The sequence below is a fragment of the Pyxicephalus adspersus genome, chromosome 5 (assembly GCF_032062135.1).
Source record: "Pyxicephalus adspersus chromosome 5, UCB_Pads_2.0, whole genome shotgun sequence".
NCBI lineage: Eukaryota > Metazoa > Chordata > Amphibia > Anura > Pyxicephalidae > Pyxicephalus > Pyxicephalus adspersus.
The window spans coordinates 22380775-22452863 of record NC_092862.1 but is presented as its reverse complement, the minus strand read 5'-3'; positions in this window follow the sequence as shown (position 1 = coordinate 22452863).

Sequence of the window (72089 nt, the reverse complement as noted above, 5' to 3'; positions counted from 1 at the left end):
CAGGGGCTTACTATAGGTAAAGAGTGCAATGTTAGATTGGAGGGACAGCATCACTCACGTCTATAGACCAGCGGGCTCTCTGCCTATATGTGGCCCCGCATTGGACTGTTTTATAGATGCAAATAATGCCGGGAATTTTATTAGCGCCAGAATTTCAATGTAGAGGGAGTTTCAGTGGCGGGCCACTCATAAAATTTAGCTTCGCATTGGCCGTGTCTGGCATTTCCAGCACTCCCCCTCAGCTGTACTTTTCCTTGCTACCCCAAGGCATGGATTTGAATGGTTTGATTTTCATAAAAGAATATTGTTTTTATTATTGTTAGCCTGTACAAAAAGGTTACCATTGAAATTTAACTCAGAAGGCTACAAATAGAGAAAGAGGCGTAAGCTTTATATATGCCTCTTTCTCTATTATTAGCTTGTTCCAGATTGAATGTGAAGCAAAACCTCCATATGTTTCCATATGAAAAGGGTTTATATCTGAGAAGGAAAAATGTCCTCAATTATTTTAATAAATTTCAAGGTTGGCCCACGACTTGGTCTAAGATTTTAATTTTGCCCCAATGTGTATTTGAGTTTGACACCCCTGATCTATTGCATTTCCAGGGCAGGAATTGAAGTGAGATGGCCCTGTGACATAATTTGCAAACCAAGTAATAGTGATTTTAGGCTTTTACAATTCTATCCAAAGCTTAAAACAAGTTCTTCCTATCTATATAATTTTATTCTGCTTTCAGTTGCTGCATATTTGTTCCTAGGTCAGATACCATTTCCCAGGACATATTTTCCCTAAAAAACTTACAATAAGTGAAGATTTTTTAGGAAAGCATGACATTACAGGTATTTTTACACCGCTGATTTCTTATGCAATTTTCCATGGGATAATATTACCACTTACCACTTGTCTGCCTTTTTTACTTTGTTGCTCTGCACGAAGCATATCTTCCATACAGAAGATTATAATATTCTATAGTAGTGCCCTCTAGTGGTAGGTTAAGAGTTGCTCCCTTTGCAATATCTAGTAATAGTTGCATTTATTCTTATTATTATTCATATGATTAATAATGATAATAATAATAATAAACAGGATTTATATAGTGCCAACATATTACACAGTGCTGTATAATAAATAAGGGTTGCAAATGACAGATAGATACAGACCGTGACACAGGAGGATGAGAGGACCATGCCCTGAAGAGCTTACAATCTAGGAGGTAGGGTAAATAACACACAATAGTAGGGGAGATGATGTAGAAGATGTTTCACAGTGTTCCAAGCTCCTCTCTCGGTTCACTTTACAATTTATACTAAACTACGATAAACTTCAATTAAAGTTCACAAAAGTCATGTATCCTACATCCAAATGCTAATATTGACATCACCTTCTGAAAATGGTCGTAACCAATGCAATATTCCAACTTTACTTTCTTGATTTGTCTACTCTGACTTTCTATATTGTAGCTTGTTCTAGGTCAATGAAAAAAAATAATCAGAGACAAACTAGAGTTATTATAAAGTGGCCTGCAATGACAACCTCCCTTGTGCATGCTGTATTTTGCAGCATTGCTTACTACAACAAACACCATGCAAATAATTCAGTCCTGTAAATTAATAGGATCAAGTAAGGGTGTCCCATTATCTATAAGTGCACTAAAGTAAATTTTTCATTTATTGCTGTATTTAATTGGATTGATTGCATTATATGAGAAGAAATAGAATGTTATTTGTATTACATTCTAATGAATTCTAATGCATCATTAGACACATGGGGATTCCTTTGTAATTCCCACCTAAATTTCAGATTCAAATTGGAACATTTACACACAGCTCATTATTTCAAAACTCAATAGGCACCCCACTATAAGCAAAAAAGGAGCTTTCTTTAGTATCTAAGACAACAGTAATTTGGGGAGCTCTTATCCTCAAGCTGGAGCTAAAGTCCAGTACACAATATCTGTCTATGATCCCATACTGGATTGATGTATAATAACTTAACAGGTACTCTTGAACTTTTCCTTCTTACAAAGTTGTGCTAAATGCCGCCCACCAATTATAACAATTTTGTTAAGTACTTGACTGTACCAAAAGGAGCTTCACATCATCAGTCTACCCATAAAAATCTATTGAGATGATAATGTTTGAAGAGTTGTTTGCAAATGTTAGCATCGGGCACTTGTTAAAGATATAACAAGCGAGTCCTTGTCTGAGCTACAGAAAATGTGTGGGAAGGAAGATTCAATTCAGGCTGGCAATGAGACACCGGTTAACGCTTTTCAGACATTTTCCTCTTTGTTCTGTTCTGCTACAATTCATGATTTAATTTTCCCTAAATAATTTCTCTTTCCCAAATGATAAGTAGATTTCCTTTATCTTTGAATGGAATCAAGGAAAAAGATAGCATAGAAGTTCATGTTTTTCAGGGTATAATACCAACAATAATTTGCTTTGCAGTCATATAACACTGTGATCATAGCTCTCTACTGTCTTTATTTTTAGATTCTAATTACTCTGGTATTCTACACCCAACATCTGCCCCTCCTGGGGTAAGAGAAATACAACTTACAATACAAAACAAAAATAAATTAAACTGTAGAAAGAAAAAAAAAATAAAGGCATACAATCTCTCTAGATCAGCTGTGGTTAACATTCTTAACATAGAGTCCTCAAGTCCAGTCCCTGAGGTCTCCTAAAGGTCAAACAAAAAATGGAAGAATGTGATGCTATAGAATACTGTTGGGGACTGCAGACCTACTACATGGGATGGTCAGAGACTAAAGTCATTGTACAGAAGGTCAGAGTCTGTGAAGATTATACTTGAGCTGGCCTAAAACTACAGACATTAAACAGGAGATAGTCAATGACTGCAAAAAATTCTACATCAGATGGTGAGGGATTGCAGACATTGTACAGGAGATTGTCAGAGACTGCAGACATATTACAGAAAATATCATAGACTGTAGACACGTTCCATGAGACTGCTAATGATATTATAGCCACTTCACAAAATAATTTTTAAAAATCTGTGGCCCCATCGGAATGTTTGTGCAACATTTGGTATTTCCTACGGCAGTGGTCGCCAACCTTTTGAACCTCATGGACCACTAAATTTACGGACTCCTGGCCACGCATGCACAGGGAGCCGTGTCTCACTCAAAGGGGAGGAAAAATTCCCCCCAGAGTAACGTCATGATGCCAGAACCCGCCCACAGGTCTAAGCCTGCGATGGGAGAGTGGGCAGGTTGTGTCCAAAGGGACAACCCGTCCACTGCCCCGAGCCTGCGATCCATACAGGGAACATGGTCCGCGGCTCTGGCTGGTGCGCCCGCCCCAGCCGGTTCCTTTTACCGCTGGGGGGCGCACTGACCAGAGTGGCGGACCACTAAAATTGTCTCGAGTACCACCAGTGGTCCGTGGACTACTGGTTGGTGACCGCTGTCTTAAAGCAAGATCCATTCTAAAAAACGTTCATAGCCTACTGGCTCGGCTATTTGCAGCAGTCTACTTCTTGCTGATCCCCTACAGAAACATGACTGTATTTCTTTTTTTTAATGATGAGTCTAATTCATTCTTCTGCTTTATAATAATAATTTTCACCATATTTATACCAATATGTACAATATTTAATGTTTCCAGTTTTTTTATCTTGCCAACCCTGGAAATTTTATCCATTGGTTTAGTCTAATCCCATTTCACTCTTTGCCATTTAATTCTCAGTACAGTAAAATTTTAAATTTAAATATCTTATGGGAGAGTGAACAACAACAGAATCAGTTTTAAAATTGTTTTAAAATTGTAATGCTCCAGCTACAAACCTTTTAACACTTTGGATCTAAATTAAATTATTTTTTCCATTTAGAGAGTTCTTATGATTCTGAAGTCATGCTCTCTCTGCTAGTACTGGTCTTATAGAAAATATCATTAACCAATCATTTTGCTTCCAGAGCATGTGTTCAACCAGCCAATCCCAGAGGCCACATGAGGTATGTTTATAACAAATCTGCCTGTTTTGGTTGTCACAGGACCTAACACAGAGAGAGTTCGCTGTAAAAAGTTTTAATATTAAAACTTTAACAAGACACCGGAATGTCACACTTACCTCTTCCTCACTAAAGCGCAGGCATCCTTCTCCTGCGCATGCTTGCAGTTTTGAAGCTGGGCGTGTCTCTGTTTCCAAGCTTTATAAATTCCGTCCAATCCTCTGGCCAATGAAAAGCCTCTTGATCAGCCCTGGCTATTTAGCTGGCTCACAGACTGCACTTTGTGTTCGTGCAACAAGTCTTCACTAGTAGCTTGAGCTCTAGTAGCTTAGTTCTGTGATCTAGTTCCTGTTCACCTGTTGCCTAATCCAGTGTTTCCTGTGTCCAGCTCCTGCGTCTACTCCTTGTTGTCCAATCTGTTGGTTCCCAGCCAACTTCCCTGTGCTGTTCCTGTCTCTTGTGCCTCCTGTTGCTTCCAGTGTCTCCTGTGTTCCCCGTGCCCGCAGTGGCCTTTGTGTCACTGCAGTCTGTCTCCTGGATCCCTGGCAATTGACCCCTGATGTGTGACCTGACCTCTCTTGCTTGCTGCCTGCCTTGACCCCAGCTTCCCTTGACTATCCTTCTGCATTGTGATTTGGTACCGCGCTTTGCCCACCTTGGTGTGCCCAAGGATCACAACCTTGCAGTAATATTGATATTGTTTCTGTGTTGGGTTATTGAAAAGATAGATCCTTGTGACGGTCAGTTGTGTTGCCGTGCTCATGTGTATACAAGGGCAAAATTGTTAGTACCAGGGAACATTTCTACATATTTTTGGGATTGTCCTAAAATTAAGTCTTTCTCTACCCAAATTTACCAGCTTAACCAGATACTCACTGATTCCTCTCCCCTTTGCACTGTTTTTTTTCTGCATCTCTTGGACATCTCTACCCATTTCTAATCACAGTATCCCAGTACCTTGGCGACAGGTAAGGACTTGTCCTGTGTGCCAGTAGTTTCCGAAAATGAATTAATGTTAATGGAAGACCTCACTGTGTCTTTTCGAGGCACTAAGGATACTTTTGGTCCCCTCGGAAATATCTGGATGCTCTTTCTGTGGATGATCTGCCTGTAGTTAAAGACTTATTGGCACACTTTCTTGCAGCTTTTTCTCAAGACCTACATGTTTCATATGGACGTATGGCACTTTCCCTAATTTATTTAAAAATGTAAACTTGTTTACCTGTGTTCTCAACTAAATGGGCATATTTTTCTCATATTTTGTTACTATGTCATAGATAATAATTTCTTAGGCTTTGGGCTTTGTTTGCTACTGATATTCTTACTTGTTACCCAAGAATGTGATATGACTGCACTGTATTCCGTATATTGTTTTTACTATAAAATATTTTAAACAGAGAGAGCAGAGCAACATGATGAGGAATGAGCTCATCAGTTTGCTGCTTCTCTCTGTCTTGTTACGGGTTGGGAAGAGTGATATAAGACCAATAAGTGATACTTCATTGAAGCAGACAAAATCAGGTGCTTTGTGGTAGGTAGTATACAACTGAGAAATTGGAGCACAGAGATACAAATCCTTTGGAAGTTATAACAGCTCAAGTATTTGGATGATAGTTAATTATGATGAGGTTACATGTTTATATGCATATAGCTTTAGATTGATTGGTATGAACTTTTGCACAATTATGGCTAAATTAAATATGGATTACTCACAAGGTGTTAAAGGAGTTTTGGATATAATTTGGCACACACTTGTTTTTTATTTACATGTACGGAATTGGTTTCAATTATTTATTTAATTAGTATTAAATTAGAATGGCTGGGTTAATTATTCTCACTATTATGAGGTGTTAAAAAGTTTTTTGACAGGATTGGGCCAACACTTGTGGGGTAAGTTTTTTTATGACAAATAGCTTTATTTATTATTTTTTTAATCATTATAAATTCATTAAACTTCTATAAGGATTGTTTTATGGATATTGTTTATATTATATATAATAATTTATATTTATATATATTTAAATTATATTATTTGATAGGTGTTAAAAAAATATTAATGTGATGGGTAATAATAATATATTTATGTTTATATAATGATATATATGTTTATATATTATTATATTTATATTTAAATAATTATATTTATTTTTTAATTATGTTGTAACACTTGGCACTTTTGGAACACAAGTACACTTATAACATTGGTTTTTATTATATTAGGTTGATATATTCAAATGAAGACTAAAGACTGTTGACCATTTATTCAATCTATTGGACAAACTTTTTGATTACCATTTAATTCATTATAGCATTTGCCTGTGCTGTTGGCTCACCTGGGAGTCTACCTTCATTTCCCTGTTCTTATACCAGCTCCAAGTATTCATGAGGAGGCCGTTTAAATAAGATATAACGTATATTTGTAACATTTAAGTATGAATATTGATTTGATATGTCAATGTAGTAAATGATAATGGTGGATAATTATGCACAACTTTTGTATTTACATTTTAGAGCTCAATCAATTTCCTGAGGAAGCAGCTTTTGTATGTGAAACGCGTGTTTGTGAGGAAGAATTAAAGTTTGTGAGATTTGTATTAGATAATTTAGGAGCTTTTGAATAGATGATTTGTATTTTTAGTATCATAATAAATTATATGTTTTAAATACATTTTTGATGATTTTAGCTGCCTTAAAAACCCCCATTGTATGCTGTATGGTTTGTAGCTCCAGTATATGTATTTCACCTACATATTTAGATGTTTGCTTTCAAATATTCTTTTAAACAGCTTGGAAATCAGTAGCTCATAAGTACCCCATAATAGCCCACTTGTTCATTTTGTTTGCACATACCCTTAATGGTGCACAATGTTCTCCAAATATTCCCTTATGTTTTAAGAAAATAAAACTGATCTGTTTAAATGTTTGCACTAAAATGTTTGAGCTAAAACTGTAATGTACAAATTAAATTTAGTTTGACAAGTTGTTTTCCCCTCAACCTGTCATAACCACCTGGGGTAATTGTACCCATAGCTAAGGAATACTGATCTAAATGTATGATGAAAGGAAACATATGGTAGGAAAAAAAGAAAAGCACAACCACATCATATCTCCTATGACCACATCTGACCTCAATTGGAAAAGTAACCACATCGGACCCCACCCAAAATATGACCACATCTGACCGACTGAAAGCCATTGAAAAAAACAATGAGACATGTAACTGCTGAGGATGACACGTTAAACATTGTCTTCAAACCTTCAGTTGTGGCTGTCTGGAAGTCATCAAACCGGCAAATTTGGTGAACGGAAAACTTCTCTAGCTCAAGGACAAGAATCTGCTTGTGTCTGAATCCTTTCCAGCCAGTGACAAATTAATAATTCAATGGAAAAGGTTTGTTCACTGTAGGGAAGCTGATGTAAGTATTTGGGCTGGAAACTGGTTAACATTACATTCTGTTTCTACGTTCATAAAAAGAGATCAGCTTTATCTGTATAATCCTATTATTGTGTTTTAAGGCCAAATTCATATCTCCTTATTTTGGTTAAGTTTTTTTTGCCTGATGTGTTTTCCATTAAAATAAATGAAAATCATCAAAACGCATGTCAGTGTATTTTGTTTTACAGTGTTTCAATGTATTTTACACTAACCTTCAACGCGCGTCATAATACACATCAAAATGATACTAAAGGTAAATAAATGGTATATTTCATCTATTTAGGCAACGCAGTTGGCTCAGTGGATAGCACAATTGATTGTGCAGCACTAGGTCATATCTGCAAGGAGCTTGTATGTACCGGTACTCCGGTTTCCACATCCAAAAACATTCAGTTAGGTTAATTGGCTTCCCTAAAAATTGGCCTTAGACTGTAATAATGACATGACTATGGTGGGGGCATTAGATTGTGAGCCCCTCGGATTGACAGTTAACGATAAAGCTCTGTAAAGCCCAGCGTAATATGTTGGCATCATATAAATACAAGATAAAATATGGGATTTTTTAAGGCATCTATTAAAGTCATCCATTAAGTTTTTGAATTAAAGCTTTGTAACTTTTTTTACATAAAATAATAGACACAACAGTGTGTTCAACACATTGGACCTGATTTATTAAAGCTCTCCAAGGCTGGAGAGTATACATTTACATTTCATCAGTAAACCTGGGGGATCCAGCAAACCTGGAATGGATTTCTTAAAAGTCATTTGCTATTTGTGAAAATATTTTCAATCTTGGACCAGATCCATTCCAGGTTTTTTGGATCACTATTAGGCTCAATCATACAATAGTTATCTCCAGTCACACCAAGATCGATTTGCATACAGGATACATCCATGATACATGATGGGTAAATCAGCTGAGCTTAGTTTTATTTTTATACTATTGAAATTACATCTTGGATAATATTTATTGGTGGCCAGGCAAAAATATTTAGACACCACTGCATTTCTCTGGTTTGACAGATCATAGCTCATAGCTCACTACCTTACATGAGGACATAGCACCATAAACTGGTGGCCAACAATAATGCACAAAGGATTATCTAAAAGCAAGCTACCTATCATAACGTATTCAAAAGTACAAAGTGGTTTAACCTCCAAAAAGTGACAAACAGACTGAGCCCCAATTGATTTTAATGTTTTCCCCTTTTAAATACAGGTAGTCCCCAGTGTACATACAAGCTATGGACTGTAGGTTTGTTCTTAAGTTGAATTTGGATGTAAGTTGGAACAGGTACATTATTTTAATAAACAGAATTGGGACAGATGTTTGTCTCAACATAATATTAGCCAGCGTGGTGTCAGTTCCTGTATAAAAAAAAAAAAACAACTTTATGGAGCCTAGACATTTATTAACTTCTGGAGCAAGCTGTGCTTTGATGTGCAAAAAGAAACAACTGCAGAGTTTGTCTCGGTCATTAAAGAGTTACAAAAAGTTGAAGAAGAGCCCAGTCCTTAAGATCACCCACAACCTCAGCTGTGTTTAGAAAAAAGATTTCCTCTGCAAGTCATGCAAACTGCTCCTTCCCCCTCATCAAGCCTCCGTCCTGCAAACGAGCATGCAGGGAAGCTCCATTCGTATCTAGAAGTTGTCCGTATGTCGGATGTCCTTAACCCAGGAACCACCTGTATATATTTAAAATAACACAATGAATGTATTTATACACATGTATTAATTTACATAATTTTATTGTCATTTCTATTGACTACTGTTTTGAATGTTATCAGAGAGGGTTAAATATGTTGCTTAAGTTTTCTTTGCTAAACTTACAGGGTAAATATTCAGGCCTCTCTTTAAAAATAAATATTTCTATTACACCTGTTATATGTCAATAATTGCAGTTATTTATTTAACACAGGCCTATGGCCTAGATAGCAGCTTTCTGTATTTATTTATATTAAATTGCACAATAATGTCAGTCTAGTATTGGGAATATTTTAGTAATAGTGGCAAAGACATTGTTCCAAGGGTTAGCAAAGGGCAGGTTCTTGGCAGACTGAAGAGTAAAGTGGGATGCTGATTTGGCTCTTCTGTAGATCATGGTGGTTTGGATTGTCTTGGTGGGTTTGGGTCTTTCATGATCGTTTCTGGTGACAGATAAACGAACAAGCGCTGTACACATAGCTCTGTTGCACGGAATGGGGATGATGAGCTGGGGTTTTCTCCATAGAAAAGGACAGTGGACAATTCTGATTGGTCATTCATCAATTCACTAGAACATATTGATAAGTAATGTTGGGAGACCGCTGTAGACTTTCGCTTGAATTGTGCACAAACATTTGTTTGGGGCTAGAATCAAACAAGCTAAACAGATTTCAAATCCTTGGGCACGTAAAACATGTCCTTCAACTATCAACTGTCTTTGCTGGGAGTTTAGCTTCGAGCAGATCTTTTTCCTGCACAGACATATACTTATATTTCAGTTCCTAAAATGAAGACCAGTAGATCTCCCTATGGAAGCACATCTGTGTAATGTTACAATTACTCAGAATTAAACACGGTATACATTTCACAGTGTGCGCCAGACTCTGCTGGTAATTACGGTAATCTATGGAATTACATTCTTTACAACATTCTTCTATTTCACAAGCATTGTCATCTTAAATCAGTGATCACCTTGATTTTAGAGTGCTTGTCAGTGCAGTAAGTGTGCTTGTCACTGTTAATAATCCTTCACGGTCTTGGTGCCAACATCGCTCGTAGAACAAACCCGCGCAGCAGTATGTTTGTGTAGATAGTTGTAGTTTGGTCATGTGCCCTAATTAAAAGATAATAAAACAAGTACGCTATTTTTGTTGCTTGATGTACTGAAGGAAAACATGGCTATCTCACTGCCTAGAAATGACTGCGTTTCAGTCCAAACTTGGAACAGCAGAGGCATAACCAAGCAATGTTTACAGTAATTGGAAGAACGCAAAGCAGAACACGATACTCCTGGCTAGGCTATTGCATGCTAGGTAAAATTAAAGGTGGCATTGATATTGTCTTCATTTAAAGCTACAGAGATTGGGTTACGCATGGAGAAATTGTGCAAACCACCAATATGGTTATAAGGGGTGCAAAGGTAGCAATGGCTTCTGGGCCCTTGGAGGGGCAGCTGTGATCCCGCTACAAAATATAATGACATTATTGTCAAGTGTATATTAGTTGAAACAGACTTTCTCACTGTTTGTTATTTGGTATGAATCATTTTTTGCCCTATATAATATAAGAGAACAGCAAGTCTGGTGATCTTCTCTACTGCAGTTAAGCAATATAACTAGATCACTTTTCTGCCCCCAGATTGTAATTAAACAGTGAAGAAGCAGGAAAAGACCAAAGAGGTTATCATTTCACTCTTTTCTATTGTTGGAATTTTTCTTTACAGCATCATATGTATCAGGTCAACGTACTGACCTTGACATGTGCACTTTCTTCTCCCAGTCTGAAGAAGAGAGCGTCTGATAAGGGAACTACAAGAGGCTAAAATCAAGTGCAATTTGTCCTTTACACTAATTTTTATATATTATTTTATATATTATATAATATATTATTATATATTAGTTATCACAGCAATAGGATGGGAAAAATCATCCGATAGGAGCACTTTTATATATATATATATATATATATATATATATATATATATATACCAATATAATATATACAAAATTATGATTGACTTTTTTAGCTGCCTGGAGTTCATCAGTTAACCAGACATAAAAATGAAGATTGAATCTGAAAGTAGGTTACTTTTTTGCATGTAAGTTTCCTAAAAGTATGAAATCTAAGTATTTTTTTAACTTGAACATTCTAAACATTCTAAGGCAGAAGCATTTCTTTTGCATATGCCCACAATTTTTTTATGATTTCCATTATACCATGGAAGCTCTAATAACTACTATTGAAATCCAATGGCCTTTTAAATCTTTGAAATCCAATAAGAGTCCTGGGCCGGACAGGTTTACTGCTTCCTATTATCAAAAGCTTATGGGAACTTTAATTCCTCATCTAATACAATTTTTATTGCTCTCTTAGTGGATGATAATTTAGTTTCCGACACTCTAACGGCTGTTATCTGTATGATACCCAAACCTCAAGCCAACCATTTGTCCTGGTCCAGTTAACAAGCTATAGATGTTTGGCTTTTAAATAATTTTTTTTATATAATGTACGGGATAAAGTATAACCATTCCGCAACAGGCAGAACAAATAGGCTTAATGTCAAACCGGCATGCAGGTGACAATATCGAGTGGCTGTTACATCCTATTAATTCCTTGTCCAGAAAGCAACCAATCTTTTCTTTTTCACTTGACATCTATAAAGTGTTTGATTCCTGTCTTGCCCCTATCCTATGCTATCACCAGACAAATGGGGTCTTGGCCCTCATTTTTGAGAATAGGTGGTGGCATTTTATTACTGCCCCAGAGATTTTGTTCAATACCGCAGCATTTGTTCTCTATTTTTTAGCATCAAAATACATACCGGGTAGGGCTGCCTGCTTTCTCCTCTGCTGTTCTTTTTAGAAATTACATTCTAGTCCTTCTTCTTAAGACTAATCCAACATAGAAGGCTAAGAGTTCTTTGCTACGAGCATAAGCTTCGTCTATATACTGATGATGTGATTCTAACACTTTCAAATCCCCAAACATCCAGTTTTTTACAGCTACCCTAATAATTTACTATACTACACCAGGTCAACTATTTTAATTCATAAGCCTTTAATATTTCAGAAGCCCTAATCAATAATTTGATTGACACTTCACAATTTTATTTGGGAGAGCACATGTGTCTCTCTTACCTAAGTATACTGTGTATAGCACTGTTCCCTACTATACTCTTTCCCTATTATATCATTTAATTGGCCAATCATTCTTAAAAAAAGTATCAGATTTCATGGGTAAGTTGTAAAGGCACCCTAAAAATGACATTTCTATAATTTTATACCCATACAAGGTATACTCATCCAATACATCTCTCCCTCTTTACTACTCATCTCAATGTAACTTTCTGATATTTTTTGGCACACCTTGAAATCAAAGATTTCATGAAATAATATTTTTCAACCAAAAAGGTTAAAGCTTACCTAAATTTCACTTTACATAAAAGGGTAGAGAACCCTTTTATGTATGGTAAACATTTTGTGCAACACCCTTTCTTTTTTTAAAAAAGGGTACAGCACCGCCCCCTAATTCTCGATCGCCTAGGCGGTTGAGAATGAATGGGAGCGCAAAGCCTCCCGGGATACTTACGTCACGCATCCCGCGAGGCTCTTAGGCGCTCCTTCTGCGCATGCCCAAGCATCCCTGGCGTGCCCAGAAGGAGCCTTTTTTGTGCAAAGAGAAAATTTGCTGATCTCTCGCGCCTGGGTTGGGTGACGTAGGATGAAGAACAGGAAGAAGAAGAGAAGATGGCGGCGCCCAGAGCGGTGGCTCCGGTACGGATGCTGGGATGACGCAGGGCCTGATGCAGGACACCCCCAAAGGGGTCAGCCTGCCCTGCAGGATTGAAGGTAAGTAGATTTTTTTTTTGTCAGTTTTGATTTTAGTTCCTCTTTAAGTGTGAGGGCTTAGCGTTCATTTTAAGGGTTAGGTTAGATGTTAACATTAGGCGGTAAGAGTATTAGGGGTAATTTTCCAATCCAATTTTCATATGCCAGTCTGTCAATATACTGGCTAAGAGTTTTAGGATTGGACCCCTACACTGCCCCCCCCCCCAGTAAGTATTTGATCTTGTACTTAAATGCCCTTCAAGGATGAAATATTCCTCCTATTATAGTGAAGGGTTAGGACAAGCAGTAGATCCATTTGCCAAACCTCTTTCTACTGTGTTGACAAGTTTTTCTTTATAACCTTCACTGCCTGAAAAAACTTTTTTGTACAAAATTTTTGCCATTTCTGGCAGTAAAGTTACATTGTCCCTAGCAGTTGTGCATGTACCGTGCAGTGTAGGGCTAAAAGAAAAGGCCACTATAAGTCAGTCTAATAAGTTTTTTTGCACGTCTCTTTTGTCAATTGATACTACCTCCTGGTGACTTTTGTTTTCTGAGTATAGGTACACTTTTAATAATCTCTTACTACATATATACAACTATTGGACCACAGAACAGTTGCTGAGGAGTGCCTACAATATAGCCTAAATATAAGCAATTGTCTCTGCAATATATCTCTGGATGGTCCCTACAATTCAGCAAATCTTTACTTTTGGGGTTCAGGTTTTTTATTTTTTTGTTTACTTTAGCAGACTTATATGTACATTCAGCATCTACCTTAGCATTAATGGTCATCTGCAAACTGGAAAAATCTTAGCACAATGCCTCCCACAAATTTAAGGAATGGAAGGGTCTCTAAGTGCTTTATGTAACGTCATCGTCATTACACATCGGTTTACATTGAAAACTGGGGGTATTTTTTCCAGTACTGTTAGTGTATGGTACATTCCTTTCATGTTTATAGCTACAAGTTGTAAAATGAGCAGACTGTTTATCGTTTGCGCTCTTGGCTTGCGATCAGATTTGTATTGCAGTAAACACAGGTCAAAAGATCAAACAAACAATTTAGCATCAGATTTGAAACTCGGTACACAAGACAGAAGAAATTTAATCAAAAGCCCATCAGCTACTCATAATGAAAATCTAAACCAGGATGAAATTAGAGGAAGTCAAAATGCAAAGCTGATCTAATTTAACGTTTGAGCATAACAATGCCAATCCAATAAAGAACAGATTTTTATATATTTTCTACTGCATTAAATCTGATTTATCTCTGAGTAAACAAACAATGAACTCTCCTACTGACTCCGTTTACACAAAACAAATCGGAGAGAAAACAGCACACAGTTTTGTGAGATTTCGGAAGAGCTCGTTGTTCTGAGAATAAATTAGAAAGATATCAAAATGTGTTATACTGAATGAAGAACTGAATGTGATATTTCCCTGAGATTGAGGTGCAAATACTGCAACCATCTGAAGGAAGAATGAAAATGCCTCCTAGCCAACACTTGCACAATTACTAAAAAAATATTCTTCAATTTTAGGAATCTGATGGGCATTTTTATAATGCTGTATTTATAAGTAAGATCAGGCTTTCAAAAATGGAGAATAGAAAAAATATCATAGCTTCCATTCTATTCATTGAAGTAACTAATCTCCACTTTCTAAAGTGTTTGAAAAATAAAACACCACTGATCACTACTGTTCTAACTGTTTAGCATTTTCAAAGTGGTGAATATTATCTAGCGATTTATAAAGTGCCAAATGGGATAATGGACACAATATTTTTATTTATTAATATGGAGAATGAGACATGTAAATGTAAAAGTGGAAATAAATAGAAAAAGTGGGGATCAGGCTGAAAAGGTTTTTGAACTTTTATAAATAGGATGAACTGAAAGACAGTGTTATAAATTATTATTATTATTATTATTATTATTAATAATCAGGATTTATATAGCGCCAACATATTACGCAGCGCTGTACATTAAATAGGGATAACGCCATATTTCTATAGATAGATAGATCAAAAAAAGATGAAAGAGAAACGGAAAGAATGGTAAAACCTATGCCTGGCTACACTCTAATTACCACACTTCCCATACAAGTGCCTCCCCCCTTCCCACTAGAGATCCATCTGTGTGTATGTTATGGTTTTCTTTGGTATACTTGTTTAAATATACACTTACCACTATCTGATGCCTTGGCACATATTACTGGGTCCTCTTTTTTTTTGGGATCCTCTCCAGTGATGGGAAGTCCTAAAATATGTAAAACATGGCAAGAATATAAATAAGTCAATACACACAAAATAAATGCAATTAGAAATGTCCCATTTAAGTGCAGGCCTGTGATACCCTGCTTTCACAGTAATGCTCTCACTCTCCAGGGTTGGGCACCGTTTAACCTGGAGGGACTTCTTTAAGTAGAAATGAACTACTGACCTAAGAATAATTTGTACAAAAGGTCTTCTTCTTTACTATATAAACTGCTTTTGGCACTGGGGTTTTGGAAACTTCCATTAAACAAAACTAGTCATGTGAGGAATATGTATGCTGTCATTACTTTCCTCATTTCGAATTGCTAATAGTTTTTTATTTAACAATGCTTAAGTAGTTTAGTAGTTATTTTTGGTCAATGTACTAGAAAAGAACAAGTTCTGACTGTCTACCTACTTCCTGCATTCTTGCTCCTGATCAGAAAATCAAAAAGCATTAGAGTCAAAAGTTTTTATATTGTAACTGATAATAGTGAGCAGTGACAGCAGCCTATGTATTCACTCACTCAAGTTTCCTTTTTTCTAAATAGAATTAGCTTTTATTGGTGTGCTTTGCAAAGTGACCACTAGAGGGAGAGACATTTTTACAAAGAATCATTATTAGATGATTACACTGCTGAATTATTCTTGTTATTCTTGAAGCACCTAAAAAAATTAGGTTCTCATTTGAAAAATCTAAAGCTGTCCATAGTAAATGTATTATTTTTATTTTATAATATATATATATATATAATTAAATGTATATATTTACAATAAACTTTATTAAATAACATTTTTAAATTTATATATTAGAAGAGTGAAACTTTCACTGGTAAATCAAGGGATAAGGTAGATCTCCTTCTATGTTTTCTGTAAACATTCTGTAAACATAGTAAACAACTATTTAACCCATGTGTAGGCCCCCCTACAATGAAAGTTTTGTTCAGATTAGAAAATGCTTCTGGTTTTCCTATTAAGTGGTGTATTTTGTAATTTCATTGCAGTTTATTATGATGTATTTACAGTTTTAACTGACTATTCTATATTGTTTTGAGGTTTGTTTTGGGTTGCTATGTGAATGTCTCTCCTATGGGAAAACATTTATAGCTTCTTACTGGTGATAACTTCCTATACCACCCTAAAGTCTGGTGGTCTCATGCTACAACCCCTCTTTTATACACCAATGGAAATTTCCTAGCTTTGAGTTTCCCCGGAGTCGCAGATTCCTAAAAGCCATCTTTTTTTTTTACATATGTCAGTTTGTTTATGCATTTTCTTGCATGGATATTTATGCTTATTTAGTTTTCTCTGTACTAATTGCTGTTATTATTGTGTTTGGATTGCATATTCGAGAGGGCGAGGAACTGCAGTTTCTTTGCTTTGCCAGGTGAAATGTTCAGATGTTCTTTTTTTTTATGTTTATTTCATTATAGCCCTGGCACTGGAGACATAACAGCAGGGGCAAAGGCATCAGGCTGCCCAACCTTCCACAATGCAGAAGTAAGAGCAAGCAGTATATGTAGGTGTATGTATTTGCAATTTTATTACAGCTGTATTTAGCTTGGTGACCATAGACACTTTTTTGAGTTATGAGAGCTGTGTTATTTTCTTCAGATCTTCTTTAAACCCTTAGCTAAGTGTAATATGTAATATAAGATTATAGCAAATATACCTCATGTATATTATATACTGATGCACGGCTATCTTTCATTCCATTTTAGTCTTAGTAAATGTTCTGAGTGCTGTACACCAATATGAGTTAGAAATAGGGGCATTCTGTTACTTCCCAAAGCTCCACGCCTTGCTGATGCTTACAATAACTTCACCACGCATCTTTTCCTTTTCTTTCAGCACCACAATGACTCTCTTACCAGCTGTGGTATAGTAGTATAGTGGTGGTATAGTAATGGGCACATCATTTGCACCAATTATTGCTTATACATATCCAAGCTGCTTGGTATGATAGCATAGTTTTCTACTGAGACCTGTATATATACTGAATTTAATTGTAAGTTTATTACATCAATTATAAAATAATACTCTTGTATGGGGCTGATAACATTTTATTAACTTGATATTCCTAATAATAATAAGGCTGACATTTTTCAAGATGCAATCAATATCTCCTTTTGAAAAATGTTATTCATGGCAAGACCCATATTGCAATAAATCACAAACGCCTGTGCTGCAACAGTCTATTAAACATGCTTCTGTATATAAATAGAACAGTATATAAAAATAATCTCGGTTTATACTCAGGTAATACTTTTCCCTGATAATTACTGGGGTTTGACAGGTCAGAGCTGTCATTGACAAATCTAGTTATTAAAGAGTTTGTTGCACATCTTACATGAGGGCACAGTGCCCACTACTAGTAGCCAAAATAAAAGCACTAAAGATCATTTAAAGCGTACCTAAACTCAGAATTTTAAGTGCAAAACCCATTTTTTAAAAAAAAGAAGGGTGCAGCATTGCCTAGGCGATGCAAATTGCAAGTTTTTTTCCCAATCTACGTCACCTGATCTTGCGCCTGCGTCGGGTGACACAGGAAGAAGAACCGGGAAGAAGAGGAGAAGATGGCGGCACTTGGACACTGATGGAAGAAACCTCCTGACGGATTGACTGCTCTGCAGGATTGAAAGTAAGTGGGATTTTGCTGTTTTGGGTAGTTTTGGGTTTACTTCCTCCTTAAGAGCAAGTGACCTATCATAACCAACTCAAAAGTACCAAATACTTCAACCTGTATAAAGAAAAAAAGATACAAAAACTGAGCACATTTGATTTTTATTATTATTTTATTAATAATTTAATATTATTGATTATTATTTTAAATGCTAGCAGTGAAGCCCACATTTTCCACCTAGAAGGTTCCAGTATCCTCAAGTTACAATAATTACCTTGTTTTGTATTCATTATGGCTTATATTTGAGTAAAAAAATGGATACGTCTTAAAATCAGGATTTCCTTTTTCACAGTATAAGGTAAAAGATATTTAAAAATGATTTTGCAGATGAAAGTAATAAGTTAAACAAAAGATGAAGGAAAAGAGGCTATCCAACACACATGCTGATTGGAGGATGTACAAGTTTTCAAAATATGGAAAAGTTATTACATTAAAAATGTGTTTAGGATTCCACAACCTCAAAACTTTTGCATTTTATTCTTGGGTACTTTTGACTTTTTTCAAGAGCTTCGACCCAATATAGATCTCATCATTTCACACAAAAACAGACTAATACAATGGAAACAAGAACTGATGACCTAATTGTGCACAGGGAAGCTATGGATATGACGGTGTTGGGTTCAATGCCCAGATAAACTGTCCGGTTGATAAATTACTTTGCACCAAACTACAGTTGTTTACGACTCATTCAATGGTTACAGTTTTTAAATTAATTTAACAAAAAAAAATTGCTTCCATAGAGATTGAACTGCAAGCACAGTGCTTTTGCATTCTTACTAGCTGGCGTGCAGTGCCCCAAAAAATATAATCCTGAAAAAAAGTGAGCTACAAAGGGGACCAGGACTAAAGGAGAGAAAGGCTGATAGGTTGTGCAGGTGACCCGAGAAGACTATTATTTGATATACTTACCCTCAAATGTCATGTCAAGAGATTGCATGTATCAAGGTCACATACATTAACCTCTGTATCTCATGCACCAGAATGTCAACTTTCTTGGGATAGTTCTAGCTGTGAATAGGCTATGTGTATGGCTATCAGTGTGATGTATCACAAATATACACTGGAATAAACAAAAACTACACAGATATGGAAAATAATTAGTAGCAAAGACAAATATAGGTTTGTATATACACTAACTGCAAACATATCTGTAGCAAATAAAGTCCAAATATTTGCACATGCAATACAAAATATATTGGTTTAAAATCGGTGCTGTTTACAACTTTAAAATATTTGCTGCTAATGACTGGAAAATATTTTGCGTCATCAATTTTTGCAAATATTTGTGTATAGTTTTTGTTGCATCCTGATTTGTGTTATTTTATTAAAACAAATATATGCTTTTCAGATACACACAAATGTAATCAAAGTTATTTTCTTTTTTTAAACATTCTTTCTAAGTATTGTTCCTAGTTTTTTATGGACAGGTAGTCCCCGAGTTAGGGACATCTACATACGGACGACTTCTAGATGCAAACAGGGCTTCCCTGCTTGTTCGTGTGCAGGATGGAGACTTGATGGGGGGAGGGGACGGTTTGCATGACTTGCAGAAGAAGTCTTTTGCTAAACACAGTTGAGACTGAGCCTTCTGTAACCTCTTGTAACTCTTTAATAAAGATAAACTCTGCAGTTGTTTCTTTTTGCATATAAATCCAATATAAAAGAATAGTACGGTAAAGCTAACTTTTTGCATATTCATTTACATACTTTGTGCTAAAAAGTTTCCCATCTCAGAAAGTTAGGAAATATGACAAAGAAGGAAGCAAAGTTTATTCATTATGTTCACAGATGCTGATTCCTAGTTTGCAGTGCTGCACAATGGTTGTGTTATACTGCGCGACCTCGCAATGCAACCCCAATGCACCTACACACGTCAAGTTACTGTCTCTGGAAACAATCTTTTATGATCATTTCCAGGAACAGTGGAAAGAACAAGAGATGTACACACATACTGTTCATTCTATAAAGAAAGGAGGGGGAAGGACAAGTAAGTGGCATCCTGATACATCCTCCTCCATAGGAATTTATGGCAGGCGATCCCAAGCAGACATTTTGTGATCTGTATAGCATTGGGGGACTGCTGTACACTCAGTACTAGATTTTCCTCAATTATCTAGTGGATAATTTCCAATAAATGCAGGGCCAGCTCTATTTGAATGGAGTTCAGCAGAACGGGAAGCAGATAGGTGCTGGCAATGGATATGGAACTGTATCAGCAGGCTGCTATGCAAGAAAAGTAAGGGTCAATATTAGTAGTCAGGAACAATGTCACTGGTGAATTCCAAAACATTTCTTGTTTAATGTGTTCAAACGAACAGGCTCAGCAGACAAATGCAAGTCATAAGCATTTAGTTTGGTTCTACCAAGAGTTTCTATGTTATGTTTTTATTTTTTATGTTAAGTACATAAGTATTCAATGAGGTATAAATGAAACACATTCAGGTACTTATTACTTCCCCCAACAAAAGGCCTGATTTATTAAAGTGATTTATTGAGTGATCCAGCAGACCTGGAATTGATTTATTCAAAGTTATTTGCTATTTGCTTGCAAATGTTTTGAATCCGGAACCAGATCCATTCCAGGTTTGCTGGATCACCCAGCTTCACTGATGAAAATGTATTCCCTCCAATTACTTAATTTGCTTCCCCCCCAGACAGTAGGAGCCTTCTTTGCTTAGGCAAATTTTAGGTTCAGCATTTCTATATGGACTGAAATGCTTGCAAATAAATGACACGTTTGTGAAAATCTCAGTGTCTGCAGTGTTTGGTTGTGTTCATAGATGTTACAGGCTGGCCCTTACAGCAGCCTCCTAACTTGTGACTTGATACAAAGTTCTAATGTGGCTGTTACAATATAGCAGGCAGATGACATTGTCATAATCCAGTTACTGAACTGCTGCTGCTCATGGATAGCTTTTTAAAGATAAAAGTTGCATTTTTTCTAAAAATACTGCTGATGTGTAATGTGACATATTGCAATGACATTGCATTTTGTGCCCTAAAATCCACAAAAATTAAAGTAAGCTAAAAAAAAAATCTCATAACCTTTACTCCTGCAGATCTCTTGATCCCTTCCTGGATTGGGTCTTGCTCCATCCAATTATCCACCTACACCATATTCTTTCTTGTCTTCCGAGTTCTGCCTACATAATCCGATCTCTCATTGCGCAGGCATTAGATCAGGTGATGTAGCTTGTGATAAATATGTGCAGATCTCACTGTGCATTTGAAAGATCTGCATTTTTTCCCCATTGAAGAAAAAGCTCCTGCACATGCCCGAGATTAGGCATGCTCGGTAGGGATGAGCGAACGAGTTTTTAAAAAAAAAAATGGAGTTTCTCCATTGAGAGTTCATCTGCAGTTCAGTTCCCATGGTCACCGATAAATACAGCCCGGTGACCGTGGGAACTTTGCCGTCACAGCTGAATGAAGGTACGCGGTACGTGCCTCCAATCAGCTGTGACTGCAGGTGAACTCTCAATGGAGTATCTCCTACTTCTGTACTTATCAGCCCGGTGACCATGCGTACTGAACTACAGATGAACTCTCAATAGAGAAACTCCATTGAGAGTTCATCTGCAGTTCCACTGCGATCCCTGGGCACTAGAGGTTAATTAACTTCTAGTGCTGGGAATCGCAAACAGGTGGATTCCCAGGGCTGCAAGAATGAATGAAAGGGATCGTAATGATTTCCTCTGTCTTCCGATGGTTTCGCGAAATTGTTTTGCCAAAGTTTCGCGGACCCTACGAAAGTTTGAGGAAATTTTCATGACAATGCCAGAGGCATTCTCGCTCATCCCTAATGCTCAGAAAGAGCACCCAGGAGCCTCCTGGAATGCATGACGTAGATATCCCAGGAGTCTCTGTGCTCCCATTCTGTCTTTATCACCGTGGCATTTTTCCAGAAGGGGAGGGCCTTTACTGTTTTTTTTTTTAAAGGTGTCAAACTCGCCCCCTCCCCGAAAAAAAAAAAAAAAAAAAAAAGAAAAGAGAATATAATCTTTACCTCACAATAAAGGGTTGTCTACCCTTTTATGTAAAGTAAAAATCCTGGTGATAGGTCTGCTTTAACAAACTCATCCCAATACTTGACATAAACATATATTATATATATACATGGATAATATACATACCTATACCTTCACATATTATAATATTTTCAGGGTGTAGTTTATGGTAAAAGCATTGAAAGCTGATTTGTTGCTGGGAGTAAGGCTGCGTACACATGTGCAATAATTGTCATTGGAAACAAACGATCCACAACAGATCGTTCGATAATCGTTAACAAAAAAAGTAAACAATACCTGGTCAACGACACAGACGAACAAGGAATCTCGCTGGAAACAAAGAACCGTCCTGGCGGATCTGATTGGGCAATGATCGTTGTAATCTATTGTGTGTACCGTCGTTCAGTAATCATGGATTGTTCTGTGATACACTTTCTCCTGTACATGCCACTTCCTGCATTGTTCAAACAAACCTATTTAGTGTATACATTATTGGTGGATTATTTTTCAACGATCTTATTGTTACAGCATGTACAGAATTGTGCACAATCCAATTGTTCAAAATAATCAGGAATAATCGTTCGTGTTCAAAGGATAATTATTGCACGTGTATACCTAGCCTAAGTGTCATTTATTAATGTTTTTAGTTTACTCAGTGCAAAGATCATGTTTGTTCACTCACAAATCTATCATGCATGCATGACCCATTAAGGTTGAAATAAAGTGACATTGAGAATTTATTGCCATTTAGCTCGGTTCCCATGTGGTATAAGAAAAAAAGGAATATTTTTGATAGGACAGCTTCTCTTCAATCATTAGTTTGCTAACGCTAATGTTAATTGGCTAAAATGTATTTGGTTACTAAAGTTACATTTTTGGGTGTCTGATATTTTTTTTATTTTTTTTTTTTTTATTGAGCATGTTTCTAATTCCTTATCAAGCTTTGCATTTCCATTTTAACATATTTTAGAGGGGAGAAAAATTATGCTTTTAAACTCTGTAAAAATACATTTTAAAAACAGGATCTACATAGTAAAGTGATATTAAATGGCTTCTAATACAAAGTACAAGAAATGTTTAAGAGAAGACCACATAAAACATTGACAGAACATATTACAGAATAAATTGAATTGCTCTTCATAACAAAACATCCAATTATATATAAATAACATTTATGAAACTAACATTTGAGTTAAGTGTACAGACCCTGACTATAACATTGTTATATTGTCACTATATTTGCTGAAAAGGTTAGGGAGGGTCTGTTGGGAAAAATGCAGTTTTTCTATAAAGTAATAATAATTTTTTTAAAGTTTTAATTTTGTAATTTTTTTAAAGTCAGCAGCTTTCTGTTCTATGAGAATATGCCAAAAGCCCTCAAAATTTAAATGTGGGGGCTATTAGAGCACCACACTACAATTCCTTGTGACATGCTTAATGAAGAAATGCTGTCAGTTATGTTTTTAGGTAGCCAGATTAAAATGTGCAGAGGACAGAAGACACTTTTATGGTCCATTTATACCATTTCATGAAATCACCAGCACATCAAGATTTACGCTTTGGACAATGTAATCATATGGAAACTAGCAGCAATGTTTTGGAGCTTAATGAGGCAGTAATGACAAAATACAAGCATAACCAGCTTCACTATATTGGACTCATTGGGCCTGATTTCATAAAGACTCCAAGACTGGAGAATAGAGACTATCATGGGAAAACCTGGGTGATTGAGCAAACCTGGAATGGATTTCTTAAAAATAATTTGCTATTAGTAAATGTTTCAGTTCTGGACCAGATCCATTCCAGATTTTATGGATCACCAAAGTTCTCCCATGATATCTTCTCCAGTTTTGGTGGGCTTTAATAAATCAGGCCCATAGCCAATCAGCATCAGATATCTTCTCATCTGGCCCCATATCCTTCTTCCTTTCCATTCACATAGAAAAAAAAAACAAAAGCTACAGATCAGTACTCATTTGTCAAATCTGTTATTAACCTCTGCTCAGAGTACAATAAATAAGATCAGTTTGGCAAAACTTACATGAATTCTGTATCTACATTTGGCCACCTCTATTGCCTTTGTCATTTGGACTGGCTTCCAAATCAACTAAGAAGGCATAACAACATGATATTTCCAATGACATACGCCATGACATTAATTTAAACACACAGGTGTGAAAGGGACCTTCCTGTCCATTCTTGTGCATTGACATTACATTCAAGATAAATGGGCTGTCTTAACAGAATTCACATTGGCATGCAAAGAAGCATTAATGTTGGTGCAGAGCAGACATGCTCTTATGGTCCATTACTGGTTTTAGAAGCTTGGGCAGCTCCAGATATACAGAATTGGAGGACTTGAGTAGATGCTGAATGTTAAAGTCCAGAGCTAATAGACATAGTGATAAGTGCCAGCTTTTTATTAATATTATCCAGTACTTTTATAGCGCCAACATATTACATAGTCATGTTACTAGCTGTCTCAAAGGGGCTCACAATCTAATGTCCCTACCATAGTCATATGTCATTAATGCAGTCTAAGGACAATTTGAGGGGAAGCCAACTACCTAACTGTATGTTTTTTAAATGTGGGGGAAAACCAGGGGTGTAGTGGGGCACGCATTGGTGGGTTTGCCATGCCTCCACTTTTTTTTAGGAATGGGCACATGTGCACACTCCTATTTTGCAAAGAATTCTTTGGTGGTCCGGATTTCTGGCTGGTCCATCCACCCGCGGTGTCAGGAGAAGGACCCAGCTGGGGGGGCGCACTGGCCAGAGCAACGGACCATGTCTCCTGTATGGAATTGCAGGCTCAGGGCGGTGGGCAGGTTGTCTCTTTGAACACAACCCTCCCACTCTCCCATCGTAGGCTCAAACTTGCGATGGGAGAGTGGGCAGGTTCTGGTATCATGACGTCACTCTGGGGGAAGTTTCTTCCCCTTTGAGTGACACATAGGCAGGGGTGTAGTGGGGCGGGCACGTTTACATAACAATGATCCGCATGCGCTCTTGATAGTACTGTGCCCCCTCTTCTTTTTTTACAACTACACCCCTGGTCCTAGCCGAGATACAAACCTGGGAGCCAGCGCTGCAAAGGCGAGAGCGCTAACCACTGAGCCACTGTATTATTCATTCCCAGTTTTATTAGTAACAAGCAGGAGCTGCAGATAATTACAGAGCATTGACTGCTGCTGAAAGTTCTATACTTTCAATGTTGAGCCACATTCCATGTTCTGTTTTAAGAAAATTGTTCAAAGATTTGGTAATTTCGTCCATTCATGTTAAAAATACCTGTTTTTAATTTTAGCAAGGTTCGCCTTTAATATTCTTGAGAACATTACCAACATTAATATTCTGTAAATATTTCTGCAAAGCTGAAAACGTGGGAATCATTTTGGAAATCAACATGCCAGAAAATGCTAATATCAGGGGGAAGAAAGAATGAACAAATAAATATATTTTCCATGATGAAAAAATAAACAAGATGTAAGAAAACGTTTGGAGTGCTTGATATGATTTCAGCTTAATTGCTCACAAATGACAGAAAGGAGCAAAATAAAAAAGAAACAAATTGGATTAGTTAGCTGTTATGAGGCCAAAACTTCTAAAACAAACTTAAGTACACAATTATTTGGCTTATTGTGTATAATTGCTTCCAGTGCTGCGTTAGCTTCCTCCATTTCTCTTGGTAGTTCGGAAGCTTCTGAACACCTATTGATGTCACCAGGCAGGAACAGTGAATGGAAAGGGGGCATGTCATGGCTGTATTTATTATAAATGGCACTGATTATATTATAAATAGCAATCTCAAAATTTAAAATTGTTTTTCTTATTTTGTTTTCTTTTCTAATCTTTAGACAACATCACTTTTTATTTTTTTTTATTTTTTATAAATAAAAAATAAGTTAAAAATGGCCAAAATAGGCTAAAATGAACCTTGCTGCAAAAATGGGGACCACCCAATGCATTAGAGCCCTGACCGCATTGTAAATAGCAGTAATTATAAATAACATTTGTATGTAAATAAATAATTTAAAAAATTATACTTACCGTATCTCAGCTTCTATTCTAATGGGGTGAATTCATCATCCTTCCAGCAGAAGTACTTATCATAGGATAATGCACAGTGCAGGATTGCTTTCTCATTTTAGGTACACAGCATTTCACCTATAAGGATAGTGGCATCGCCCACACCTAAGCTCCCTGGGCAAATGGTAAGAGGACTTTAGCTTTTTATTGCCAAAGAATTAGCTGTAAATATACCGTATCAAAGTGACAGAATGCTAACATAGGCAGTTTCTAACATTAGTTTAAAATATTTAGAAAAAAAGTTATAATTGCCAAAGGCAGCAAGATATCTAAATAGATACTCAGGGACACTTTATTTATAGATTACTCTCTGCTTTACATCTTTTTGCATAGCTTAAAAATCTATCCTGCAGCAAAATGCCTGCTTAAGAATCCTTGAACTGAAGCAGCATATTTGGGAGCAGCCATGCCACTCACAGGCATTCACAGCTTATATCGCATCCCATATACCTGCAATCTCATAAATATATCTCTTTTTAAGTTTATATACTTTTCTAGCTCTGACTATATGTGGACTTTTTCTGGCTTTATAAAATGGTCACTATCTGTCTGATGGTCAATAGGCAGCTTATAAGCGTGTCTGAGATATGGTGGGGATATTAGTGGTCAGAAGTAGTGTTGGTCAAATATCTCACAATTTGATTTGACAGCTATTTGATCAAATAGTGAGATATTGTTTGGGTGATCGAATGCAGAATTCGAACACCATTAAAGTCAATGGTGGGAGAATTTAGGTTATTTCAGGGACTATAACGTTTTTAACTTTACTAGTTTTTAACTTTACTAGTTGTATGTGTTCTTGGATAGAGAAACTCTATCCAGGAAAACATACTACAGGGCTGCAACAGCGATTCGTATTGCTGTTGCCGAACTGTACTAGTAGTATGTGTTCTTGGATAGAGTTTCTCTATCCAAAACACAGGGCACTAGATGTGATGAATGAGGAAAGTTGTCATTAATTAACCTCTAGTGCCCGGGGAACCCTGCAGTCACAGCTGTGTCCGCAAAGTTCCCAAGGTCATGTGACCGTGGGAACTGAACTGCAGATGAACTCTGCTGTTCCACTACGATCCCCTGGGCACTACAGTTAACACTACTAGTTAACCTGTAGTGCCCCGGGGATCACACACTGTTTTCAATGATTGCAGCCTTGGCTGCAATCATTTATTAGCTCAGTGTTCAATCCCCGGGGCACTACAGGTTAATAAACTTGTAGTGCCCCGGGGATCACACACTCTTCTTGATGATTGCTGACTCTGCTGGAATCAGTGAGAAGATGCCGGCAGGCAAGTATCTCTTAAGCTGCGTACACACTTCCAATTTTTATCGTTGGAAATGAACGACAAACGAACGACGAACGATTGATTGGGCAAAAATCGTTCGTAAAAAAAGTAACCAACGACGCCGACGAACGAGGATAGTGGTTGGAAATGAACGACCGGACCGACGGATCGGATTGGACGACGATCGTTGACCATCTATCGTGTGTACGGTCGTTCATTGATCGTCCATGGTCTGAGCATGCGCGGTGAACGAACGTTCGCTCACTTCCTGTGGTGCACGTCACTTCCTGTATCGTTCAAACGATCGCATCTATCGTGTGTACAATATCTGCGAACGATGATGTCGTTATCTGCATGTACAGGATCGGTGCTATACGATCGTTCGCAGATATCGTGCAGGATCGTTCGTCGTTCGTTTACCAACGATAATAATTGGAAGTGTGTACGTAGCTTTACTCTGTAACACGCACAGTAATATGATTCATTTGTTACATTTTTCTCGCAGTGGATAAAAGAAAAATGTAACAAATGCATCAGATTATTACTATGCTGGAAAGTGTGTTACAGAGAAAAAGATATCATGTCATTGTAGGATAACCTGTAAAAAAAAAAAAAAGTTAGTTAAATAAACACAAACACTCAATAAATTATTATAACCTTTTTTTATTAACACTTTTTTATATTTATTATTTATTTATTTATATTTATTTTTATCGTCAAATTTACCCGAATTTGAACAGCCATTTTCGGGTCGAATATAAACCCGAATTCGAACACCAACACTAGTCAGAAGGAATCTCACAGAGCCATTAATATGTTGTAACCATGTCAATTACACCAGTAGAAAAGTTCACCTAGACCCAGAATAAAGTTTCCTTATCCATACCCCAATACTCTTCAATAGGATCTGCTCATTGGCACCTTCTTTACCTTTACACGCTAAAGCAAACCAGAGGCACTTGGTCTGATGCCACTTCCCCTACCTAGTTGGGTCTCGGTCCCTTCCTTTCTTTTCTAGTAACTTGCTAAGAATCACACAGGGCTCTAGCTTAAAATGGAACTGAACTTGTTGGTGTGGGGTCGCCATAATCAGCAAGTACTAGCCAATGATGACACATGCTTGCCTGTTTGCAGCACTGAGAGGTCCAGGAACCTGTCACTACTGCTTCACAAAGTGACCATCTTCTCTGCCATTTCAATGATGGACTTCAGTGCCATGGCAATCTTCTTTAGCCGTTGGATGGCCACTATTGATGGACCTCGTGTGCATGAACAGGGCTCACATCGTCTCAGGTGCTTGCCTCTATATTGAGTGGTGTGATGGTATGAAACCAAAAGCCACCGAAAGCCAGAGCATTTTTTAGTAGGAAGGAAAAGTTTGCATCTCTTTAGCCACTACTTTTTGCTGATTTTTTTTTTCAGTACAACATGCAGTGTGGGAATAAAGGAAAAGGCCTTTAAAATGTCTTTTTTATATAAAAAAAACTTTTTGTATTTTTTACTTTAGGTTCACTCTAAATAGCCAGCAATTAAACGCCTTCTCCCAGAATGGCCACTCCATGATAGAGGACATTCCGGACCAATAAAGAATGTAGATTGTTTCAAGTGGCTTCTCCCTGGCTGGAGACCTTAATGCAATATATACATAAAGCTTCACTTAGTGTCCAAAAATTGGCCAGGAACAATATCAGATACTTTATGTGATTTGTAAATTTGGGACACATTTTCCTGTCTTATTTTTACTTTTCTAGAGAGATTACTAAAGCTACATACACACGTGAAATCTTTGTTATTGGAAAGGATCTTTCACTGCACGATGCATGATCGGGTGCTGTACATAGAGCACTGTTCTGCTCTATGGAGAGGGGGAGAATGACGGAGTGGCACCCCGCTGCACTCTCACCCCCTTCCCTTACAAAAGGATCATTCGTCGTACGTGGATCCGCCAGGACGATGGACGATGGGCGCTGTACACATGCCAGATTCTCGTCCGATATCAGCCCTAAGCCGATTATCGGATGAGAATCATTAGAAGTGTGTATGTAGCCCAATGCCAATGTAAAGGTGATTAGAACATAAGTGTATGCCTGCCTGATCCTGCCTACACCCAATCTTTTCTTTCCAATCCCTTCACTGTTATTAAAAAAAAGGGGTTCTCAAGTGCTCTGCTCGCTGGATACCCTGCGTTTAACAACAAAAAATAACTCCAATGATGGCCTCAATATATTTCCAGAAACATTGCAAAATTTCTACAGATAGGTGTGACTTAACTGTAAAGGATTCAGCTGGGAGGACAAACTTCAATGATTTTCCAATGAAATTTGCTAAGTAATGGTCTTGGTTTAGTAACAATATGTAGCACCGCTCCTCAGTGCTGGAATAAGCAAACATTTTCTCATCATCCCACATTCCTTGGCAATCATGTATAATGTGACATCTTAATATTTATATGCATCAATTAACAATCTCCTCATGCTTAGAATTACAGATTATTAACAACCGTAGCATTTGTTGTTCTAACCTTAAATGAAAAATAGATGAACAAATAAGTCGGAAGAGGTCTTCCATTAGTATCCCATCTGCAGTATATCAGGGAAAACATATAAGTTTTTTCACCCTAACATTGTTTGAGTGTGCCAGACCTCTGTGCACCTGGCATTTTAAGAAGAAGCTCACCAATAGCAGCACTTTATGAAAGTTTTTACAGAATGTCAAAATACAATCAGATCTGTCAAGAAAATTTAAACATCAGGAAAACTACAACCAGGCTTAGCATGCCATGCTTTATAAAGGGCTAAACATTGCAACGTTAGAAATTACCTCTGTAGCTGCAGACATGGTGAAGCAATTAATCCTTGAAGCTTACAGCAGAATCACGTAGGTCTCTCCAGTAGTTTTCCCAGCAGTTCAATTCCCTTTGCTCAAAATACCTACTTTTTATTTTTAAGGGCAGACAGGCTGTTGAGTCACTGATAGCACTAAACCATGCATACCACTATTTTAAATCAAATATAAAATTTTAATAAAGCGTTTTTTTGATGGAAAAATGGAACATAGAGGGGTTTAAGCCCCAACAGTTGTTTGTTCCCCTAATACATTCTGTCCCAGAGTAACAACAGTAGGTGTAGGTAACTCTTAAACAGTTTCTACTAGAACCATTTTACCAATTGGAAGATTTTGGGGTTTTGGTAAATTATAATATTTTGTTAATGAGGGACCTAATATGAGACAAATTATAGATTTTTATTACTGTCCTACTTTTAAAAAAAAATAGTTGCTTGGCTGTTTTTGGTTTTATTGCTTTCTGAAATACAGAATTTGAACAAATTTGCAGCCAGTGCAATTAAAATTATTGTCCAGCACTAAACTAAAATTAAATTGCAATTGACAGATTTATTGAACAAGGGACAGGTGATGTCTCTTGTGCAATAAAATTAACTTTTCTGCAATTTATACATTGTTTCAACTATATTCACCCATCCTCGCACTATATTCCAGGTTCAGAATCATTGGCCAGCGTAATGACATAACTCCTGCTCATGCATACATCGGTCCTTTATGCTATGCCAGGGTGGTACACTGAGCTCTGCATTTGCTCTTCATTTGCAAAAATAAAAATGATTGTGAGCAGGCAGGTACGTTTGTTTTATCTTTCCCAATAATGAATTGCCCAGTCACAATTTTGTATTTCTAAAGTTTGAATCTGTTTTAATTCAGGAGACCATTAAAGTGACAGTCTGGTAAGCAGCATTTTCAGGTTGATGGTAGTAATAGCAGTCTATGGATTTGTCTCTTGTTGGGAGTCTTACAAAAAGTTTAGATAAGTAAAGGGATCCTAGCCTGCAATATACCAAATGAAAATATTTTGCAAATCTCCCGAATCAGTAGTGGAAACCCTAAATGCTTGGGTTTTCCTTCAATATTGTGTTTTTACACCTTGTTCTCAAGTCCTGATGGTTATTTCATATTAATATCCATTCATTATGTGGGTAAGACATCAATACCATTTTAAAGGCAATAGTGGCTATTACAACTCCCGCTGGAAAAACAATGATGGCTGTAGGGCTCGAGGAAGAGTTGAAGTTTGGCCTCCCCTTAAAGGACCTTTCAACTAGAAAAACAAGTCTAAAGTTTATGTCAGGTTTAATGATTTGGAACATGAATTATGAAAAGCAAAGTAAAGTGTTCAGCAGAAGACAGATCCCAGGCTGCAGCCGTGGGTAATCCAGCACCTTTGAAGAATTACCAGTGATTTCACTAAAGAAAAATGCTCAACAGATTACAAGTATTTTTTTTTTTATTCTCCTCTCCCTCTGTCAGTGTGTCGGTTGGCGAGGCCTTCACGCTTGAGCTGCAGCTGGAATCAATTTCTAATATTTAAAAAGAAAAAGAAAGCAAAATGTGAAACACACACATAGATCTGTCTGTTTCACATTTTGATTTTCCCAAACATTACAGTTTGGAAATAAACTTAGGAGATATTTCTTCTCCGTCCAACTGGCATCTAATAATGGCACGTATCACGCTGATGTATCTCTGCACATCTGTCAGTGAGCTAACATATAACAAGACAAATTGCAACCGCTCTGCAGAGCCCTTTAAGATTTTTACCTGTCTCAGCAGTATTGCTTGATGACCTGTAGCTCAGTGCTATCCACTGGGGTCTGCGCACTGTGCTGCCTTTACCGGACCAATCCTTAGCTGGTGATTCCCTGATGTATGTGTGTATAGATAAAACCAAAGTGCTCATTTATTATAAAACCTTTCTATTTAATGAGAATTATACATCTATCATGAGTCATCTTGATGTGATACAATTATTTACCTCTCTCCAATTAAGGAATAATTGGTATATTTTGCTACTGACACTCACTGACACACACACATTTTATATAGCACAGTGTGCCACCCAATACATTGTACTGTGTGGTATATACTCCATATTGTATATTGTGCAGTGTATAGTGCACACTGTTTTACTGTGCTGCGTATTGTACTTCCCAACAAATCCATATAACTGTATGTGTACACTGTGCTGACTATTTTATACTCCATAATGTGCCATTCTGTACACTGTGTTTGTATATTTTTAAATATGTTTGGATCTGAACTCTTCTGTCTCTCTGTGAGTGTATGGTGCAAATATTGGGCCTGATTTATCAAAGCTCTCCAACACAGGAGAGGATAGACTATCATGGGTGAACCTGGCCCGCGATCCAGTAAACCTAGAATGGATTTCTTAAAATCATTTGCTAATATTTTGCAAATGATTTTAATCTTGGACCAGATGTATTCCAGGTTTGCTGGATCACACAGGTTCACCCATGATAGCTTATTCTCCAGTCTTGGAGAGCTTTAGTAAATCAGGCCTAAAATAAATCAAGCCCATTGTCTCACATTCTTCTGTGCCCAAACATACACATATTTGTTTGTGATTGGCTAAAATAAATTTTGTATTGGGTATTACAAATGTATTGGGTAAGGGTAATATTTTACTGGTTATAAGCAAATCATTTTATGTATTATTATTAATTACCAGTATTTATTTAGCACCAACATATTAAGCAGTGCTGTACATTAAAAAGGGGTTGCAAATGACAGATACAGACAATGACACAAGAGCAGGAGAGGACTCTGCCCTGAAGAGCTTGCAATCTAGGAGGTGGGGGAAGTATCACACAATAGGAGGAGGGAGGATATGTACGTGGTGGGAAGTAGTGGGGGAATACATATAGACAGAAGAAGACGGGTGGGCAAGTTTGAAAAGATGGGTTTTGAGTGCTTTTTTAAATGAGCAGAAAGTGGGAGAAAACCGAATAGGACGAGGAATACCATTCAAGAGAGTCAGGGCAGCTCTAGAAAAGTCTTGGAGCCGTGCGTGTGATGAGGTTATGAGTGAGGAAGTCATTAATAGGTCATGACTCCCTAATTTCCAATTAACTTGACTTTGGAATAGTTACAATGATTCCAATGGTTTATCCAATGGCTTATATCAACAGACTTCAACATTTACATCAAAGTGAAAAGTTTCACATAACCTCTGCACAGTACCGAGCAGGACCTAATATCAAAGTCTGAACAAACTGAAAAGTAAAAATAATTACAATTCCCAGTGGAATCAGTAGAGTTTCTCCTTAAGCAATTAAAAAACTTTTTTTTTATCTTGTTAGACTATTCATTATTTAGTTTATTGAATATGCCATGTTATGGGACATATAACCCCTCCTTTCTCTCCTTCCTGTACATTGTTCTATATAGAATTTGGTTTCCATTTACTTACTCCAGCAAAATTTACACACGTCAATAGAACACAGAGTGGATAGCCCTGGGGAAGGAATGTGTTCATATATAAAGCATCATCCAAATCTTAAGTGAATCTAAGTAGATTAATTTATTTAGTTACTTTGCCGGTAATATAATTAACTTAACTTTGGAATGGTTTGAATGATTCTGATGGTGCATTAAATGTGTAATGCTCTATGTAAGCCCAGAATTAGCCATTACAACACAAGACTTTTTTTCAGTGCCATACAGATGAGGATTAGCACAGGGTTAAAGCTGTACAAACATAAATGTTCTCTGCTTTTGTTCTGTAAGTGATTCCTTAGCCCTGTCCACCATTCATAACCATATGCTTTTACGTCATCTCCGTGCTCTATCCCTTTCATATATGGCTGACATACTGAGGTTGTGGGAAAGTTTGGTGTCACAATGATCAATGACAGATAGGATGGCCACACCTCATGTCTTTATATGCATCGCTGAACAGAGTGGAAGAGAATTCTTAAGGAAGAAATTCATTTTAAATATACATTGCATGTTAAAAAAAAAGTCACACACTCATATTTTTTGGACCAAATTTAGCTTTGAATACAGCACACTGTCTCCATTGTAGTGTTTCTATAAGCTTACGCAATTTTACATTTATACCCATCCATAGTTGCATACATTTTTTGCTACAATCTTATTCATAATGGAAAAGTTAAATCACACAGTAAAGTATTCTCCGTCACAGTAAACATTCTCAGTGGGGTTAAGGGGTCTGACCTGGGGTGGTCAATCCATGTGTGAAAATGATGTCCCATGCTCCCTGAACCACCCTTTCACATTTTGAGCTTGATGAATCCTGGTCTTGTCATCCTGGAATATTTCAGTACTATCAGGGAAGAACAAATCAAGAGATGGCAAAAAACCTGGTCATTCAGTATATTCACACAGTCACCTGGCCTCATTTTTGGGCATATGATGTTGCAAATCCTAGGCCTGACCAAATGGATCAACCTCAAATCATAACACTACCCAAACAGGCTTGGGGACTTTTTTGGACAGGTAATGTATAAGATGGCCAATCTCTGGAGTTGTCATTTGCAAGAATTTCCTTTTCAGTGCTAAATTTTGCCAATTTGTTTAAGGGTTGAATAAGAGCCGGTGTCATCGAACTCATTTCTGATGATCGCAGGATGTCATGGGCCCATCTCTTAGGGGGAATGGTAATATACAACCTGGGTTTATAGCTCTCCTGGAATAATTGACTCTCATAATACTAACTGCTTAGAAAAGACCACCTATAACTTTTTAAGGGCCCATGATCTAAAACACCAGCCAGAAGACTGCCAGATTAAATGTATATCAATTAAAAATGGAAAATAAAAACAGAAAGTAAGACACCTCATAAATAGGGAGGAAGAGTTAGAACTAGATTTTTTTTATTCCTGTCTACGCCTTCCCATCCCGATGCCATTTCCCACCTTCACTTGTATGGGTAAAGGGTAAACCTCCTTAATGGGTAAGCAGACTGAAATATAAAACGTTTAGAAAAATAAAATACGTTTGGATTAAGCACCTACAGCCCAAGTAATGCCCCAGGTCCTTGGTTACCGGTGTCACTCAGAATTACCTCTAGCACAATATTAGCAGTTCTTTTCAGAACAGAGCGGTCATTATGTGCACAGAAGAACAAAGCGTATATCTATCCACATCTGAGCAATTTATAATGAAATTATTCTTGAAAGTTATTCATTGTATTCTGAGTGCCAGTGATGAGCACTCCGTTCTTGTAGTCTTTCACTGCGTACCATGTCAGTGTCAGAACTTCAGACAGATGAAAAGATTGCTTTACATGCCGTCTCTTTGAAGATTTTAATAAAATGAAGGCTTGCTGTAAAGGAAATGCAGATGACCATTGGAGCAAAAGTAAAAGAAGAAAGAATTTTATTGAAGAAGAAAGACATTTCATTTCTATTTTCTATATAAAGGGACTCTATAGCTTTTTAATTTATTCTTTTCTGTATATTTTTTATTATGTTTATAAAAGCCATCAGTTTAACAGAAGTAATCATGTTTAAGAGGAACATCCAAGACAAAAGATCTACCTAGGAGAACTATTTTAGCAGTCTTTGGACTTGTATTTTGTTCATGCAAAGGGCAAGGGACCAAGACACCCCATCTACCATATCTGAAAATGTCACATGCAGAAGATTCTGTAATCCTGTGCAAGAAATTGAAGAACAGAGGCCAGGAATAAGGGACAGGTAAGTGTTTTTCATTTTCTTTGAATGACTACTTTTTTGTAGCCCACAAAGTAACCTAGTTTGTCTTGGTTGCAGTAGAGATGCTAAAGTACATCTAAGGGTTTCTTTCTGAACAGGCTTCAGAAGCAGTTACTATCCGGCAACCGTATCCAGTGGTTTCCATCCTCTGATGACAATGTCATCAGGGGATGGAAACCGCTGGATGCAGTTGCCGGATTGGGTGCATCCATGCACCTGACTGGAATATAAGCCGAGGGTGACTTTTTCAGCAAATTTTGGGTGCTGAAAAAGTTGGCTTATACTCGGGTATATACGGTAAATAAAGCGGTACAAAGCAGTGCTGCATTCAGACACTGAAGCCCCCCCAGCGTTCTAGTTATGTCCGTATTTCTACGCAAAAAGCATTACATTTTTTTGCGTGGAAATTTATTTTACATTTGTAGGCCTTTAATTCTTAGACATAAATCACTGAAATATGTCCAAGCTGCCATATTAGAGAATAGTGACCAGATCTTTTATAGGTGTAATAGTTTTTTTCCCTATTCCCTCACTTTAAGAGAAGTTTTCTTCAACCCCATACTTTAGGTTCTGGCTATGTTTTCACTCTCTGTCCAGCGTAGACACTTTGACGTCAAGTACAATGCAGGACCAGAAGTCCTGCAGGTGAATGGATCAGCAGTGAGAAGAGCAGCTTCAGGGTAGTGGTCATGCAGGTTGTAGGACGACTGGAGGAGCGATGAATAAGGCAAATATTGCTGCTGTTAAGGGAAGCCCCACTACAAGGTCATTTTTGTTTTTACCTATAGTTCAGCTTTAATATTAGTGTGAGGTTTGCAGTAAAGATAACTCTGTGGCAGGAACCTAAATTTGTAAAGCAAAAATGTTTATCCACCAAATAGATGTTACTGGAAGCACATGTTTCTATTCCATGAGGTTTTTTTTAGAACAAAATGAAACAGAGTATGTTTTGTTCCTTAATCTTGAATCAATATAAATGAGGTTATATTATATAAATATCTCTCAGTTACCCACCAGCTACAAATGTATTGCCTCAAGAACAAATTATGGTTTTAATGCAACTGATAGACTTATGCAAGATACAGTATTTGTATATGACAAGCAATACACTTAAACCAATCATTGATTATTTACTATATGCAGTTTAAAAGATAAATATATTTTTTGCAAGGACAATTCCATCCAACTGACACTAAAGTTTTGAGTGCACACCTTTGGGTTGATCACCTTTTGGGTTGGCAAAACGTATTTCTGCTAGATTCCATAATTATCTGATAATTGTGTATAAAAGACGGGAATATATCAGGGAAGTGTAACACCAATGCTTAGTTTGTAATGACATTTACAGTTGGACATACACTGACTCCTGCAGACCTAAAGGCGGCATATGAATAGCCAGCAATCAAACAACACCTCAATATCAGTTCTTAATGGAAAAGTTTTTCTTTTAATTAATTTTTCATTATTTGTTTATTATTTATTTTTTTGTTTTATTATTTGTTATTATTTATTATATTCATTTTTATGCATGAATAAAGTGAGAAAATGTTATCTGATCAGAGTCCACGTGCCTGATTTACCCTCTTACAACTGATGTGTCAAATAGAACATTAAATTAGGGGAAATGTGGGAAAATTGGGCAACAATAAAAAAATAAATAGTGTGAAAGGATTAAAATCGTTGGGCTACAAGAAATATTAGTATTAAAGTTAATGATAGGGTCACAGTTAGCATTCTAGAAAAAGGTTAGGGTAAAGGGAGAGTTATTGTTGGGGTTATAATGAGAGTTAATCTGGGAGTAAGTATTGCGGTTTTGGAGAGGGTTAGTATTTGAGTTAGTGTTATAAGATGGGTTAGCGTTCGGCTTACAGGAAGGAGGGGGGTTGGATTTGTTGCAAGGTAAGTTAGACTCAGTGGTACAGGGTAGGTTAGTGTAAGGGTTGCATTAAATGTTAGTGTGATGGTTATTGTAGGGATTAGAAGAAGGATAAAATTAGGGTAGCACAGTTGATTATTATTAGGATTACAATGAAGGTTAGAGGTAGGGTAACACACTTTATAGCACATCTACAATCACTGGAATTTGAGTTAGAATATTTATGCCAGTCTCATCATGCTTTGATTGATTATATTTGGTTGCATATACATAGCTATAAAGCCGAAAGTCTACATGTTCATGGACAAGATCAGTAAGGGGCAGGAAAGAGAACGGGCAGAAGTTTGCTACAAAATGGCTTAACATGGTCATAGATAACATGGAAGTCTCAGGAAAGGAAGGGAAGTGATGAAGATGATTTCGAAAATGTAAAAAGAAACTTATGAATTTTAAATGAGTATACTATCACGATTTTGTAGGCGATTTTATTTTATTTGGAAAAGTTCAAGTCCATTTTTTATTGGCTTTCACATTTGGGCCTGTACAGAGAAGTGTAAGGAGGCTACATTTGTTTGGGGGACCTTGCTCATATGTGGCAAAAGGGGTTCAAAGGTGTTTAGCTACTTACTTGCTCCTGGTCATATTTCCACATGTCAAATTTTAGATATAAAAAATCAGCTGTTCTTCATATAGCAAAGCATACTACAATCATATCAACATATGTTTTAACTTAACCTTTTCAAGACTGCTGTGCAGCATCCCTTGTCACTTCCATATACTTTACTGCAATTACCATAACAAATTGTGAGTCGAGTAAAGACAACAGAAAGGGTGAGAAATGATGAGAAAAAGGAGTGGAATGCAAACTGTATAAATCCTGAAACAACAAACACAAGGGGAGGGCCGGCATGCATCTTTCCTCGACATCCAAACATAGAACCCAGCAAGATATACAAACGTTTCAGTGAGGATTTTCTGCGAATTCTGTTTACATTTTTTCCCTCAATCGTTTCCATGAGCTGAGCTTTTGCAAATGGCACAGAGCAGGGGATCTTATAGCGAAATCAGAAAGCAACTTTTGATAGTCCACTGAAGCTGCTTTCTGACGTTCATGGGTGGCTGCACAACAACACAGGTTTTGCCTCTGAATGATAACTGTACTCAAAATGAATTCAAAACTGCAGCCAAAAAATTCATAGCTCAAATGGGGTACAAAGAACACATGGATCAGGAATGTATAAGACAACAAGTAAGGGGCTCAGGAGTGCATGACACAGAATGTGCACAACCAAAATTTGCCCCATTCCCAATTTCAAATTTACCTTCTGAGTTTAATTCCCCCAAGTACAGATTCCTCCTCGATAACATAAATCAGCTTCTACAGCCCAAATCACACTCAATATCTTCCCCACCACATCCCCCAAACTCTAGCACAGATGCCCCTTCCCCTAAGTTACCCACTACTAAAGAACTCTCCCCAAAATCCACTTACCAGAGCTTCTGCTTTGAACTGTTGCTGCCGGTATCTGAAGTCTGATGGGCAGGTAACCTACCTAGTGGTGACTACAAGGCAACTGTTAAGTGTTGGACAGCCAGCATTGATTGACCAATAAAGCCTCCCCTCAAAAAAAAAAAAAATAAATAAAAAGATATATACAGGCAGAAATAGCTTAAAGTTAGGGAAAGTCTTTCCCTTGCTGGTGCCCTGTGACTAGGGCCAACCAGGGGCCAAGGAGAGCCTCCTTCAGCTTTGAACTGTTGCTGCTAAATCTGAGGTCTATTAGCAGACAGAAGTGCAAGTGCTAGGTGTTGGACAGTCAGCAGTCATTGTCTTGAGATCCCAGGCTCCCCACAAGAAATATGGGTCGTGTGTCCTGGATTTCTGGTACTAGCAATACCTTATGTGACATGCCAGTATTTTAAGGTGGTTTTGGTCATTTTTTGTACCTAATTGGACACTCAAGTAGTGAAAGTATTGTCTCCTATATCTCCGGCCAAGTTGAGCATAGGTGTGGCAACAGTTGACACGGGTAACAGGACAGCATGAGTACTGATACTTTCAAAAAGTCTAGAGAAGTCATATTGCAATACAGCATCACATGAAGAAGAATAGATGTATGGCGTTACCGAATGGAGCTGGCACAGCATGATACAGTAACAAGTACAGAGTCAAGAAAGTTCAGAACCAGATATGTAAGGAGGAACCAGGTCAGAAGCAATGTCAGACATATTGGTGAGCAGCAACATAAAAATAAAGTAGACAGAAGTGAGCTCTATAAATCAGGCCAGATTCTGGAACACAAATCATACACACATACAGAATGATAATCCAAGGGGAAGTGAGGAACTGAACCACTTACTCACTATAACACACGTCATGTCAAGGCAGGTACCAGGTAATGATGGTGAGAAGGGACAGAGCTTTCAATACATTTTTGGTGCTAGTACTGGACACGCACATGAAAGACAGATGTATGTGAATGATGCCTAAGCACGCTGCAAGGCATGCACATCAATACTTGCGGCCATATTTATGAACCAGCCTGTTCCTGCTGTTTTCTTTTTCATTAAAGCTTTTTTTATTAAAAAAAACCTTAAATTTAGGGTTTACTCCAGAAACAAAGCTCAAAGAGTTTTACGGAATCCACACAGCAGAACTGGAATTACTTCAGATTTTCAGACTGAGCTACTGCACTGCGTAAACAACAAGCATTCTCAGCAGGTGTGGAGAACCAAGAAATATGTAAAGTGACATTGAGGACGAATAATAATAATAAAATTATATATGTGACTGCCCGTAATTTTATTCCTAAACCAGTTCCATACACTTTCTTTAAAATGCTTGCTGGGAAAGGTGACAAATGCTCATACTTTATCAATCTGTCATTTTAGCCTTTTTATAAATTCCTAAACATCACACAGCAGTTGTGGTAAAGAATACTAACTTGGTCTTCCTCCACCTTCCAGTACTCATTTATTATTATGATGGCAGGTTTTATACTGTCATTGATTAAAGCAGCGTCTGTTCCAGATTATAGTCATTGATCAAAGTGGCCGTAAGGCAGAAATGGTTCCGTGACGGATCATGATGATTAATTTTTTGCTCTGTTTATACTTGTTAATACTCGAAGATTCATCAATGCGTTTTAGGCTGCCCTGGCGTGGAAACAATGTAGAAACTTTGTATAAAAAACAATTAGTGAGTTTTATAGATTTATTCAGATCAATAAACATAATGCAGTGAGGACTTTCCTTCCCCTAAACTTTGTGCCGTAATTGCTTGAACAATCATTCAACTTTCCATAACTTAGAAGCAAATGATTATTAGGTAGGGAATTCAAGGAATGTGCTGTAAATAATATTTAGTCATATTCTGATTGTGTTGCCTTGGACGTCCAGGAATAAATTATCATTTCAACTGGCAGTTTTTTGCACTCTGAAAACACAAATTAAACTGCCATGAATCTGCAATCCTTTGGAATTAACTGCAAAAATTTGTAGTTGGCAACATTTTTTGAAGTATTAAATTTGACCTATACTTTAAATTGAAAGTGTTTCTGTCTAAGAGGGATTTATTAGCTCAATGTGATATGGCAAAGAAGTCAGAAGAAAATACCTTTAGCATATGATTCATGCATTTCAGCTGAAGACTTACTTACTTCCCAACAGCCTGACATGGGAAAGCATGGCAGGATCATAAATACCCAATTCAAATCCTTCCACAGTTCTTGTCCCACTTACCTTTCAGACCTGATAGAAAATTACCTAGCCACTCTCTTTGCCCCTCCAATGACCTACTATGACTTCCTCACTCATAACCTCATCACACTTACGGCTCCAAGACTTTTCAAGGGCTGGGCCAACTCCCTGGCACTCAAAACCCATCTTCTCAAACTTGCCTACCCAACCCCCTCTGTCTTTTAAACCCTTACTACTCACCCACCAATCCATATCCCCCCATTTATTGTGTGATACTTCCCCCACTTCTTAAATTGTAAGCTCTTCTGGGAAGGGTCCTCTCCTCATGTGTCACTGTCTGTATCTGTCTGTCATTTGCTACCCCTATTTAATATAGAGCGCTGCGTAATATGTTGGTGCTATATAATCATTGTTTTTATTATTATTATTATTATTATTAATAATAATAAAATTATTAATAATATTAAAAATACCCAGTTAAATGAATGTTTTAAATAGCATGCTAATGTAAATGTAAATCTCTCAACATTTAATAATCTTGTATAAGAGTATTTAATTATACTTTAAACCCAATGGGACTTTTTTCTCCCATTCTTTTTCTTTATATTTGCATTTGAAAAAATAATCAATGCAATAATCTGATGAATGGATGAAATGTTTAATGTAATATAAACAACTTTGGCAGTAAAACAGTATATTTATTTATACAAATCTCTGAACCAGAGTTAAAAGCTTGGCATTTGAGTAAGACGTGGGAAAAGAGAGATTTGGTTTCAAATCAAGGGAGGATGCTTCAAATGAAGCATGCTTATGCACGTGCTGCACATGAGAAGAACGTCAGCCAATATAAAATAATTAAAGACCAATCAAAGTTTCATAAGTTTCATTTTTCCTCTTCATATTCTAGCCCTGTTGTAATTTGGGAATTATTTTTGCATGAAAATACTATAAATTACCACTTTCCTGTTTCCTGTGGTCTGTGCTGACAGAGCTGAGTAACAGCAACACCTTCCAAACAAACATAAGGATTTTTATTGCAAATAAGAAGAGGTGTGCCTGGTCAAGTCTATGTAAGTTACTATAAGAGCGAGGATATACAGGTGATCCGACATACTAGATACATTCAGGGTTTCCCTGCTCATTCGTGTGCAGGACGGAGGCTTGATGGGGCGGTTTGCATGACTTGCAGAAGAAATCTTTTGATAAACACAGCTGAGACTTTATAGAGTTTATAGAGCTCTTCTATAAACTCTTGTAACTCTTTAATGACAAACTCTGCAGTTGTTTCTTTTTGCTTATCAAAGCGCAGCTTGCTCCAGAAGTTGATAGTTTAATGGTAATGTCTAGGCTCCATAAAGATTTTTTGGTTTTTTTGCTTTGTGATTAACTCACAGTGAAGATTTTTTACAGTAACGCTGCCTAATATTATGTTTATTAAAATAATGTACATGTTCTGACTTACATACAAATTCAATTTAAGAATAAACCTACAGTCCCTATCTCGCATGTAACCTGGGGACTACCTGTAAATGCTTCTAGACTGCACAACTGCTTTAGAAATAGAAAGAATATGAAAATAGATTACAATAGCTTTAGTGCGGCACATCTATTTTTGTGACCTCTATTGGGCATTGAATAAGTTCATTTCTTACAGCTGAACCCCAGACAGTTATATAAACACTTATAAATACATACGGTATAATAAAACAGTTATGCATGCTAAAACATTTACAGACCAGGTAATCATGTGACCCACACCAAACTCTTCCCACTCAGGTCATTGATCTCCATTGCAGCAGAATAGTTTGCCAAAAATGCATTTCTAGCCTGCTGATTGTGCAATGAAATAAAAGCAGCATGCAGATGAATTACGGTGTCAGAACTTTATCAGCACCACATCAGTTGTATGTTTCATAACTGTCAATCTTCTTCTTCCTTTACTAACTGAGCCACTGACCTAGAACAAGTATGTAGGCTGTGAAGCCTCGTTAAGCAGTAAAGCCTGAAAGAGCATGACAGCATGGAACAAGCAACTTCAAAAACAAATTGCCAGTGGCAGCTCCCATATTTCTTTCCTGACAAAGGAAAAGTCCAAACATAAAGTTAAAATCACAGATTAATGTGCACAGTATCAGGGTTGTGAACTTGGTGAGGCGAAGCAATACCTGTATTGAAGGTCATAAAAAAAACCCTTGCAGCAGGTGCATGCAACATCCTCCATTTCAAATAAACAGAGATTTAGAAAAGGAATATAGACTATTCACTTACCAAGGGGAATTATCACTTTTCAAGGGATAATACACTTAGCTTAATCAACGGTGATTGTCCACTTTGCAAAGGTTACCCAATAATGTGCAAGGAAATCTACAATAGGGATTCAATATTTCTTTATTAAATCAACCCCTAAATCTTTGCAACTCACAAAACAGGGCATTGTTTAAAGCTTCATTTTCTGCTGCAGATAAAAAAATAATAGCAGTGAATAGATTGCCCCCTTTAAGTTGCATTATGTTCCTGTCTGCTCACACCAAAACGTAGAACTAAACTAGTTAGGAAAAAATGTGAACAGGCAGGTAGGTTATTCACACAATGAAATTAACTCGATCCTAATGACCGAAGATCTGAAACCTAAAAGAGGACAGAGGGAAGATGGTAGCATTGAGCACAGGTGAGTGAAATTATAAAATTGCATTCAGACAGCTTTTTTTTATTGCAGAAGGCATATTATCTGTACCCTTCTCAATGAGGAATCTGCCTGCACGCAATTTAATAATTATTACATTTAAGTCTGCTTTAAGGCACCTTGCAGGCTTGTATTAGCCGTTCCCAAGTTCAACCACAGCTTTAGACAACTGCTTTGTCATTCAGATGAGCGAGGCTTAGTACGGCTATAGGAAGTAACTGTAGTGTGCAAAATGGTTCCTGACTGCTCCCATTCAGTTGAATGTAAGTAATTAGGAATGGATTGAACCGGAAGTCAAGCACAAGTCTAATATGGCCCTTACTGTACCAGGCTGTTACAAACAGACATCTTATGTACAACCATTGCAGCTTCTATTCTAACAATGCATTTTTACTATATAACTTTGTACTCATCACTGCAACAGTCAGTCACTGCAAGCATCCAGTGAAAGCTACAGGGCCCCTGAGGGCCTAAAGCTGAACTCCAGCCAGGTATGGCAAATCACATTTAGACAGCTCCCTATTATTATTATTAGCTAGTATTTATATACATTATATTACAGAATGCTTTACAAAGTCACTAACTGTCCATCAAAGGGGCTCACAATCTAATGTACTCCCTAGTCAATATTATATATCAATAAATGTATGTTTTTATAAGTAATATAAACCAATTTGGTATGAGCCTCCTTCTTCAGTCTACTATAAAATGGAAAAAAGAAGATAGAAGAAGTAGAAGTAGAAGCAGCACATGGAGTCCACCAAGTTTGCTGCAATACAAAATGCATGCGCATAGGAGAAAAAAGAAGAATACCAGGATGAGTTCATCTATATATTATATATGTCTTTTATCTATGTATTTAATGTTTTTCTTTCTAGAGTCCTGCTTATATCTGCAAACAGTCTGCAATAAAACTTAAATTCATAGGATTTAAATGCAATAAATCTTATCATTCACTGTTTTCCATCTTTGCTTCTAATTAGTTGCAATAAGAAACATAAACCACAGGAACACTACGTTCATTTTTCCCTTTCATCCTATCAAAAAAATCATAGCCTTTTATGTGTGTCCAGTGTTTCATCTTAACTGTAATTTATCTTATCATTGTGTCTTAAAGGAAAATGTATTATTGTTTTTATGTATAATACTATATACATAGTTGGGCATGATTTATGAACTGTGGGGCAACAATTACTTTTTATTGCAACATTTTGCTGTGATTTATGCTTAGTAGTACATCGCAGTGATTGCTCTTAGCTGCACTTCTTATTCTTGCAAAAATGTTAGGGTCAGTTAAGATCTTTAAATATTCACAGAACATAGGAAAATCTGTACGTGCATTGTGGTACCTAAAATGATCTGTATTGGTCTTCAAATTGATCCCTCTATGGCAGTTAGGTCCCTGGGATAAACCACCTAGCCTTTATTTTGGATCTAGTAACAGCTAAATGACTAGGGTGGTTGTTCAAGCAGAGAAAAAAGGGCCTAATTGTAAAATGTATTGAAACCCTAACAATACACTAATGTTTACACAAATATTTTGTTACATCTGTCTGATAAGTGCAAAATACATCCGTGTCATAAATTCAGAGCTGTCCTGTGCACACTTCTCAAGGAGGCTGGTTATTCCTCCATAATTGCTATATTTTACTACAGAATTACATTGGCCTTTTCTGTAAAGACAAGGGACTAGGAGTAGGTAAAGTAGAATGTTCATTAAAAAAATAATAAAACTTTTACTTACTTTTACTTTCAAAGAGCCCTTGATGCCTTCATAATCTGATTCCAGTGGATTCCGCTCCATCCTGGCTTCCTTCTTCCTGGTGAAGATGGGACAGCGGACGTGGCCATCTTCTTTTTTCTTCCTCCCACTTCTACTTATGCCTGCGTGGTGCGAAATCTAGTGACCCGAAATTGCATGTACAGTGAGACTGGCACTGTGATCTTTTTACATTCCAGAAAGCCCCTTTATGACGCTTGCCTGCAAGCCCAAACCTGAGACATATGTGTCCCTGGGGGTTGCAGGATTCCTCTTCTTTATTGCCACTGTCCTCCCCATAAAAAATAAATACATTTGTTCATTATTTAAAATATTTAGCCTCCCTTTTATATAATGTCAAAAATGTGTTAATAAGTCTTCCTTAAAAAAGTTTATCAAAAAACAGTGGGCCGGTGAGATACTACTTAGTTGCTCCTCTGGCTAATTATTTTTTGCTGGTTTAATTGGATAAACAAAAAGAAATTAGTAAGTATTGCAGAGATTCATTTTTCCTTTTTCATTTCCCCTTGACGTACACTTTAGCATGGGCACAAAGTTCTTTATCAAAACATCACTTTTCCTTTTTCTTATTTAATTAACATACTTAATTTATGTTTCAATCCTCCAAGCCACAGCTGTACTCACAATCCAATAAACAAAAAAACATTAATTTATTTCATCAGTTTTTTTTAAGCTGTACAAGATTTAATTGAAATAAAAATAAGTTCAATGTACCACACAAACTCACTGATCATGTTTTCATTCTGTCCAACTGTTTCTGTTCCTTTGACCCCCCAAAAAAGAATCAAAAATGCTCACACAATGTGTTTTTACTTTTTTTTGTGAAAAACATTTATCAAAACAGAATAAGAGAGAAAATTTTAGCAACTGAAGGCAACACAAATAGAATTAATAGGGATAGAAAGTCCTATAGATCAGAAATCCTGTCTTATAAGGCAGTAGAAGAATAAGGTTGGCAACATGGTCCGAATGCCCCATTTTTTTTCTAAATACAAACATTTCTAAACAATTTGATTATCAAAGAATATATACATATACTGAATTTTGTGGGTGCACCATAAAGCAACTGAATCATCTAGGTGCCAGTATCCTTAGTAATGATTCATCCCACTGCAATAAATCACTTTGTATCCTGGTGTAGCTGTGTCAGCTCCAACATTTGTACCTTAGAGATAATCTTTTCTATATCTAGAATGTAAATGTAAGTAATATAATCTCAAGTGCTACCCTACTAAAATACCAGCTATCCCTTGGTGCTTTTACTATTTCCCAGACCAGAATTTCTATTATGCAAAGCACACTCCCCCTCCCCCTGAAAGTTTATTCCTTCTACATGACAACAGAAACCAGAATAAAAGGCATTTAAATAAATTATATGACCAATTATTCAATTTTTTTATTTGGAATTTACAGAGATTGATTGAAAACTGGGACTTTTTAGGCATTGAATCAAACCAACAAATTCTATTAAAATCCCAAACATTTTTATTACACAAAATCAATAACAAAAGCAAAAACAAAATATTTTTCCATAAAACATGCTGCAATAATCTCTATTATCAATCAACACTTTTACCAGACCTCATATATCCACTTCATCAGGAGTAAATCAAGATTTTTGTGTAAACAAATAAGTAGAATAGACAATATTGTATGAATAACTTTGTTTGAGCAATATGAACTAATGAGAGTTAGAAAACCTGTTGTAATTACAAGTAATTCATGAATTATAACTCGATGAGAAGGAAATAATGATATTAGGTGAAATGCTCATTTCATGTACAGTTTCATTGCACACCAAAATGATATTTATGTTTGTAAATGTAACATAAAAATAAAATTATCAAGATATAAAATAGCAAATGATGTTATATAATTTGCTTATCTTAGTTATTTCAGCCACAAATTCATAATATATTGTACTGCAATAGCAAATTATACTGTATAATGACAGCAAACTATGTATTGGCAAATTACGTACATACACCAGCATTTGATATCACCTAACAAGTATAGAGAATACAATAGCACCTTATACCAATCTGCAAGAACATAACACATCATATTGTCTAGCAAAAGCATATTATTGAGCGAAAGCAAATTATATCAACTACACACTACTGCTGTCAATCAAAAAGGAAAAAAATAACACAATACAAGGCTGAAATAATGGGAATCTGAAAATTAATACGTGTGGGTTTGGAAGTAGATGGGTAATGTCAGTGTATGGGGTAGTCAGGTGATCTGTTAGTTGGGGAGATTGGGAGGGGGTTGCTGGTTGGGGTCAAACTATAGGATGGTTTGATGACTGCCATAGTGTTGAGTTAAGAAGAAAGGGGTCTTAGGTTAGGTTGATGAGGTTTGTAAGTGGGTTTGTGCAGTGGTCGTGGTGTGGAATGGCTCATTGGCTGGTGCAATGGTTTTAGAGAAAAGAGGAAGATGGTGTGTTGGTAACAAATGAAAAATGGAGCATGTGTTGGCATATGTGTTACAGTCATGATGGGAGCTGGCAGGCAGATGTCAAAGCTGTTGTTAGAGCAGGGGGGCTGAGGTGGTGTTATTGACGGGTGTCTGGCATAGTAATGGTGGTTGCTATTGGGAAGGAGCTTGGCTGGCACAGTGGTGAGAGCAAGTGGTGTTGAGTGTTACTGGGGGGCTGATGTTGTGTTTTTGTAGTGGTTGAGTGGCAATGGTGGTGACGACAGTAGTGTATGGTATGGTGTATGGTATGGTGGTTCTGAGAGCAGTAGGGCCTGACATGTGGATGGGGGCTGCTATGGTGTTAGTGATGTGGGGTGTGGCTGGAATCACCAAGGTGAGACATGGACCCAATATATCTGTGCCTAGTTCCAGTTGACTTACCTACCTCTGATACCCTTCTCTTCTATCCTGAGCAAAGTACTGGGAGCAGGTATGGTAGATGGGGCTTAGAACTGCACAATATATTAAATACTATTCAGGGGGTGACTAACCAGGGGGTCACACACATTTACAGTCTAATTGGCCCATAAAGTAGAAGAAATAGAAAACAGGAGGCAGAATAACCTAGTGGCAAAATGCATTGAAAAAAAGTATTAGATTAAGTGAAAATTGACAAGGGTATTGTTAAAAAAAAACTCCACATGGGCTTGAACATTATAAGGATAAGTTTATTTACTATTTTTTTAACCTTTCGCCTTTTTTCTTTAACTTCCTAACAGTGAAAAATGCAAAAAACATAAATTACTAAAGAGTGATTGATTCTTGAATTGTCTTTTAGAACCTCAGGATTTGCAGCATTTTGTAGACAGTCTTCAGCTGTAATAAGATAATTCTGACAGCATAAACCCCCCTTGGAAACTCTATGAGATGTATACAGTACAGAACAGTGACCTCTGTGCACATCAATGGTTAGAGGCTATCTGGATCCTTCATCGCTGGCTGGAGCATTGGTTTACATAATGCACAATGTTGATTAGACAGAATGTATTTATCTCTGCTGAAAAATGGAAGCGGAGCATTCAGCACAAAGCAAATGGAAAACATAACTGAGAAATGACAATAAAACAGATAGCATGTTTACCAAAATGAGGAAAGGCAAACAGTGGTGGAGGAAAGATAATATGTTATTTCTTAGTTCGACTTGCTGTGTGATGACAAGTGAAGACAAAGAGAGGAAATGATGGAGAAGATATGTGCAATCCTTTATAAAAAGACACATTCATTTCCATTGGAAAGATAAAAGGAAACTAAGAAGTCCTTTAAAAGTAAATTGAATTTAACATCAGCAAAACAGTCCTTGAACAAAATTTGGAACAAAACTTAAACCGTCTATTGGGACTACCTGCAGTGGTGAGCGTTCCTTGGCTTTCTTGGGTTCGGGTGTGGAGTTGTTTTGATGTGCTCATAGTTTGTAATATGATGATCACAGTGTGAGAAATTATATATGAAATTAGATGCACTTTATTCATTCACATTCTTAGCTAATAAGTAAATTAAACTTGGGATTGATGCTCCCTTTTTACATTAAAATTTCCCTATAACCACCTGCTTCAAAATACCTGTTGTTTACAGAGCTCAGTAGCTTAGTCATGAATGCAGATGGATAGAAGAGGTAGGAAACTCCATTACAACTGCAAATCTTACCCCACACACACACACACACACTTCTTAGGTTGAATGGCACCAGCAGTACTATTTTCTTTTAGAATATGCATTTACATAAGCTGAGCTGGGTATTTTTGTTTATCAAATTGCCGGCTAACTTTGGTAAAACAAAGATTATGTCTTCTAGATATGCCCTCACTTGCATCCCCCCCCCCAAAAAAAAAACAACAAAAAAACCTGCAGATCACTATGCAGCTAGCAGTAACAAATATCCTTGAAGTGTACTGGGAGTGTCCCTGCTCCGGCATGGTGCATTACGGATCCACCTCCAAGCTGCTGCTATACTGCATTCTGTATCTATCCACCATGAAATCCCAAAAGCCGCACTACCAATTTACAATCATGAAAACATATTTTATATATATATACAATTCAAAAACAAAAGTATAATAACACCTTAACCCATAAAAACAATAAAAATTACTCAAAAGCAGCATTCAGATCAATGAGATGAATAATGTACAAATGTGTTATCTAAACACTATAAATAATGATGTGTAAACATTAGGTACCTTGGAGGGCCTTTAATAAGAAGGATCCACCTTGGGTAAACCTTGGTTCCTACTAGTAACTTTAAATGAGACTGTATATGCCTGATAATAATAACTTGCATAGATTAATACACAGGTATAATGCTATAACATGCTAAGAGTCCAAACAATATGCAATAATAGTGTCCCCCAAAAGAGTAAGAAAGTATACATGTGTTATATAATGACTACCTACCAGATTGATAGTATTACCTTTTTCAGGATGTTTACTAAAATTAATCACTTTTGTAAAACTTTAGGTGACAAAGAAACTAATGAAAGGAAGCCATACACAGAAAATGGATAATAGCCAGACATCCCCAACTCATGAACTCACATCATCCACTAACTCTGATGAAAACCATTGAGTTGCTCAGAAGGATAGACTCTGAAGATCTCTTCATGCCCAGAACTGGGTTTCTGGCTGGCAACCACTTGCAAATCACATACTATACAAGATTGCCCCAGAGAGTGACCACTATAGTCCACCGTGGAGTCTAGTTCTGGGTATACAATACTAGCAGATTTCATCTCCTAGTAGCTCTTAGATGATGTCTCTTCAGCTACTGACATGGCTTTTTCTGTGGGAACCACTATTCTGCCCATTTTAAGACTAATTGAATGTCTACACCAGGGGTTGGCAAACTCCGGCCTTTAGGCCAGATACGGCCTAGCCAGTAGTCCGTTCCAGCCTAACACCACCCTGGTCGACCCGGTCTAATCATGACCGGCAGGGGTTGGCATCCCGCAGTCCTAGAGCCGCATGCGCGGGTAAGGGCACATTCCCTCTCCTCTGTATGCATTGCGGAGGAGAGATTTCCTTTCAGGGGCGTTCCGCTTCTTCCGTATGCATTGCGGAGGAGAGGAATTACCCGTCAGGGGCGTTCCCCTTCCTCCGTATGCATTGCGGAGGAGAGGGATTTCCTTTCCGCCCACCAGGGGCGTTCCTGGTGGGGGGCAGAGCCATCAGCGTGGGACTCGAGAGAAAGTCTGGCCTAGTGAGCCTTCTTGACCTCCTAAAATGGCCTAAAACCCAAAAAAAGTTTGCTGACCCCTGGTCTACACCAACATGAAGGTGAACACAATGTTTTTTTTTTATTGTAGAACGAACAGGAATACAAACTTTCTGCCATTTTCATCTCAAGCCATTGCAAATAAAATAGCATGGTGCTGTCTGAATTAAAACTCTGCAACACCTTTGTAAGACATTTATCTCTTTGCTACTAGATTGGTAAGTAATTGCAGTCCTCCAGGAAGGGGAAACACACTGCAGATCCTGCATGAGCCAACTCCAAGCAGGGAGGAAAGGCTAGAAGGGTCCGATCTTCCTCCAGACAAGTCCTTGTCTTACTAACCTTCCTAACTCAACTATATTGTTCTTCTCTTGAATGACCCATTTTGAATCTAAATCACATGCTGGTCACCAACTTTATAAGGTTCTAAGAAAAATAGACAAGATTTAAAATGTACCAAACTGGTGCCCAACTCTGTTCCTAAACAAGCAGCGTCCAAGGTCAAGTAGTTGTCAGGGCATCCGCCGATAGATATTAGGTGACCCTGACCCCCTCTCTGAGCTGTAGTCAGACATAAACCAAACATGGGGGCAAATGCAGAGGCAACTGCACATTTTAGTGATGACCATATTATCTTAACCTGAACAGAAATTGAATAAGAACAACATACTGAGTGAATAACCTGTGAATAGTCACAAAGTCAGCAGTTTTAGAATTAGCTTTGTAGCTTTGTAGCAAGCTCTCCAACAGTGTGTGGTATTGAAACCAACTCTATCTAACCCGTAGTGCTGGCTTACAGTATGTCTGTTAAGGAACATTTACCTCCCTCTTTCTTCAGGGAATCCCCCACTCACATAAAAGGTTGAAAGAATAAAATATTTTGTTGACATTAACTGGTGTATTTCAAAGATTTATAATTTATTCTTATTAATTATTTTATTGTATTCCGTAATGATAATTACCAGGCTGGTAAATGGTTGTTAAAAGCAAAAGTAATATACTATGAATGCAGCAGGATACTGATTTTCTCATTATCTGCAGGTGTTGGAGGAGTTCATTTCTGAGAATTGCCACATTAGCTGCAAATTGCACTAATCAATTGTGTACACTGTAAAATTAAATTCATTGAAAATCTGGCATAACACTCTCTCTCTGAACATATATACATATATAGTGTATATATAAACACTCTGTAGATCATATACAGGTAGTTTGTTCAGGTCTGTCTCGCTATTAAGCATTTTAAGGTCCCACACCATTGGTAGCTGGATTTAGCTCCATTGTTCCCATATCTTGCAGGCTGCCAATCATAGTGATGAGCCAATAGAGGAACCCAGTAGACAGTGACCGAGGTAGGGACATTAGATTGTGAGGGACAACTAGTGACATGACTATTGGCCCTTGTAAAGCACCACATAATATGTCAGGGCTATATAAAAAAAGTGTAATAATGATAATAATAAAGCATCCACACATAGCTGCATCAACATCACAAATTCTTCAGTCATAGCCAAATACCAGACTGTTCTGATGGGTCCTGGTGTTCTGTTCTGGCAAAGGTGCAAAAATTTCTGTTAAAGCTGAAGCAACACAACACTCCCGGCTTCTCTCACATTCATACTGGAAAGTAGGATTGCTCTTAGTAGTGAAGGGTCAATAGGAATTTTTCGGGAGGTGGAAATGTAATCTGCAGTACTATTTGGAAGGGTTGGGGCTTTGCATGCCAATACCATTGCTGACAAGAGGGTTTAGTAGACATGGTATGTTCAGGCAGCTCTAGGTACCTTCATGGTATACCTGCCACAATATTCTTTCATTGTGATTACATTTCTTTATACATTTTTAAGAATTTCATGTGAATATTAATATATAAAAAAAATAATATCTAATAGGGTTACTTCTCTTAAAGCACAACTCCATTCAGCACCTTAATTACACCAAAACCTCCCTTTATTCCCCCTGTGTAGTGTCACTTAGAACCAATAGGCAATGTTACCTATCACATGTTAATATACTACCATTGTCCAACACATCAACCTAATCCCCTAAATACCCATGCAGCCCAAATTTTAAAAAAATAAACCATTCTTCCAACTTTTGGACAGTTTAGAGACAAACTGTTCAGCAGCTGTTTATACCATTGCAGTACAAACCACTGTTGTTGATGGAAATGTATTGATAATCACAGTGTGCAAGAAAACATAATATCTCTCTATGTGAAAGATATAACATGATCAACACATCTCTCTTATTGTTTTATTTAGTGATGACATTGCTTGCTTCATGAACATGGGATTGTTTCTTCCAGCTCCGAGATGATCGATTGCTGCTGGAGCTGCTGGCTGATGTTGAGTAAGCCATTACAGAAAGATTATAAATGTTTATTTCCACTTGTTGGCTTATAGAACACAGGAGCTTGCTGGGAGCCATGGTAGTTTCAATCACAGCAAAGTGTTTATCACCGAGAGCCACAGAAAATCTTGTATATAGCAGAATGTTTATTTTCTTCTAAAATACCCTTTAAATGTAAACTTACCATTTAAGGAACAAGGAAGCTAATATCCCCTGAAAATACTGTCTGTCTGGCTAACATTCTGACACTCTTATACTTTGAGTACTGTATGGAGGAGTAAAGGAGTAATAGGATAAAGAGAGCACTCGCAAGGACCCAAAAGGCAGAGAGTTTATTGTGGGGCACATCCAGCAGTTGACCTAACAAGGTTTTAGTGGCGCCTCTTGGTATACAGACTGGATAGGGGCAAGAAGAACACAATAGGGTGATAGGTCCAGCAGTTTAGCCAACAGGATTTTGGTGACGCCTCCCGGTATACAGACTGGAAAAGGGTAAGTTGGATAAACACAATAGTGTCAGAGGTCTTGCAATAGATCCAACGGGGTTTTGTGGCACCTACTGGTAATACAATACCAAAAGAACCAAGAACTACAGTAACACCAGCAACTAATCAGTCCCAGAGTACCCCTCAACCTTGAGTCCGGTTCTGACAGTAGCGGGCATAGGGGGGCGGGGGGGTTACATAAGCTATGTTTAAGGAGGCAGTCACACCCTTGCTGAATGGAGACCGCAGAGGTGTGCCAATTGTTAGAAACCCTGCTAATAGCAGGGCAACAAGGCTCATGTGATCCTCTGGCTACATAGGTCTCCTACAATTTCTGTTTGTACCTTTGTCTAGTGTACAGCCAAGAAGGCATTAAATCTGTAAAGATATGACTAGAGATCCTGTGTTGGCAGGGTTTCGATCTGATGGCTCTGTGGCAAAGATCAAAGTCATACAGACACATATAGAAGGAACTTGGGAATCAGGGACAGAGAATTGGGCTGCAAGAAGCCCAGCACAACAATGCAGACAGGGACTCTGATCTGGATACTATTTTTGAAGTATTGAAGGTAATTGATTAGGATACCAGCCAGGAAATGGATATATCCAGAAATGAGCCAGTTATAGAAGCCCATATTTTATGAAAAATTTACAATAAATAGTAGGCTTCTATAGCATTAGATTAGTAAATTTATTTTATTATTATTTTCTTTATATTCTATTGTATAAAGTTTGTCAGATCTATCTATCTATCTATCTATCTATCTATCTATCTATCTATCTATCTATCTATCTATCTTTCTATCTATCTATCTATCTATCTATCTATCTATCTATCTATCTATCTATCTATCTATCTATCTATCTATCTTTCTATCTATCTATCACAGTGTTTCAACCAGGGTTCCTCCAGAGGTTGCTAGGGGTTCCATGGGCAGTTTGTGCCTCTTGGGTCAGTTTAATTGTCACCAATGTTCTTTTTGTCTATCTGTAAGCGTGATACTCTTCCCACTGAGCCCACACTAATGCACTGGGACCTGAAAGTTTTTTCAAGGGTTCCTCCATGTTGAAAAGGGTGAGAAACTCTGGTCTATAATAAACATTTCCGAACTGATGTAATAGGGTTTTCTGAGTGGATAAGCTGCTGAATCCAGAGTTTTTACTATTGTTTACTAAATGAAGCTGTCCAAAGCAGCATATCAGAAAATCTCATCTTAGGTGTAACTTCTCTCTAAAAAATGACAGTAATTTTTCTCTTTTCACGCATAACAGAAAGTTGTAATTAAAATAAAGACCAATGTTCCACCCTTTATCATCTATATTAACCAGTTCAACAATTTCATTTCTATATGCTTTACAGACAAAATTAATGTTTACACTTTGATTTTGTCTTTGCACACTAGTCTATTTATTTATATTTTTAGGTGTTATTTTATATACAGTCTTGCAAAACAAATGTATTTTGTATGCAATCTATATTAAAAAAAGTAAGAATACAAAAAGGAATGTACTTTATAAACTTTGACTTTTGTTGATAAAGCAGTGACATTGGCAAACATTCACTGCTGGTGTGTCAATCACTGTAATTTAATTTACATGATGCAGAAAGATACACCAACGGTGAACATTTGGTGACTGTCACCACTGTAGAAAAAAAGTATTTTTTTCTATAAATTGTACCATTTATATTGACTCTAAAATAAAATAAGCATTGCAAAGTTAAGATAGTTTAAAAAAAAATATTTAGTGGCAAAAAACAAATCATCAAAACAAATAGAATTTGTTTTAAGTGAAAGGTAAAAAGAAAAAAAAAATAGTTCTATAGGGAGCATAGAGGTAAATTAGGACTGATTAGGGTTTAGTATGATAAATTACCTATAAGACTGCTTTAACTGACATTATATTAAGATCAAAGGACACCTCTTTCATTTGCATATTAATAAACAATATATATAATGATCAGCTTTAGTTGCTGCTGTGATATAAACCAATATGCAATTATCATTTTGACAGCTGGAATGTCAGCCATTGTGGTAAGTAGGGAGAATAGATTATTGTTCACAAATTACTAATTAAAAAAAACTTTGAGTTTAGTTTGTTTTTATGGAGCATTTCCATTGGATGGTGGTTGATATGGGCAGTACTGACCCTAACAGCCACCAGCCAATAGGAACACTGTGTGCTACTAACATTTGCAATACAGCTCCTATTAGGTAATAACAAACATGGCATGCATAATTATAATTGGTTATTGGTTTTAGGGGTGGTACTGCTCAAAGCAACCACCGGCCAATGGGAACACTGCATGCTGTGTAGAATAGCAACCAGTTTGGAGCCAGTGGCATTGACTAGTGGTTGTCCAGGGCAATACTACCCAGACATCCACTATTAACAAAGCATTAAACATGATAAACAATCAGAGTCACCTAATTGTTTGCTGCTTTCAAATGTGTACATTAGTTTTCATGGTTTGTGAGCAGTAAACATTTAGGGCTCTATTTATAAAACAGGGAATTGGACATTCCCTAATGGGAATCTTCCGGGTCCATGTATTTAAATGGCAGTAATTGATTCCCACTAGAGAATGTTTGAAGGAATGTAACTGATTTATAAATATAGCTCTTAGAGCCAACACAAGCCCAACCAGCAGCACACTTGGACATCATTCCTACCTATGACAAGCATCCAAATAAATGACCAGTTTTATCCAGGACTTTGCTGAAAATGTTAGGCAAAGGAGAAAATATTGAAAGATCCAGAAGAAGAATAATGTAATATATATCTAAAGCCTAATTGTCTTTTTGCACAGTGAAAGGAAATCCACCTGTTGGAACATTTCTCCATTATTCCAGTTCTTGTGACAACTCAACTTTTCCAATTCTCCCTCACCTATATGCCTCTGGCATTCTCGCAAAAAATTCCTCAAAGTAACTATAGGAGGATTATCGCGGCTGCATTTATAAATACAACCAAGGGAATTCTGCTGTCAGTGAGTGACCCCCGGGCACTATTTCTTATTTCTCCCCCAGGGATCTCTCACTGAGAGGAAGATTCTCATGGCTCCATTCATAAATATAGCCACGATACCCCTTCTCTCAGAGTGAGTCATGCGGCTTGTGTTTATGAATGAATGCGGCCATGGGAAAAATCAGGGGATTTTTCCCACGCTGCATTCATTCATGAGCAGTCAGCCATGAGACTCACACTGTGTTTCTGGATAGAGAAACTCTATCCAGGAATACATAATACAGGGCTGCAACAGCAATCAGGGGAGCGGAATGGACAGCTCCACTCCCCTGATTTGCCACGAGACCGAATTTAATAAATTCGCTCGCTCATCCCTAGTCCCCAGCGATAATAGTCACCAGGACAAATGGAAAAGTTGAAACTGATTAACCAGGGATACAAACAGCCATTCCTCTTTCAAAAGTTTTAAACCGCCACTATAATATCCAAATTCGAAAATAAAAATTAGCTTCAGATTCATTTTAATATCTATATTTGTAGCTCGAATCCCTTGCTCTCTGTACATGAAAGTGATCACTTGCCTGTTCTACTCGGAATAATGAAGAGATTTAGCTAAAGTAGTCAGTAATGAGTGTAAAATGATCTCGTTTCTCCAGAATGAGACAGGAAATTATTTGCAGAGACAAGGATGAGACATGGAGGAGGAGCGCTGTATCCTATATAGAGGGAAGCCGCAGTCAAGGATGCTTCTGTGTGACAGAGATAAGATGCACTGTGCCTAATCCATTTACAGTAAGGGAATCAGAGTTGCCTGAAATGGCTTTCCATTAAGCCAGCATTATTAACTTTATTCAGTATATCAACATAACCTTACAATTAAATTTATTTAAAATGAAAAATGTCTTCTTTAAAAAACAGTTTAATTTGAATCTGGAGTTATAGAAACATAGAGGTGGAAACTGTTGATTGCTATAGGTTAGGAGAATAATGTATCAAGGACAGCGCAATATGGACACAACAAAGAACTACACTGTATCATGCAACCCGCTAACTCGAATTTCAATATAATCAAATCTGAGACTTTTCCTACCTCCCCCCTCTCACCTTATGTACATTTTCAATTCATAGATCCCAAAATTTACCACAAAGCTGATCCTAGTAGTAAGAATTCCAATGATCACAAACATTTGTAAGTGAATGCATTTATTACTTTTACATATATTCAACATAGGTTAGTACTGGTACACAGCTAACCTTATATGATTACTTTCAACTTCTGATTGGGCACTGTCATGTAAGTTTACCCTGTACTACCTTTTAAACCTTTAGGAAACATCGATATAAAAGGAAGTGAACTTCATTTATTTGAATATGTTTACATGAATGTTCACACCCTGTATATTTCCTATACAAAACTTTTTTTATTTAATACCTTTACTAGTTTAGAAATTAAGGAAAGCAGAGATAATTATAGCTCAGTATATAAGAACATGTTTCAATAAATGTATATAAAGAAACAATTACTTTGTAACAATAATTGTATATATTCCACACACCTTCCTTAAACTACAGTATGAACATTATTCTAATATGTAAATAGCAAATATCTACTTATCCTATGGGAACACACACTTTTGTCACTTTACAAATATATACAATGTATAGGTATCTGTAAACAGTACATGATTTTGATGTATCACCTATCCATCTATGTAGACCATTCATCAAAGTATCACCCCTGAAGAAGCCCACCAAGGCCAAACTCGTTGGATATAATACTTCCAAAAATGAACACAGTTGCAAGTATTTTGATTAGAAATCTGATGTAAAGTACCAGCATCCAGACCCCATGACTGTTTAATGTGCCATGAATGTACTGTCTGTAACTATGTATACAAAATGTATAATTAAATACATAATTACAATATATGGAAGCCTATTTAGCCACAAACCCCTCTTTTTTCTGTCTCCCCATTTCTTCTTAACTATTTAAGAAATCTGAGTACTTTATTGGTGTCTTCAGACCCCCCTTAAGGATGGCTCCTGGGATACATACATCACATATCCCAGGAGACTGTGGGCTGCTACTTCTGTGTGTGCTTAAGATAGGGGCGTGTGTCATAAGAAGCTTTTCTAAAATGTATGTTATACAATCTCCTTCCTGTGCAATGCAAGATTGGGGGATGTGAAAAGAATCGGGAAGAACACCAGAAAAAAAAGCTGAATTTGAGCTCAATTTGCAGAGGGATTGGGGGCTTTTTACCAGTTAAGGTAAATGGTATTTTCTTTTTGGTGAAAGTTCCGTTTTAAAGTGAACATGTACTCTACCATAGTACTCTCTCATTGTGCTCACCTCCTTAAAAAATGAAAGTATATATGCAAACACCAACATTGCTACATTAGGGAGAAAGCAGTAAGTTTCATCCTTAATGGTACTTTTGTTCACTATCAGCAGTTGAGGGGAGTACCAAGGGAGCAAAGATAAGATGAATATGTGCTGCTGTTAGACTTGTCAAGAAAACCCGTCATTTTGTCCTCATGGTTGAAGCAAATTTGTGGTAAGGTTTTAAAACTCAGCTTTGGAGAAGAGTAGTCAACTGTCCACACCACCACCCTAGTAGTGATTTATACCATTTAATTGCTTTTAAGACCCTTTTTTATTGATCACCATTATCCACCATTCTTTTGACTGGGAGCTTCAGTCTAGGCCAGCCCTGGTGATGGACCAGTCATCAGGTGACTGATGGCAGTCAGTAGAAAGCATCTTTAGGAAGCAACATGGGAACAGTAAGAACCACTCTCTTACCCTAGCCACCAAAGAAACAAAGAACTGTGAACTGTCCTGTTTTCTGGTAGGTAATGAGTATATGTAGGAAAGAGTTCATTTTTAGTGTTGGTGTTGAATTTCAGGTTATCCTTATATTTGACCCGAATATGGCCGTTCGAATTTGGATAGACCCCACCTGAAAAACACAGATTCAATGCTCCAAATTTCAGAATCCAGAATCCCCCTTTAACAAGGTGACTCCCAGATGTCCAACCATAGGGAATAAGTACAGGGATACATATTAGTATTTATCAAGGTGACTCCCAGATGTCCAACCATGGGGAATAAGTACAGGGGTACATAATACCCCTTACAGGTTCCCTGAAAGGGTAAAATATAAGTGCAAATAAAAAGAGTCCAGACTTTAATGTGAAATGTATTCTTTAATAAATGTATGTGATTTGTGTTCCCTGGGCTGTACTTACTTAGTACAGCCAATGGACCGTGGGAACCTGCGGTCACAGCTGATTGGAGGCACATGGGTGCAGAGCATGTGCCTCCAACTAGCTGTGACCGCAGGCGTACTGAACTCATATGACCTCTCAATTGAGATTTTCCAATGAGAAGTCATATGAGTTCAGTACACCTTCCTGATTTTTTTCTTGCCTTGTACAGTGTTGTGCAGAGCTGTGGGAGTCTTGACATGTCCTTATAAATGTATTTGGAGGCTGTACGAGGGGGTGCTGAGAAGTTCCTAGCTTTGCCCCCTTCCAGATGAAATAGAAAAATGAGTGTGGAGGCATATGACAGCCAAATATCTTAGTATGTAACTGTGCAAATCTTAGGTCTTTGGGACTCTTAAAACAGTTTTTTATTTTAGTGAGAAGCTGTGATGGCAGAGGCACAAGCAAGTTTTACGTCATTGGAGTTGTGGGCCCTCATGAGGTTTTTGTTTCTCTAGGGAAAGTTAGAAAAGGACATTCACACTGAGATGTCACAAACACTGGGGGAAAAGTCTCCTTCCTTTCCCTGGAGAAACAAAAACTTCATGATGGCCCATAACTCCAACAACGTTAAACTTGATTTTGCCTCTGCCATCACAGCTTCTCACTAAAAGAAAAAACAGTTTTAAGAATCGCAATGACCTGCAAAGTTACATACTAAGATATTAGGCCGTCATATGCCCCCACACTCATTTTTCTATTTCATCTGAAAGGGGGCAAAGCCAGGAACTTTACAGCACCGCCTCGTAGAAGCTCTACACAGTCCTGAAAAATAACCCAAATTTTCCCCCTATTGACTTTAATAGTGATCGAATTGGACGTTCGATGGCCCGAACAATATCGGCCTATTCAATTGAATAACCGTCGAATCGAATAGTGAGATATTCGATCAACACTATTAATTTTCCTTTTAATAAAATCTTGTGAATATTTAAAGGCCAGTAAAGGTGCATAGAGAATAGTTGTCCTATTGAACATTTTAAAAACTTCATTGATTAAAAAAAAATACACACAGTTTGTATTTCTCAGGATGTTTTCGAATTTTAGCATGTCTCCTGACATAATTTTGGACAGGACTCCTATTACAAGGTAAATGATACATCATATGAGAAAAATGTGAGATCCAGTTTCATGTGATCATAGAAGAAAGTTGAAGTGAACCGTGGGTCACCTTATTATTATGAACAAGGCTTCCAGCAAACCAAATAAACGCCATCCATCCTCTGTTTGTACTTTGATTGCCAAGTCCAAGTAAATGGCGGTTTGCTATCTCTAATCAAATCACGGCAATGAACTTTAGGGGGAACTAAAATGACCCGATGGCAAGACATCTGCCCGTCCTTGAATGACTCTGTCGCTGGGTTAGTCACAATCTTCTTTCGCCAGCAGGTTACCGGGCTCATATAGGGTTACAGCTTTGATTCCTTTTCCCAAAGGAAAATGGAATGATAGCTATTGGTGAAATGCATTCTCCATGACATAACATTTGCTTCTGATGAATGGACTTCCCTATTACTACACTTTACCAGGATGTGATTGTGGTAAGGCTCGGTTGCAAAGCTTTCTTTTATTCAGCCATGTATGGACAGCCTAACATTCATGCCTCTTGTTTTGCATAATCTAGCCTTAATTTGATAGTCAAAGTAAATAAATTGTGGCTGTTTAGAGAACGGAGATTGCCAGTCAATCAACATGCTTGGAAAGAACATTTTTCAACAAACTAACTGTAGTGGACATCTGCAACATGAGTCATAATCATCACCCGGACTAAACATCCCCAGGTCCAAGGAAAACCAAATCAGATTAACGTTTTTTGTGAGTTGGAATGTCATGAACTTTGAACACAAAATCAAATAAATCACGTTGCCTGGTCTTGTCTTTTCTTTGTAATGAAATTCAAGACTGATCTGATAGATAAAATGGATTTGTTTCTTTCTTGTATTACTCATTTGGATGTGGAGAAGCAATGATTTAAGGTGATATATTTATTACCATGCCTCACAGGGAGGTTGGAAAAGTCCTATCTGAGCTTTTTTATGGCTAAGGCTTCTTTTTTATATGTTCCCAAGCCTGGGATCAACCCCAGGAATTAAATCCTGGATAAGTTCACCTAAAGGCCCTAGACATTTACATGGGGAACAAAAAGTGTAGAGTCTGCTGAAGCTAAAGTTGGTGAAAGTTGGAAACCTGATCATTTTGTGCTTGGCAAGCATTAGGCTCGTCCAGCCAGTTAGAATTTTTTTTGTGTGACGTTAGCGCAGGGGACACGGCTAAGATTTGTTTATGAAGTTCTGTGCAGTTTATTTGGAACACTGTATAGCATCTTGTAAATTATTTGTACATAACACCAATAAACATAGGAATGTTTAAAAAAGAACCACTGAACTGGTTTCCATGCTCTAAAAGACCGTTCACCCCAGGGAGCCTTTCACCTGCTACCTCTTACTCACAATATGTAAAAAAGACATTTTATACTTGAATTTTATACATTTACAGTTTTGTTTGTAAAAGTAAACATTGAACTGTAAATTGTACAATCTATATTACATTTCAACATGAAAACCTAAAAGTCAAATAATACACTTTTAAAAGAAAATGTATTTCAGTTACAATATGGCACAATTAAAGGACGAGCAAAAAGAGGGGTTTACTGGTTGTTGTCAGTACAAAAACATGCGTGATGAGTAGATGTTAACATTGATTTTATTAGAAAGGTCTATAACTAACAACTAAATGGCTATTTGGTTATATTTGTTATATTTGCACCAGCAGTTATAATATAAATCCAACTTCAAGGATAAAATTCAGGATGATGAGAGACTTATTTTGTAGTCCTAGTATCCTAATGCATTTCCTGTGAGGATACAGTTAATTCACACTATCTGACCAACAAATTCTCCCCTTGGCATGACTTATCAGGTCAATAACGGCTTTAGAAGCGATAAAGGTTTATGTAGACACAATTTATGAATATACATGCTTTCTTTAACCAGACGTTTGTTTTCTAATTTTCCTACATCCCTTGAGGAAGCAATACCGCAAAACGCGTTGGATACTATGACAAACTACAAGGGAGCACATTTTATTTTATCATTAAAATTAGACTGATGATGCAATTGTAACAAATACAACCAGATAGTCATTCATTTGTTAGCTATTGACCACTCCAATAAACCCAATGTTAATATCTATTCTTTGTCATCAAGCATGTTTTTGCACTGACAGTGACAAACAGCTAGAAAACCCTTTTGCTCTAACAATAACCTGCTCTAGGTTTCCTAGTGCTTTTAGATGTGTTAATTTGAATGGGTTGGTTGAATAAGCATATATTTCCTGAGGTAATTTCCCCTTTATCATATTGCCAGTCAAAATATAAAAATACTCTTCTGTTTCTCCAAATGGAAAAAACATGTATGTATTAAATGGACAATCTAGGCAAACACAAAACAATTTATCGAAATAAATGTTTTATCTCACTGTTCATCTTGATGTCATACTAGATTATATTTGATATTTGTTGTTATTCCTAACTTTTAATTAATTTTTGACTTTATAAGCTCACAAGCCAGTCTGTTCCCTGGTTCTAAGCTCTGCTTTATTTCTGTTACTAAGATATCCAAATGTCTTACTTACTGTACTGTTTTCCAACAAAATAATTTCAGGTATGCAGAAAATAAATATGTCCAATATGTTTACAGGTTTAGTTTACTATTTCAAATGCTTGCATTTGAGTGTGAGTAAAGGAGTCTCGAATAAAATAGCTTCAAACATTTTGCATCCAAAAACCTTCAACTATTTTGAAAGGGTGGCAAACAGTTATAAATATGCTTTCATGGTGGGTCTGGTGTGCCCTCTGTATTAGGTTGTGTGCTATGTCTGTGTGCTGCAGCGGACCATATTTAAATGTGATCTGATCTTTGTGTGCTTTTGTGCATATTGTTTGAGTGTGTGTACTCCATGGGCCTGATTGAGTGAGTATGTGTGTGTTCCCTCCATGGGCCTGATTTATTAAAGCTCTCAAAGGCTGGAGTGAATACATTTTCATCAGTAAAGCTGGGTGATCCAGCAAACCTGGAATGGATCTGGTGTAGGATTCAAAATATTTGCTAGCAAATACCTATAACTTTGAAGAAATCCATTCCAGGTTTCCTGGATCACTCAGCTTCACTGATAAAAGTGTATCCTCTCCAGCCTGTGTGTATGTCTGCTCTGACTATATGTGAGTGCACTGCTGTGTGCTGTAAGCAGGGGTGGTCCAATGGCCATGCAAGCACTTCAAAACTATTGTATTGGGTTGGATTGCTGGGGGTTTCAGGAGCAACACATTATGATAAAAATAGAGGTGATGCATTGACTACAAAGGAATTAGAATGGATCTGTTCAGAAATCATCCAATACTGCTGGTAGGAAGCAGAAAGTTAGTCCAATTCTAGTCCTCAAGCTCACCAGGATTTGCATATAAAGAGTAATTTTTGACTCTGTAAACCATAGCTTACAAAATGTACTGCTGTCTGTTATATTATATATTGTTATGTCTGTCTCTAAATATTAAAAATGAGGCCATCAAAGAAGGGCAATGGACAGCCCAGCTACAGAGGATATATATTGCATTATTACCCAGACAGAAATATTCTTTAGCCTATATTCCTGAGACAGAAACATACTCAAGGTTAAGTAGACCAGATAATCAAAGTTCAATTTCAGTGTTGAAAGAAGCATGGTGAAGTGTAATGCAGTGAAATATCAGTGCCCACTCAAGTGAAAAAAGAGGTTAACTTCTTCTGTACACTGACTACACAACAGTCACAGTGAAAGAATTCCCAAGTGCTTTTCACCCAGTGCAGAAACATTTGGTGTGCTCAATGGATTATAACAAAGATGAGGTTTTTCCTTAAATAGACTCGTATGCCATTTCTTGTTGAAATCACAATTATCCATCCAATATCCATGGTTCCTGCGGTGTGCCGGTTAACCTATTTAGCTGCCCTAGAACTTCCATATTAGCTGCATTGATTGGTTTAGAAAAGTCATAACGGAATAGTAACAAACAATATTCTTGTTATGTTTCTGCAGCCCTGAATTACACAGCAAACCCCCAGATGTGGCTGTCAGATCCCATCTGTATTCCCGCCCATTCACTACATGTGGAAGCCGCACGCTGATGAGAAGGTACAATGTTTTCGATTGAAAGTGATGGTGAACACCAACCTGCTGTTTCATTTAATCAGCTCGGGGAACACACCATCTGCACTCACTCGCAGATATAATAAAAGAATAAAACTGATCTGCGGGATACAGAGCAAGAGGTTCAATACACACCATTTTCATGAAGCTGAATCTAGCCTCAACAAGAAGTGGGAGTCACAGGCATGTATTTAGAAGGGAAATTATAGTGTTTTTAAAGTTTTATATACTTTGTTTAGTGTATATATGGATCTATACGTCTACAACTTTTAAAAGGCTTATCTAGATGGATTTAAAGAGGAAGTAAACCCAGGAACTACCCAAAACAAAAAACCTTCAATCCCGCAGAGCAGTTGATCTGTTCAGAGGTTTCTTCCATCAGTTCCCACGTTGTCCTGGTGTCCGTCTTCAGGCCGGAGCGCTAGATGCCACCATCTTCTCTCTGTTTTTCCGGGTTCTTCTTTCTATGTCACCCGATGCAGGCGCAAGAACAGGTGACGTAGATGGGAAAAAAACTTGCCTATCTCACTGTGAATGCATGAGATTGGCAATTTCTTTCTCTTTTGGTGAAAGGGCTCCTTCTGTGCATGCCGGAGATTCTCGGGCATGCTCAGAAGGAGCAGCCAAGAGCCTCCCGGGATGTGTGATGTAGGATGTGTGATGTAGGGGATCTGTGCTCCCATTCATTCTCAATTGCCTAGGTGTTCGAGAATAAGAGGGCGGTTGCACAAACAAACAGAATTTTTACCTTACATAAAAGGCTTGTTTACCCTTTGTAAAGTGAAAATTCTGAGTTTAGGTACGCTTTAAGGAAAACATTTTTTTTTATTGAATACAATAAATACAATATACTCCCTTTTTTCCAGCACCCATGGGAATTGGTTGATTCCAGATAAATGTAGCTTCTGGTTGCTTGAGAGTTACTAAAGAGTTAAAATAGTATAGGAAATAAAATAGCAAGGCACAATAGCAATGCACTACAGGATATGCAGAGTATGACTAGTTACAAATCCACTTATAGTCACAAAAATATACATTTACTGTATAATCTAGTTGTTCCACAAAACGTAAAAGACAGTAAAATGGTGGCAGTAGAAAGAAAGTTCATACCCAATTGTGACTAACCAGGAAAGTAGTAGAGGTCCTAAATTTTGATGTTTCGGGGCACTGAGAACACATGGGAGCCCCAGGAGTAATGCACAATGTGTCAGATTACTACCCCTTTTACAGTTTGTATAGTTTGTAAAAAAACACTTGGGACTGTGCCCTGGTATGCTCTAAGAGTTATTAGTCTATTACATGTCACAGGTGCCTGGTAAAAATTTGCTTGGCACACCAAATACGGATTACAGATTTAATTACAGATTTAGGATTTTTGGGCCTGATTTTTTTAAAGCTCTCCAAGGCTGGAGATGATACACTTCTATCATTGAAGCTGGGTGATCCAGCAAATCTGGAATGGATTTCCTAAAAGTATTTGCTATTTTTTAACAAATGTTTTCAATCCTGGACTAGATCCACTCCAGGTTTGCTGGATCACCCAGCTTCACTGAAGAAAGTGTATTCTCTCCAGTCTTGGAGAACTTAAATAAATCAGACTCTATAGGTCAACTCGGGTCCATAAAAATGTATTCAATACAATATACTTGATGCATTTGCTTGTGCTGACACTGATTTGATGTCAACAGTTGTTAAGAGAACCCTTGAAATAATTTGCAGGTCTTCAGGAGACCCATTCTATAATTACTATATCTGAAGCTTGCAGGATATTAGTTTGGTGGTCAGTGGGAAGATTGCCTCTTACATTGCTGGCCTTTGGGAAGAAAGTCACCCTTACAGATAGCCAAAATGATCATTGGTGTAACCTAAACTAACCTGAGAGTCACAAACTGGTTATTGCTCAGGGAAGCTCCAGCAACCTCTGGGGGAACTCTGGTTGAAAAAAAACACCAGTGGGGAAAATACATTAACATACACACTGGGTTGATTTACTAAAGGAATACAGGCTGTTCACACAGCAAAATTAATAATTACCTTGCAAGAGATATTTCATTTAGCTTAGTCAATGAGATCAAGGTCCGCTGAGATCAACCATGCAAGATTTCCTTGGATGTGATGGAGCTATAATTGCAATCACTAAGCTAAGTGAATTATTCCTTGTAAGATGATAATTTACCTTGGTAAGTGATCAGCCAAAATTTCCTTTAGTAAATCACCCCCAATAAGATAAATGCAAATGTCAAAAATAACACCTCAATTGTATTACCAAATAAAATATACTAGTTTCTCACAGACAGAACTCTACTATAACAAAACTTCCTGTTTTTACATTAGTATGTAACTCCAGCATCAGGCAGAGCATCACCGGGTTCATGTATCATTCATCTAAGAAAAGCATGTGACAAGTTGTTAGTGGCAGGTGACAACTGACATGGGACAAACAATGACTGATCATCAGATACTACTGGTTTGACAGCTTACATTTTTAGCCGCCTGGAGCAAAAATTTGTTAGGCTGATGGATGTGCCCTGTAGGCCTTCTAACTTTTTATTCATAAGGTTATCACTATATTTTAGTGACATAAGCAAAAACCCATGCAATCCAAGATTTCCTAAAGTGCTGAAGGTTTGTTATTGTTACAAAAGTAAATCCATTAAAGTGCACCTGTCCAAAAGCATTAGCCTCTTGATACCTCCAATAGATTGAAACTTATCATGGTTGTGCCCCAGAATCCTGTAAATCTGTATGCAAATGTTGAATTTTTACAAAGTCAAAGATTATGATATATGTTGCATCTCATAATGCAATGTGACCTCCAATTATAGGCACCCATACTGTGGGGGTGTAAGTTTCATCATGTCCAGTTTCAGGCTAGGTTGGGAGGACGCATTGGGTACAACCAGGAACAATTATCAGATTAAAAGATATAAATTATTAAAGCAATGAGACATTGTGGTGAGCATACTTAATCATGACACCACATCCCAAATGAATAGAATGGAATTTATTACTAAAAAGAATTGCACTGAAGGCAGGTCTAGAGAATCATCAATCAGATGTAGGAAATGTGGTATACAAGTTTGAAAAATAATTAAAAATACACATTTTTATTGATACAAAAACATCAAAATTCAAATTACCATGCACATAAAAGATACAAAGCACATTACAGGTATGAGACAAACTAATATTGTTCCCAGACCGGTGATTGGGTAATGTTGTTTAGGATGCTACAGTTGTTAAAAAATAATACGTTTTTTAATGTAACAAGTTGTGGTCCACTGTAAATTGGCGAACAGTTGTTATGAAGATTCTGTTGTTGATTTATCGGCACATTAATTCTCGAGTTCTCAACACGTTTCATGGTAAAAAAAAAATACAGGAGAAAGATTCATCTCAAATTAGTGCATGAAACCCAACCACGAACTGCTCAAGTAAGGACAACAAACTTTGTAATTGGTAAAAGTGGCAAAAGATAATACCAATAAAAGTGGATCTCTTTAAAGAGCAGATAATATGAAAGAGCAGCTTTTCATTGTCCAATCAGCAGGAAGTTAAGGTCGTTTTCCCTAACTGTATTGGAGAAAGTGTTGCTATACAGTGAACCAGGCTGTATTAGTTTTAGTAGTAGCTGTACTCACAAATATTTATTTTATTGGTGTATTTAGCTTTTTGCAGTAATGATTCTATTTATACTATTTTATCTTTTATTTTACATTTTCCTGTAAATAGAAAAAGGTATGAAAGAAAAGAAAATACAGTAGAGCTTCTAATTAAAAAAGCTGCACATTCTACTGTGAATATATACGCTTGGACCCAATTATTCTACTAACAAGCCATCTGAATCCAAGCAATAATGTCAGCTGTGTCAGGGGAGATTTCAGCACCATCCTCTATAAGTGTGTGGTACTGACATCACTTGTCACTCTCTAATTCTTCTTCATTATGTACGGCACAAACTCTTGGGAGAATACTACAAACTTGGCTTACATCAGAACAACAGCGGGGGGTCAGGCAGGTATGTTATTTTAATGAAGAAGGTACATGGCCTGTCCCTTCCGCAATAAGGAAGTTGCAGTTTTTTAGATTTTTAGCTATTGTTCTTGTCACACTTACTTCTTCCTCGCTAAAGCACAGGCACCTCTCTCCTGTGCATGCCTGCAGTTCTGAGGCCGGGGTGCCTGCACTTCCAGATTTATTCAGTATCGACCCTCCAGCCGGCCAATCAGAAAATAGCCTCTAAAATAACCCTTAGCTATTTAGCTAACTCAGACACAGCACTTTTGTGCAACTTGTTTCCACTAGTAACGAGCCCATAATTCTTCTGAGCTAGTTCCTGTACACCTGTTGCTTAATACAGTGTTTCCCCTGTCCAGCTCTTGTGTTAACCCCTTTTAGTGCTGTTCCAGTGCTCTGTCAGTTGATATTTCTGTGTCACATGCCTCCTGTAGCTTCTAGTGTCTCCTGCATTCCCTGTGTGTGCAGTGGCCCCTGTGTCACTGGTGTCTGTTACCTGGTTCCCTGTTATTTGACCCCTGGCTCGTGACCTGACCTCTCTTGCTTGCTGCCTGCCTTGACCCTGGCCTTCCTTGACACTTCTTCTGCCTTGATATTTGGTATTGTGTATCTTCCTGCCCATCCTGGTGTGCCCAAGAACCGCAACCTGCAGCGCAACCAGCAGTAACCAGCAGCACAACATCCTCACCACTAGAGGCTCTGGAGAAGAGCTGGTTACTGCTTAGACTCTGTGCCTTGTCCCTTCTCAGGGCTCACACCACTCCCGTGCAAGCCGTAGCGCCCCCTAGTGGCCCTGTCTCCTCAAGCGTGACAGTTCTGCTTTAAAGTCCCAGTATGTAATTAGAGATAAACTGTTGTCCCAGAAAAAGATATACAGTACATTGAAAAAGACTTGGTACTAACAACCTGTATCTAATAATCCTATGTACTTGGACATTCTTCTTCCCTTCTTCTGTAAGGGTGCTGATGGTGTGGATGCTACTCAGCTATGGCAGCAAAGAGCTCTGAAATCAGCGTTTTAGGGCACTTCTAAGCAAAATTCTGCCACTATATTTCTGTCACTGGACTGCTTGTGAGTCCCTTTGAGGGATAGTTAGTAACACGTAACATGTAAAGCACTGCATAATATGTCGGCACTATATAAAAACTAGTTAATACAAATATTATAAAATTGATACTATAGAAAACAAGAGATAAAAAAGTACAAGACTTTAGATATTTATGAAGTTTTGTATTATTCCCACCTAGGAAAAGAAGAATGTTGTATGTAGTTTTATTATACATGGTGGTACAGAAGAAGACTGGCACAACATGGTATAGAATGCCAGTGGAGTTTTGTATTTGCATCTGTAAATAATGTAAACCTTACCGGGCATTCTGCCTGCACAATATCCAGTTCCCCAGATCAGTAGATCAGTCAGTAAATACACTCAAGGTTAACCAAATAAAAGAAACATCATTTAATAATGAAAACAATGCTGATTAGTCCGGCTTATTTCCTCCTTTTCTTAAAATGGCTTTTACAATGTGCTTGGCACACAGTAGCAAGACTTACATTTCAAACACATGTATCAATTGCTGTTTTAACAGCTGTTCCAGTTATAAAACCACCTATTAGAGAGAAGTAATAATTCATTACCATTTCCACATGGACCATGCACTGCCATACAAACCCAATTCCATGCTAGCCGTTGAGATTTGCCAAGATTGTCAAACAAAGGACTTATTTACATCTCCGCCAAACACTCTGTTTACTGAAAAACACACGTTTCCCCTATTTATCAAGAACCACCTGGCAATGACCACCATGATTTCTATTACTTGCACAACTCATGATGAATATTTATAACAAGCCAGAATATTGTGTTACATTGATATGCAAATAAGGTATTAGACTCTAATTTCATGTAAAATTATCTACTATGGTGGCTTGCTTGTATTTTTCCACTGCTTTCTTTAACCTTTCCGACACCCATGGAAAGGCTGTGATAGGTCAACCGTGGCCTTTCAGCCAAGCTATAACTGTTATCAAAATTTTCTCTCCATAAATGTAAAATCTGATACTTAGGGTGCAATACTATGTTAAGGACTTCCTTGTGAATTTTAGGAGTATACGAGGATTTTTATCATGCCGGAAAACCAAGTGTGAACTTGTACAGGTTGGGGACAGAGCTGGTTTTAGGGTGGGCCAAACTGTGCAATACCCAGGTCCCCTACCTTCTCCAATGCCCCAATGGGGTGGTTGCAGAGGGCTAGAATGCTTTGCAGTCTACA